Genomic DNA, 72,089 nt, shown 5'->3' on the forward strand with positions numbered 1-72,089 from the left:
CGTTTAATATTGGGTGTTGAGTCCATTTCGTTGAGCAAGGAGTAGCTCTTGTCTATTCCATATTTGGCTTAAGGAACTTTATCTGTGCTCATTTCAATCTCTGGTTTTATGCAGCACCCCAACTCACCTTTCCCCTTAAGCAAGCATAAGTTGGTTTTCTAAATTTGAGACCCTGTTCTGTTCTGTAATTCAGTTCCTGTGTAGCCAAGTTTACATTCCGTGTATTACTGATATCTTATAATGTTTCTTTTTCTGTGTGACTTATTTCAGTTAGAATCATCATACCTGAATCCACTCATTGTGCTGCTAAGGGCCTGATGACATAGATTTCATTGCTGAGTGATATTGCTTTGTAAGTAAATACCACAACTTCTTTATCCATTTTTCACTTTCTGCGATGTTGAAATTGTACTGTAAACGAGGTTCTTGTAAACAGAGTCATCCCAAACTTTGGGGTGGCTGTGTCTTTTTGATTTTAATTTCCCTAAGCTATAGGACCATAAGTGGAAGTGCCCTAGGCTCTGTTGCTTTGTTTTTTAGATGTTTCAGGAAACACCATACACTTCTCCCGAGTGTCTGTTGGCAATTTACATCCCGCCCATCAGCATAACAAGGCTCCCAGTTCTCCATGGCCTGTCCTGCCTTTCTGGATTTTACACTTTTTTCAGATGGCCCTTTTGACCGGGGGGAAGTGAGACTTCATTGTAGTGCAGATTTCCTTTGCAAGCTTGCTTGGTTGGCCAAAAAGGGCGTATGCGTTTTTTCCTGAATATATTCAGGAAAAAACGCATACGCCCTTTTTGGCCAAGTGCATCATTGTAGACGTTCTGTCTCTTCTCCAATGCTTTCAATGCAATTCCAGTCTACCTCCTGAAATCGGTTTCCTGCAATTCTGCCCCGGTTTCAAGTCCTCTTGGCAGCCTTACTTCAGTATATTTTTGGACGATCGCTGTCATTTATAACTCTGCAGGTTTGTGAATTACAGTGCCCCTGAGCTCCTTTCTTCAACTCGCTTTCTTGTGAGCTGGCCGCAACACCGCAGGATGGCTTCCGGCCCTAATCTGGTTCCGGCACGGCACGCTGAGCCTTTGGTAATTTCCTCTTCCTGGTGGGAAATGAGAGTTAAATTTGCCCGTCCAGACACCTCCAGCTAGTCTCTCATTGGTTCTCGCTATTCCTGTTCATCTTGCGCAGAAATTGCAAAATGGGCCAAACAGGAGGTTAAAGGCGCTGACTCTCCAAGTGGGGAGAGTGTTAGTAAAGCGTCTGGAATGTTGCACCCGAGTACCAGGGGAGGAAAACTGAGACATATTTGAACATGTCTCCCGTTCACACAGTTGATCATACTCTGGGTTCTACATGCATGATTTAGCTGAAGGAAGAATACCTTAAACCTGCAGAGTTGAGACCCGTGGAATGGGTACCATGCAATATGACTTCAAAGGGTCTTCATTTGCTCACCGAACCTCTCCAATCCTAACACTGCTGCGTTTATGCCCCTGTACATATGATTGATTCTCTTTTGGAGACATAGCAATCCATAGGTTTTAAGATACTTACTAGTTAGGTACATTCTTAGGTGTTTAATATGGGGTGTTGAGTCCATTTCGTTGAGCAAGGAGTAGCTCTTGTCTATTCCATATTTGGCTTAAGGAAATTTATCTGTGCTCATTTCAATCTCTGGTTTTATGCAGCACCCCAACTCACCTTTCCTCTTAAGCAAGCATAAGTTGGTTTTCTAAATTTGAGACCCTGTTCTGTTTTGGAATTCAGTTCCTGTGTAGCCAAGTTTACATTCCGTGTATTAGTGATATCTTATGATGTTTCTTTTTCTGTGTGACTTATTTCAGTTAGAATCATCGTACCTGAATCCACTCATTATGCTGCTACGGGCCTGATGACATAGATTTCATTGCTGAGTGATACTGCATTGTACGTAAGTACCACAAGTTCTTTATCCATTTTTCACTTTCTGTGATACTGAACTTGTACGGTAAACGTGGTTCTTGTAAACAGAGGCGTCCCAAACTTTGGGGTGGCTGTGTCTTTTTGATTTTAATTTCCCTAAGCTATAGGACCATAAGTGGAAGTGCCATAGGCTCTGTTGCTTTGCTTTTTAGATGTTTCAGGAAACACCATACACTTCTCCCGAGTGTCTGTTGGCAATTTACATCCCGCCCATCAGCATAACAAGGCTCCCAGTTCTCCATGGCCTGTCCTGTCTTTCTGGATTTTACACTTTTTTCAGATGGCCCTTTTGACCAGGGGGAAGTGAGAGTTCATTGTAGTGCAGATTTCATTTGCAAGTTTGCTTGGTTGCCCAAAAAGGGCATATGCGTTTTTTCCTGAATATATTCAGGAAAAAACGCATACGCCCTTTTTGGCCAAGTGCATCATTGTGGACGTTCTGCCTCTTTTCCTATGCTTTCAATGCAATTCCAGTCTACCTCCTGAAATCGGTTTCCTGCAATTCTGCCCCGCTTTCAAGTCCTCTTGGCAGCCTTACTTCAGTATATTTCTTTTGACGATAGCTGTCATTTATAACTCTGCAGTTTTGTGAATTACAGTGCCCCTGAGCTCCTTTCTTCAACTCGCTTTCTTGTGAGCTGCCCGCAACACCGCAGGATGGCTTCAGGCCCTAATCTGGTTCCGCCACGGCACGCTGAGCCTTTGGTTATTTCCTCTTCCTGGTGGGAAATGAGAGTTAAATTTGCCCGTCCAGACACCTCCAGCTAGTCTCTCATTGGTTCTCGCTATTCCTGTTCATCTTCTGCAGAAATTGCAAACTGGGCCAAACAGGAGGTTAAAGGGACTGACTCTCCAAGTGGGGAGAGTGTTAGTAAAGCGTCTGGAATGTTGCACCCGAGTACCAGGGTACGAAAACTGAGACATATTTGAACACGTCACCCGATCACATGGTTGATCATACTCTAGGTTCCACATGCATGTTTTAGCTGAAGGAAGAATACCTTAAACCTGGGTAGTTGAAACCCGTGGAATGGGTACCATGCAATATCACTTCAAAGGATCTTCATTTGCTCACCGAACCTCTCCAATCCTATCACTGCTGCGTTTATGCCCCTGTACACACGCTTGATTCTCTTTTGGAGACATAGCAATCCCTAGGTTTTAAGATACTTACTAGTCAGGTACATTCTTAGGCGTTTAATATGCGGTGTTGAGTCCATTTCGTTGAGCAAGGAGTAGCTCTTGTCTATTCCATATTTGGCTTAAGGAACTTTATCTGTGCTCATTTCAATCTCTGGTTTTATGCAGCACCCCAACTCACCTTTCCCCTTAAGCAAGCATAAGTTGGTTTTCTAAATTTGAGACCCTGTTCTGTTCTGTAATTCAGTTCCTGTGTAGCCCAGTTTACATTCCGTGTATTACTGATATCTTATGATGTTTCTTTTTCTGTGTGACTTATTTCAGTTAGAATCATCATACCTGAATCCACTCATTGTGCTGCTACGGGCCTGATGACATAGATTTCATTGCTGAGTGATATTGCTTTGTAAGTAAATACCACAACTTCTTTATCCATTTTTCACTTTCTGTGATACTGAACTTGTACGGTAAACGAGGTTCTTGTAAACAAAGGCGTCCCAAACTTTGGGGTGGCTGTGTCTTTTTGATTTTAATTTCCCTAATCTATAGGACCATAAGTGGAAGTGCCCTACGCTCTGTTGCTGTGTTTTTTAGATGTTTCAGGAAACACCATACACTTCTCCCGAGTGTCTGTTGGCAATTTACATCCCGCCCATCAGCATAACAAGGCTCCCAGTTCTCCATGGCCTGTCCTGCCTTTCTGGATTTTACACTTTTTTCAGATGGCCCTTTTGACCGGGGGGAAGTGAGACTTCATTGTAGTGCAGATTTCATTTGCAAGCTTGCTTGGTTGGCCAAAAAGGGCGTATGCGTTTTTTCCTGAATATATTCAGGATAAAACGCATACGCCCTTTTTGGCCAAGTGCATCATTGTGGACGTTCTGCCTCTTTTTCTATGCTTTCAATGCAATTCCAGTCTACCTCCTGAAATCGGTTTCCTGCAATTCTGCCCCGTTTTCAAGTCCTCTTGGCAGCCTTACTTCAGTATATTTTTGGACGATAGCTGTCATTTATAACTCTGCAGGTTTGTGAATTACAGTGCCCCTGAGCTCCTTTCTTCAACTCGCTTTCTTGTGAGCTGGCCGCAACACCGCAGGATGGCTTCAGGCCCTAATCTGGTTCCGGCACGGCACGCTGAGCCTTTGGTTATTTCCTCTTCCTGGTGGGAAATGAGAGTTAAATTTGCCCGTCCAGACACCTCCAGCTAGTCTCTCATTGGTTCTCGCTATTCCTGTTCATCTTGCGCAGAAATTGCTAACTGGGCCAAACAGGAGGTTAAAGGCGCTGACTCTCCAAGTGGGGAGAGTGTTAGTAAAGCGTCTGGAATGTTGCACCCGAGTACCAGGGGAGGAAAACTGAGACATATTTGAACACGTCTCCCGTTCACACGGTTGATCATACTCTGGGTTCCACATGCATGTTTTTGCTGAAGGAAGAATACCTTAAACCTGGAGAGTTGAGACCCGTGGAATGGGTACCATGCAATATGACTTCAAAGGGTCTTCATTTGCTCAGCGAACCGCTCCAATCCTATCACTGCTGCGTTTATGCCCCTGTACACACGCTTGATTCTCTTTTGGAGACATAGCAATCCATAGGTTTTAAGATACTTACTAGTCAGGTACATTCTTAGGCGTTTAATATGGGGTGTTGAGTCCATTTCGTTGAGCAAGGAGTAGCTCTTTTCTATTCCATATTTGGCTTAAGGAACTTTATCTGTGCTCATTTCAATCTCTGGTTTTATGCAGCACCCCAACTCACCTTTCCCCTTAAGCAAGCATAAGTTGGTTTTCTAAATTTGAGACCCTGTTCTGTTTTGGAATTCAGTTCCTGTGTAGCCAAGTTTACATTCCATGCATTAGTGATATCTTATGATGTTTCTTTTTCTGTGTGACTTATTTCAGTTAGAATCATCGTACCTGAATCCACTCATTATGCTGCTATGGGCCTGATGACATAGATTTCATTGCTGAGTGATATTGCTTTGTAAGTAAATACCACAACTTCTTTATCCATTTTTCACTTTCTGCGATGTTGAACTTGTACTGTAAACTAGGTTGTTGTAAACAGAGCCGTTCCATACTTTGGGGTGGCTGTTTCTTTTTGATTTTAATTTCCCTAAGCTATAGGACCATAAGTGGAAGTGCCCTAGGCTCTGTTGCTTTGTATTTTTGATGTTTCAGGAAACACCATACACTTCTCCCGAGTGTCTGTTGGCAATTTACATCCCGCCCATCAGCATAACAAGGCTCCCAGTTCTCCATGGCCTGTCCTGCCTTTCTGGATTTTACACTTTTTTCAGATGGCCCTTTTGACCGGGGAGAAGTGAGACTTCATTGTAGTGCAGATTTCCTTTGCAAGCTTGCTTGGTTGGCCAAAAAGGGCGTATGCGTTTTTTCCTGAATATATTCAGGAAAAAACGCATACGCCCTTTTTGGCCAAGTGCATCATTGTGGACGTTCTGCCTCTTTTCCTATGCTTTCAATGCAATTCCAGTCTACCTCCTGAAATCGGTTTCCTGCAATTCTGCCCCGCTTTCAAGTCCTCTTGGCAGCCTTACTTCAGTATATTTCTTTTGACGATAGCTGTCATTTATAACTCTGCAGGTTTGTGAATTACAGTGCCCCTGAGCTCCTTTCTTCAACTCGCTTTCTTGTGAGCTGTCCGCCACACCGCAGGATGGCTTCAGGCCCTAATGTGGTTCCGGCACGGCATGCTGAGCCTTTGGTTAATTTCTCTTCCTGGTGGGAAATGAGAGTTAAATTTGCCCGTCCATACACCTCCAGCTAGTCTCTCATTGGTTCTCGCTATTCCTGTTCATCTTCCGCAGAAATTGCAAACTGGGCCAAACAGGAGGTTAAAGGCGCTGACTCTCCAAGTGGGGAGAGTGTTAGTAAAGCTTCAGGAATGTTGCACCCGAGTACCAGGGGAGGAAAACTGAGACATATTTGAACACGTCTCCCGTTCATACGGTTGATCATACTCTGGGTTCCACATGCATGTTTTTGCTGAAGGAAGAATACCTTAAACCTGGAGAGTTGAGACCCGTGGAATGGGTACCATGCAATATGACTTCAAAGGGTCTTCATTTGCTCAGCGAACCGCTCCAATCGTATCACTGCTGCGTTTATGCCCCTGTACACACGCTTGATTCTCTTTTGGAGACATAGCAATCCATAGGTTTTAAGATACTTACTAGTCAGGTACATTCTTAGGCGTTTAATATGGGGTGTTGAGTCCATTTCGTTGAGCAAGGAGTAGCTCTTTTCTATTCCATATTTGGCTTAAGGAACTTTATCTGTGCTCATTTCAATCTCTGGTTTTATGCAGCACCCCAACTCACCTTTCCCCTTAAGCAAGCATAAGTTGGTTTTCTAAACTTGAGACCCTGTTCTGTTTTGGAATTCATTTCCTGTGTAGCCAAGTTTACATTCTGTGTATTACTGATATCTTATGATGTTTCTTTTTCTGTGTGACTTATTTCAGTTAGAATCATCGTACCTGAATCCACTCATTATGCTGCTACGGGCCTGATGACATAGATTTCATTGCTGAGTGATACTGCATTGTACATAAGTACCACAAGTTCTTTATCCATTTTTCACTTTCTGTGATACTGAACTTGTACGGTAAACGAGGTTCTTGTAAACAGAGGCGTCCCAAACTTTGGGGTGGCTGTGTCTTTTTGATTTTAATTTCCCTAAGCTATAGGACCATAAGTGGAAGTGCCCTAGGCTCTGTTGCTTTGTTTTTTAGATGTTTCAGGAAACACCATACACTTCTCCCGAGTGTCTGTTGGCAATTTACATCCCGCCCATCAGCATAACAAGGCTCCCAGTTCTCCATGGCCTGTCCTGCCTTTCTGGATTTTACACTTTTTTCAGATGGCCCTTTTGACCGGGGGGAAGTGAGACTTCATTGTAGTGCAGATTTCCTTTGCAAGTTTGCTTGGTTGGCCAAAAAGGGCGTATGCGTTTTTTCCTGAATATATTCAGGAAAAAACGCATACGCCCTTTTTGGCCAAGTGCATCATTGTGGACGTTCTGCCTCTTTTCCTATGCTTTCAATGCTATTCCAGTCTACCTCCTGAAATCGGTTTCCTGCAATTCTGCCCCGCTTTCAAGTCCTCTTGGCAGCCTTACTTCAGTATATTTCTTTTGACGATAGCTGTCATTTATAACTCTGCAGGTTTGTGAATTACAGTGCCCCTGAGCTCCTTTCTTCAACTCGCTTTCTTGTGAGCTGGCCGCAACACCGCAGGATGGCTTCAGGCCCTAATCTGATTCCGGCACTGCACGCTGAGCCTTTGGTTATTTCCTCTTACTGGTGGAAATGAGAGTTAAATTTGCCCGTCCAGACACCTCCAGCTAGTCTCTCATTGGTTCTCCCTATTCCTGTTCATCTTGCGCAGAAATTGCAAACTGGGCCAAACAGGAGGTTAAAGGCGCTGACTCTCCAAGTGGGGAGAGTGTTAGTAAAGCGTCTGGAATGTTGCACCCGAGTACCAGGGGAGGAAAACTGAGACATATTTGAACACGTCTCCCGTTCACATGGTTGATCATACTCTTGGTTCCACATGCATGTTTTAGCTGAAGGAAGAATACCTTAAACCTGGAGAGTTGAGACCCGTGGAATGGGTACCATGCAATATGACTTCAAAGGGTCTTCATTTGCTCACCGAACCTCTCCAATCCTATCACTGCTGCGTTTATGCCCCTGTACACATGCTTGATTCTCTTTCGGAGACATAGCAATCCATAGGTTTTAAGATACTTACTAGTCAGGTACATTCTTAGGCGTTTAATATGCGGTGTTGAGTCCATTTCGTTGAGCAAGGAGTAGCTCTTGTCTATTCCATATTTGGCTTAAGGAACTTTATCTGTGCTCATTTCAATCTCTGGTTTTATGCAGCACCCCAACTCACCTTTCCCCTTAAGCAAGCATAAGTTGGTTTTCTAAATTTGAGACCCTCTTCTGTTTTGGAATTCAGTTCCTGTTTAGCCAAGTTTACATTCTGTGTATTACTGATATCTTATGATGTTTCTTTTTCTGTGTGACTTATTTCAGTTAGAATCATCGTACCTGAATCCACTCATTATGCTGCTACGGGCCTGATGACATAGATTTCATTGCTGAGTGATACTGCATTGTTCATAAGTACCAAAAGTTCTTTATCCATTTTTCACTTTCTGTGATACTGAACTTGTACGGTAAACGAGGTTCTTGTAAACAGAGGCGTCCCAAACTTTGGGGTGGCTGTGTCTTTTTGATTTTAATTTCCCTAAGCTATAGGACCATAAGTGGAAGTGCCCTAGGCTCTGTTGCTTTGTTTTTTAGATGTTTCAGGAAACACCATACACTTCTCCTTAGTGTCTGTTGGCAATTTACATCCCGCCCATCAGCATAACAAGGCTCCCAGTTCTCCATGGCCTGTCCTGCCTTTCTGGATTTTACACTTTTTTCAGATGGCCCTTTTGACCGGGGAGAAGTGAGACTTCATTGTAGTGCAGATTTCCTTTGCAAGCTTGCTTGGTTGGCCAAAAAGGGCGTATGCGTTTTTTCCTGAATATATTCAGGAAAAAACGCATACGCCCTTTTTGGCCAAGTGCATCATTGTGGACGTTCTGCCTCTTTTCCTATGCTTTCAATGCAATTCCAGTCTACCTCCTGAAATCGGTTTCCTGCAATTCTGCCCCGCTTTCAAGTCCTCTTGGCAGCCTTACTTCAGTATATTTCTTTTGACGATAGCTGTCATTTATAACTCTGCAGGTTTGTGAATTACAGTGCCCCTGAGCTCCTTTCTTCAACTCGCTTTCTTGTGAGCTGGCCGCAACACCGCAGGATGGCTTCAGGCCCTAATGTGGTTCCGGCACGGCATGCTGAGCCTTTGGTTAATTCCTCTTCCTGGTGGGAAATGAGAGTTAAATTTGCCCGTCCAGACACCTCCAGCTAGTCTCTCATTGGTTCTCGCTATTCCTGTTCATCTTCCGCAGAAATTGCAAACTGGGCCAAACAGGAGGTTAAAGGGACTGACTCTCCAAGTCGGGAGAGTGTTAGTAAAGCGTCTGGAATGTTGCACCCGAGTACCAGGGTACGAAAACTGAGACATATTTGAACACGTCTCCCGATCACACGGTTGATCATACTCTAGGTTCCACATGCATGTTTTAGCTGAAGGAAGAATACCTTAAACCTGGGTAGTTGAAACCCGTGGAATGGGTACCATGCAATATGACTTCAAAGGGTCTTCATTTGCTCACCGAACCTCTCCAATCCTATCACTGCTGCGTTTATGCCCCTGTACACATGCTTGATTCTCTTCCGGAGACATAGCAATCCATAGGTTTTAAGATACTTACTAGTCAGGTACATTCTTAGGCGTTTAATATGCGGTGTTGAGTCCATTTCGTTGAGCAAGGAGTAGCTCTTGTCTATTCCATATTTGGCTTAAGGAACTTTATCTGTGCTCATTTCAATCTCTGGATTCATGCAGCACCCCAAATAACCTTTCCCCTTAAACAAGCATAAGTTGGTTTTCTAAATTTGAGACCCTGTTCTGTTCTGTAATTCAGTTCCTGTGTAGCCAAGTTTACATTCCGTGTATTACTGATATCTTATGATGTTTCTTTTTCTGTGTGACTTATTTCAGTTAGAATCATCATACCTGAATCCACTCATTGTGCTGCTAAGGGCCTGATGACATAGATTTCATTGCTGAGTGATATTTCTTTGTAAGTAAATACCACAACTTCTTTATCCATTTTTCACTTTCTGCAATGTGGAACTTGTACTGTAAACGAGGTTCTTGTAAACAGAGCCGTTCTAAATTTTGGGGTGGCTGTGTCTTTTTGATTTTAATTTCCCTAATCTATAGGACCATAAGTGGAAGTGCCCTACGCTCTGTTGCTTTGTTTTTTAGATGTTTCAGGAAACACCATACACTTGTCCCGAGTGTCTGTTGGCAATTTATATCCCGCCCATCAGCAAAACAAGGCTCCCAGTTCTCCATGGCCTGTCCTGCCTTTCTGGATTTTACACTTATTTCAGATGGCCCTTTTGACCAGGGGGAAGTGAGACTTCATTGTAGTGCAGATTTCCTTTGCAAGCTTGCTTGGTTGGCCAAAAAGGGCGTATGCGTTTTTTCCTGAATATATTCAGGAAAAAACGCATACGCCCTTTTTGGCCAAGTGCATCATTGTGGACGTTCTGCCTCTTTTCCTATGCTTTCAATGCAATTCCACTCTACCTCCTGAAATCGGTTTCCTGCAATTCTGCCCCGCTTTCAAGTCCTCTTGGCAGCCTTACTTCAGTATATTTTTGGACGATAGCTGTCATTTATAACTCTGCAGGTTTGTGAATTACAGTGCCCCTGAGCTCCTTTCTTCAACTCGTTTTCTTGTGAGCTGGCCGCAACACCGCAGGATGGCTTCCGGCCCTAATCTGGTTCCGGCACGGCACGCTGAGCCTTTGGTTATTTCCTCTTCCTGGTGGGAAATGAGAGTTAAATTTGCCCGTCCAGACACCTCCAGCTAGTCTCTCATTGGTTCTCCCTATTCCTGTTAATCTTCCGCAGAAATTGCAAACTGGGCCAAACAGGAGGTTAAAGGCGCTGACTCTCCAAGTGGGGAGAGTGTTAGTAAAGCGCCTGGAATGTTGCACCCGAGTACCAGGGGAGGAAACCTGAGACATATTTGAACACGTCTCCCGTTCACACGGTTGATCATACTCTGGGTTCCACATGCATGTTTTAGCTGAAGGAAGAATACCTTAAACCTGGAGAGTTGAGACCCGTGGAATGGGTACCATGCAATAAGACTTCAAAGGGTCTTCATTTGCTCACCGAACCTCTCCAATCCTATCACTGCTGCGTTTATGCCCCTGTACACATGCTTGATTCTCTTTTGGAGACATAGCAATCCATAGGTTTTAAGATACTTACTAGTCAGGTACATTCTTAGGCGTTTAATATGGGGTGTTGAGTCCATTTCGTTGAGCAAGGAGTAGCTCTTTTCTATTCCATATTTGGCTTAAGGAACTTTATCTGTGCTCATTTCAATCTCTGGTTTTATGCAGCACCCCAACTCACCTTTCCCCTTAAGCAAGCATAAGTTGGCTTTCTAATTTGAGACCCTGTTCTGTTTTGGAATTCAGTTCCTGTGTAGCCAAGTTTACATTCCGTGTATTAGTGATATCTTATGATGTTTCTTTTTCTGTGTGACTTATTTCAGTTAGAATCATCGTACCTGAATCCACTCATTATGCTGCTATGGGCCTGATGACATAGATTTCATTGCTGAGTGATACTGCATTGTACATAAGTACCACAAATTCTTTATCCATTTTTCACTTTGTCTGATACTGAACTTGTACGGTAAACGAGGTTCTTGTAAACAGAGGCGTCCCAAACTTTGGGGTGGCTGTGTCTTTTTGATTTTAATTTCCCTAAGCTATAGGACCATAAGTGGAAGTGCCCTAGGCTCTGTTGCTTTGTTTTTTAGATGTTTCAGGAAACACCATACACTTGTCCCGAGTGTCTGTTGGCAATTTACATCCCGCCCATCAGCATAACAAGGCTCCCAGTTCTCCATGGCCTGTCCTGCCTTTCTGGATTTTACACTTTTTTCAGATGGCCCTTTTGACCGGGGGGAAGTGAGACTTCATTGTAGTGCAGATTTCCTTTGCAAGCTTGCTTGGTTGGCCAAAAAGTGCGTATGCGTTTTTTCCTGAATATATTCAGGAAAAAACGCATACGCCCTTTTTGGCCAAGTGCATCATTGTGGACGTTCTGTCTCTTTTCCTATGCTTTCAATGCAATTCCAGTCTACCTCCTGAAATCGGTTTCCTGCAATTCTGCCCCGCTTTCAAGTCCTCTTGGCAGCCTTACTTCAGTATATTTTTGGACGATAGCTGTCATTTATAACTCTGCAGGTTTGTGAATTACAGTGCCCCTGAGCTCCTTTGTTCAACTCGCTTTCTTGTGACCTGGCCGAAACACCGCAGGATGGCTTCAGGCCCTAATCTGGTTCCGGCACGGCACGCTGAGCCTTTGGTTAATTCCTCTTCCTGGTGGGAAATGAGAGTTAAATTTACCGGTCCAGACACCTCCAGCTAGTCTCTCATTGGTTCTCGCTATTCCTGTTCATCTTCCGCAGAAATTGCAAACTGGGCCAAACAGGAGGTTAAAGGGACTGACTCTCCAAGTCGGGAGAGTGTTAGTAAAGCGTCTGGAATGTTGCACCCGAGTACCAGGGTACGAAAACTGAGACATATTTGAACACGTCTCCCGATCACATGGTTTATCATACTCTAGGTTCCATATGCATGTTTTAGCTGAAGGAAGAATACCTTAAACCTGGGTAGTTGAAACCCGTGGAATGGGTACCATGCAATATGACTTGAAAGGGTCTTCATTTGCTCACCGAACCTCTCCAATCCTATCACTGCTGCGTTAATGCCCCTGTACACATGCTTGATTCTCTTTCGGAGACATAGCATTCCATAGGTTTTAAGATACTTACTAGTCAGGTACATACTTAGGCGTTTAATATGTGGTGTTGAGTCCATTTCGCTGAGCAAGGAGTAGCTATTGTCTATTCCATATTTGGCTTAAGGAACTTTATCTGTGCTCATTTCAATCTCTGGTTTTATGCAGCACCCCAACTCACCTTTCCCCTTAAGCAAGCATAAGTTGGTTTTCTAAATTTGAGACCCTGTTCTTTTCTGTAATTCAGTTCCTGTGTAGCCAAGTTTACATTCCGTGTATTACTGATATCTTATGATGTTTCTTTTTCTGTGTGACTTATTTCAGTTAGAATCATCATACCTGAATCCACTCATTGTGCAGCTAAGGGCCTGATGACATAGATTTCATTGCTGAGTGATACTGCATTGTACGTAAGTACCACAAGTTCTTTATCCATTTTTCACTTTCTGTGATACTGAACTTGTACGGTAAACGAGGTTCTTGTAAACAGAGGCGTCCCAAACTTTGGGGTGGCTGTGTCTTTTTGATTTTAATTTCCCTAAGCTATAGGACCATAAGTGGAAGTGCCCTAGGCTCTGTTGCTTTGTTTTTTAGATGTTTCAGGAAACACCATACACTTCTCCCAAGTGTCTGTTGGCAATTTACATCCCGCCCATCAGCATAACAAGGCTCCCAGTTCTCCATGGCCTGTCCTGCCTTTCTGGATTTTACACTTTTTTCAGATGGCCCTTTTGACTGGGGGGAAGTGAGACTTCATTGTAGTGCAGATTTCCTTTGCAAGTTTGCTTGGTTGGCCAAAAAGGGCGTATGCGTTTTTTCCTGAATATATTCAGGAAAAAACGCATACGCCCTTTTTGGCCAAGTGCATCATTGAGGACGTTCTGCCTCTTTTCCTATTCTTTCAACGCAATTCCAGTCTACCTCCTGAAATGGGTTTCCTGCAATTCTGCCCCGCTTTCAAGTCCTCTAGGCAGCCTTACTTCGGTATATTTTTGGACGATAGCTGTCATTTATAACTCTGCAGGTTTGTGAATTACAGTGCCCCTGAGCTCCTTTCTTCAACTCGCTTTCTTGTGAGCTGGCCGCAACACCGCAGGATGGCTTCCGGCCCTAATCTGGTTCCGGCACGGCACGCTGAGCCTTTGGTTAATTCCTCTTCCTGGTGGGAAATGAGAGTTAAATTTGCCCGCCCAGACTCCTCCAGCTAGTCTCTCATTGGTTCTCGCTATTCCTGTTCATCTTCCGCAGAAATTGCAAACTGGGCCAAACAGGAGGTTAAAGGGACTGACTCTCCAAGTAGGGAGAGTGTTAGTAAAGCGTCTGGAATGTTGCACCCGAGTACCAGGGTACGAAAACTGAGACATATTTGAACACGTCTCCCGATCACATGGTTGATCATACTCTAGGTTCCACATGCATGTTTTAGCTGAAGGAAGAATACCTTAAACCTGGGTATTTGAAACCCGTGGAATGGGTACCATGCAATATGACTTCAAAGGGTCTTCATTTGCTCACCGAACCTCTCCAATCCTATCACTGCTGCGTTTATGCCCCTGTACACATGCTTGATTCTCTTTCGGAGACATAGCAATCCATAGGTTTTAAGATACTTACTAGTCAGGTACATTCTTAGGCGTTTAATATGGGGTGTTGAGTCCATTTCGTTGAGCAAGGAGTAGCTCTTGTCTATTCCATATTTGGCTTAAGGAACTTTATCTGTGCTCATTTCAATCTCTGGTTTTATGCAGCACCCCAACTCACCTTTACCCTTAAGCAAGCATAAGTTGGTTTTCTAAATTTGAGACCCTGTTCTGTTCTGTAATTCAGTTCCTGTGTAGCCAAGGTTACATTCCGTGTATTAGTGATATCTTATGATGTTTCTTTTTCTGTGTGACTTATTTCAGTTAGAATCACCATACCTGAATCCACTCATTTTGCTACTAAGGGCCTGATGACATAGATTTCATTGCTGAGTGATATTGCTTTGTAAGTAAATACCACAACTTCTTTATCCATTTTTCACTTTCTGCGATGTTGAACTTGTACTGTAAACGAGGTTCTTGTAAACAGAGCCATTCCAAACTTTGGGGTGGCTGTGTCTTTTTGATTTTAATTTCCCTAAGCTATAGGACCATAAGTGGAAGTGCCCTAGGCTCTGTTGCTTTGTTTTTTAGATGTTTCAGGAAACACCATACACTTCTCCCGAGTGTCTGTTGGCAATTTACATCCCGCCCATCAGCATAACAAGGCTCCCAGTTCTCCATGGCCTGTCCTGCCTTTCTGGATTTTACACTTTTTTCAGATGGCCCTTTTGACCGGGGGGAAGTGAGACTTCATTGTAGTGCAGATTTCCTTTGCAAGCTTGCTTGGTTGGCCAAAAAGGGCGTATGCGTTTTTTCCTGAATATATTTAGGAAAAAACGCATACGCCCTTTTTGGCCAAGTGCATCATTGTGGACGTTCTGCCTCTTTTCCTATGCTTTCAATGCAATTCCAGTCTACCTCCTGAAATCGGTTTCCTGCAATTCTGCCCCGCTTTCAAGTCCTCTTGGCAGCCTTACTTCAGTATATTTTTGGACGATAACTGTCATTTATAACTCTGCAGGTTTGTGAATTACAGTGCCCCTGAGCTCCTTTCTTCAACTCGCTTTCTTTTGAGCTGGCCGCAACACCGCAGGATGGCTTCAGGCCCTAATCTGGTTCCGGCACGGCACAGTGAGCCTTTGGTTATTTCTTCTTCCTGGTGGGAAATGAGATTTAAATTTGCCTGTCCAAACACCTCCAGCTAGTCTCTCATTGGTTCTCCCTATTCCTGTTCATCTTCCGCAGAAATTGCAAACTGGGCCAAACAGGAGGTTAAAGGCGCTGACTCTCCAAGTGGGGAGAGTGTTAGTAAAGCGTCTGGAATGTTGCACCCGAGTACCAGGGGAGGAAAACTGAGACATATTTCAACACGTGTCCCGTTCACATGGTTGATCATACTCTGGGTTCCACATGCATGTTTTAGCTGAAGGAAGAATACCTTAAACCTGGGTAGTTGAAACCCGTGGAATGGGTACCATGCAATATGACTTCAAAGGGTCTTCATTTGCTCACCGAACCTCTCCAATCCTATCACTGCTGCGTTTATGCCCCTGTACACACGCTTGATTCTCTTTTGGAGACATAGCAATCCATAGGTTTTAAGATACTTACTAGTCAGGTACATTCTTAGGCGTTTAATATGCGGTGTTGAGTCCATTTCGTTGAGCAAGGAGTAGCTCTTGTCTATTCCATATTTGGCTTAAGGAACTTTATCTGTGCTCATTTCAATCTCTGGTTTTATGCAGCACCCCAACTCACCTTTACCCTTAAGCAAGCATAAGTTGGTTTTCTAAATTTGAGACACTGTTCTGTTCTGTAATTCAGTTCCTGTGTAGCCAAGTTTACATTCCGTGTATTACTGATATCTTATGATGTTTCTTTTTCTGTGTGACTTATTTCAGTGAGAATCATCATACCTGAATCCACTCATTATGCTGCTAAGGGCCTGATGACATATATTTCATTGCTGAGTGATATTGCTTTGTAAGTAAATACCACAACTTCTTTATCCATTTTTCACTTTCTGCGATGTTGAACTTGTAGTGTAAACGATGTTCTTGTAAACAGAGCCATCCCAAACTTTGGGGTGGCTGTGTCTTTTTGATTTTGATTTCCCTAAGCTATAGGACCATAAGTGGAAGTGCCCTAGGCTCTGTTGCTTTGTTTTTTAGATGTTTCAGGAAACACCATACACTTCTCCCGAGTGTCTGTTGGCAATTTACATCCCGCCCATCAGCATAACAAGGCTCCCAGTTCTCCATGGCCTGTCCTGCCTTTCTGGATTTTACACTTTTTTCAGATGGCCCTTTTGACCGGGGGGAAGTGAGACTTCATTGTAGTGCAGATTTCCTTTGCAAGCTTGCTTGGTTGGCCAAAAAGGGCGTATGCGTTTTTTCCTGAATATATTCAGGAAAAAACGCATACGCCCTTTTTGGCCAAGTGCATCATTGTGGACGTTCTGCCTCTTTTCCTATGCTTTCAATGCAATTCCAGTCTACCTCCTGAAATCGGTTTCCTGCAATTCTGCCCCGCTTTCAAGTCCTCTTGGCAGCCTTACTTCAGTATATTTTTGGACGATAGCTGTCATTTATAACTCTGCAGGTTTGTGAATTACAGTGCCCCTGAGCTACTTTCTTCAACTCGCTTTCTTTTGAGCTGGCCGCAACACAGCAGGATGGCTTCAGGCCCTAATCTGGTTCCGGCACGGCACGCTGAGCCTTTGGTTAATTCCTCTTCCTGGTGGGAAATGAGAGTTAAATTTGCCCGTCCAGACACCTCCAGCTAGTCTCTCATTGGTTCTCGCTATTCCTGTTCATCTTCCGCAGAAATTGCAAACTGGGCCAAACAGGAGGTTAAAGGGACTGACTCTCCAATTCGGGAGAGTGTTAGTAAAGCGTCTGGAATGTTGCACCCAAGTACCAGGGTACGAAAACTGAGACATATTTGAACACGTCTCCCGTTCACACGGTTGATCATACTCTGGGTTCCACATGCATGTTTTAGCTGAAGGATGAATACCTTAAACCTGGAGAGTTGAGACCCATGTAATGGGTACCATGCAATATGACTTGAAAGGGTCTTTATTTGCTCACCGAACCTCTCCAATCCTATCACTGCTGCGTTTATGCCCCTGTACACATGCTTGATTCTCTTCCGGAGACATAGCAATCCATAGGTTTTAAGTTACTTACTAGTCAGGTACATTCTTAGGCGTTTAATATGCGGTGTTGAGTCCATTTCGTTGAGCAAGGAGTAGCTCTTGTCTATTCCATATTTGGCTTAAGGAACTTTATCTGTGCTCATTTCAATCTCTGGTTTTATGCAGCACCCCAACTCACCTTTCCCCTTAAGCAAGCATAAGTTGGTTTTCTAAATTTGAGACCCTGTTCTGTTTTGGAATTCAGTTCCTGTGTAGCCAAGTTTACATTCCGTGTATTACTGATATCTTATGATGTTTCTTTTTCTGTGTGACTTATTTCAGTTAGAATCATCATACCTGAATCCACTCATTATGCTGCTAAGGGCCTGATGACATAGATTTCATTGCTGAGTGATATTGCTTTGTAAGTAAATACCACAACTTCTTTATCCATTTTTCACTTTCTGCGATGTTGAACTTGTACTGTAAACGAGGTTCTTGTAAACAGAGGTGTCCCAAACTTTGGGGTGGCTGTGTCTTTTTGATTTTAATTTCCCTAAGCTATAGGACCATAAGTGGAAGTGCCCTAGGCTCTGTTGCTTTGTTTTTTAGATGTTTCAGGAAACACTATACACTTCTCCAGAGTGTCTGTTGGCAATTTACATCCCGCCCAACAGCATAACAAGGCTCCCAGTTCTCCATGGCCTGTCCTGACTTTCTGGATTTTACACTTTTTTCAGATGGCCCTTTTGACCGGGAGGAAGTGAGACTTCATTGTAGTGCAGATTTCCTTTGCAAGCTTGCTTGGTTGGCCAAAAAGGGCGTATGCGTTTTTTCCTGAATATATTCAGGAAAAAATGCATACGCACTTTTTGGCCAAGTGCATCATTGTGGACGTTCTGCCTCTTTTCCTATGCTTTCAATGCAATTCCAGTCTACCTCCTGAACTCGGTTTCCTGCAATTCTGCCCCGCTTTCAAGTCCTCTTGGCAGCCTTACTTCAGTATATTTTTGGACGATAGCTGTCATTTATAACTCTGCAGGTTTGTGAATTACAGTGCCCCTGAGCTCCTTTCTTCAACTCGCTTTCTTTTGAGCTGGCCGCAACACCGCAGGATGGCTTCAGGCCCTAATCTGGTTCCGGCACGGCACAGTGAGCCTTTGGTTATTTCTTCTTCCTGGTGGGAAATGAGATTTAAATTTGCCCGTCCAGACACCTCCAGCTAGTCTCTCATTGGTTCTCCCTATTCCTGTTCATCTTCCGCAGAAATTGCAAACTGGGCCAAACAGGAGGTTAAAGGCGCTGACTCTCCAAGTGGGGAGAGTGTTAGTAAAGCGTCTGGAATGTTGCACCCGAGTACCAGGGGAGGAAAACTGAGACATATTTCAACACGTCTCCCGTTCACATGGTTGATCATACTCTGGGTTCCACATGCATGTTTTAGCTGAAGGAAGAATACCTTAAACCTGGGTAGTTGAAACCCGTGGAATGGGTACCATGCAATATGACTTCAAAGGGTCTTCATTTGCTCACCGAACCTCTCCAATCCTATCACTGCTGCGTTTATGCCCCTGTACACACGCTTGATTCTCTTTTGGAGACATAGCAATCCATAGGTTTTAAGATACTTACTAGTCAGGTACATTCTTAGGCGTTTAATATGCGGTGTTGAGTCCATTTCGTTGAGCAAGGAGTAGCTCTTGTCTATTCCATATTTGGCTTAAGGAACTTTATCTGTGCTCATTTCAATCTCTGGTTTTATGCAGCACCCCAACTCACCTTTACCCTTAAGCAAGCATAAGTTGGTTTTCTAAATTTGAGACACTGTTCTGTTCTGTAATTCAGTTCCTGTGTAGCCAAGTTTACATTCCGTGTATTACTGATATCTTATGATGTTTCTTTTTCTGTGTGACTTATTTCAGTGAGAATCATCATACCTGAATCCACTCATTATGCTGCTAAGGGCCTGATGACATATATTTCATTGCTGAGTGATATTGCTTTGTAAGTAAATACCACAACTTCTTTATCCATTTTTCACTTTCTGCGATGTTGAACTTGTACTGTAAACGATGTTCTTGTAAACAGAGCCATCCCAAACTTTGGGGTGGCTGTGTCTTTTTGATTTTGATTTCCCTAAGCTATAGGACCATAAGTGGAAGTGCCCTAGGCTCTGTTGCTTTGTTTTTTAGATGTTTCAGGAAACACCATACACTTCTCCCGAGTGTCTGTTGGCAATTTACATCCCGCCCATCAGCATAACAAGGCTCCCAGTTCTCCATGGCCTGTCCTGCCTTTCTGGATTTTACACTTTTTTCAGATGGCCCTTTTGACCGGGGGGAAGTGAGACTTCATTGTAGTGCAGATTTCCTTTGCAAGCTTGCTTGGTTGGCCAAAAAGGGCGTATGCGTTTTTTCCTGAATATATTCAGGAAAAAACGCATACGCCCTTTTTGGCCAAGTGCATCATTGTGGACGTTCTGCCTCTTTTCCTATGCTTTCAATGCAATTCCAGTCTACCTCCTGAAATCGGTTTCCTGCAATTCTGCCCCGCTTTCAAGTCCTCTTGGCAGCCTTACTTCAGTATATTTTTGGACGATAGCTGTCATTTATAACTCTGCAGGTTTGTGAATTACAGTGCCCCTGAGCTACTTTCTTCAACTCGCTTTCTTTTGAGCTGGCCGCAACACAGCAGGATGGCTTCAGGCCCTAATCTGGTTCCGGCACGGCACGCTGAGCCTTTGGTTAATTCCTCTTCCTGGTGGGAAATGAGAGTTAAATTTGCCCGTCCAGACACCTCCAGCTAGTCTCTCATTGGTTCTCGCTATTCCTGTTCATCTTCCGCAGAAATTGCAAACTGGGCCAAACAGGAGGTTAAAGGGACTGACTCTCCAATTCGGGAGAGTGTTAGTAAAGCGTCTGGAATGTTGCACCCGAGTACCAGGGTACGAAAACTGAGACATATTTGAACACGTCTCCCGTTCACACGGTTGATCATACTCTGGGTTCCACATGCATGTTTTAGCTGAAGGATGAATACCTTAAACCTGGAGAGTTGAGACCCATGTAATGGGTACCATGCAATATGACTTGAAAGGGTCTTCATTTGCTCACCGAACCTCTCCAATCCTATCACTGCTGCGTTTATGCCCCTGTACACATGCTTGATTCTCTTCCGGAGACATAGCAATCCATAGGTTTTAAGTTACTTACTAGTCAGGTACATTCTTAGGCGTTTAATATGCGGTGTTGAGTCCATTTCGTTGAGCAAGGAGTAGCTCTTGTCTATTCCATATTTGGCTTAAGGAACTTTATCTGTGCTCATTTCAATCTCTGGTTTTATGCAGCACCCCAACTCACCTTTCCCCTTAAGCAAGCATAAGTTGGTTTTCTAAATTTGAGACCCTGTTCTGTTTTGGAATTCAGTTCCTGTGTAGCCAAGTTTACATTCCGTGTATTACTGATATCTTATGATGTTTCTTTTTCTGTGTGACTTATTTCAGTTAGAATCATCATACCTGAATCCACTCATTATGCTGCTAAGGGCCTGATGACATAGATTTCATTGCTGAGTGATATTGCTTTGTAAGTAAATACCACAACTTCTTTATCCATTTTTCACTTTCTGCGATGTTGAACTTGTACTGTAAACGAGGTTCTTGTAAACAGAGGTGTCCCAAACTTTGGGGTGGCTGTGTCTTTTTGATTTTAATTTCCCTAAGCTATAGGACCATAAGTGGAAGTGCCCTAGGCTCTGTTGCTTTGTTTTTTAGATGTTTCAGGAAACACTATACACTTCTCCAGAGTGTCTGTTGGCAATTTACATCCCGCCCAACAGCATAACAAGGCTCCCAGTTCTCCATGGCCTGTCCTGACTTTCTGGATTTTACACTTTTTTCAGATGGCCCTTTTGACCGGGAGGAAGTGAGACTTCATTGTAGTGCAGATTTCCTTTGCAAGCTTGCTTGGTTGGCCAAAAAGGGCGTATGCGTTTTTTCCTGAATATATTCAGGAAAAAATGCATACGCACTTTTTGGCCAAGTGCATCATTGTGGACGTTCTGCCTCTTTTCCTATGCTTTCAATGCAATTCCAGTCTACCTCCTGAACTCGGTTTCCTGCAATTCTGCCCCGCTTTCAAGTCCTCTTGGCAGCCTTACTTCAGTATATTTTTGGACGATAGCTGTCATTTATAACTCTGCAGGTTTGTGAATTACAGTGCCCCTGAGCTCCTTTCTTCAACTCGCTTTCTTTTGAGCTGGCCGCAACACCGCAGGATGGCTTCAGGCCCTAATCTGGTTCCGGCACGGCACGCTGAGCCTTTGGTTATTTCCTCTTCCTGGTGGGAAATGAGAGTTAAATTTGCCCGTCCAGACACCTCCAGCTAGTCTCTCATTGGTTCTCCCTATTCCTGTTCATCTTCCGCAGAAATTGCAAACTGGGCCAAACAGGAGGTTAAAGGCGCTGACTCTCCAAGTGGGGAGAGTGTTAGTAAAGCGTCTGGAATGTTGCACCCGAGTACCAGGGGAGGAAAACTGAGACATATTTGAACACGTCTCCCGTTCACACGGTTGATCATACTCTGGGTTCCACATGCATGTTTTAGCTGAAGGATGAATACCTTAAACCTGGAGAGTTGAGACCCATGTAATGGGTACCATGCAATATGAATTCAAAGGGTCTTCATTTGCTCACCGAACCTCTCCAATCCTATCACTGCTGCGTTTATGCCCCTGTACACATGCTTGATTCTCTTCCGGAGACATAGCAATCCATAGGTTTTAAGATACTTACTAGTCAGGTACATTCTTAGGCGTTTAATATGCGGTGTTGAGTCCATTTCGTTGAGCAAGGAGTAGCTCTTGTCTATTCCATATTTGGCTTAAGGAACTTTATCTGTGCTCATTTCAATCTCTGGTTTTATGCAGCACCCCAACTCACCTTTCCCCTTAAGCAAGCATAAGTTGGTTTTCTAAATTTGAGACCCTGTTCTGTTTTGGAATTCAGTTCCTGTGTAGCCAAGTTTACATTCCGTGTATTAGTGATATCTTATGATGTTTCTTTTTCTGTGTGACTTATTTCAGTTAGAATCATCATACCTGAATCCACTCATTATGCTGCTAAGGGCCTGATGACATAGATTTCATTGCTGAGTGATATTGCTTTGTAAGTAAATACCACAACTTCTTTATCCATTTTTCACTTTCTGCGATGTTGAACTTGTACTGTAAACGAGGTTCTTGTAAACAGAGGCGTCCCAAACTTTGGGGTGGCTGTGTCTTTTTGATTTTAATTTCCCTAAGCTATAGGACCATAAGTGGAAGTGCCCTAGGCTCTGTTGCTTTGTTTTTTAGATGTTTAAGGAAACAACATACACTTCTCCAGAGTGTCTGTTGGCAATTTACATCCCGCCCATCAGCATAACAAGGCTCCCAGTTCTCCATGGCCTGTCCTGACTTTCTGGATTTTACACTTTTTTCAGATGGCCCTTTTGACCGGGAGGAAGTGAGACTTCATTGTACTGCAGATTTCCTTTGCAAGCTTGCTTGGTTGGCCAAAAAGGGCGTATGCGTTTTTTCCTGAATATATTCAGGAAAAAACGCATACGCCCTTTTTGGCCAAGTGCATCATTGTGGACGTTCTGCCTCTTTTCCTATGCTTTCAATGCAATTCCAGTCTACCTCCTGAACTCGGTTTCCTGCAATTCTGCCCCGCTTTCAAGTCCTCTTGGCAGCCTTACTTCAGTATATTTTTGGACGATAGCTGTCATTTATAACTCTGCAGGTTTGTGAATTACAGTGCCCCTGAGCTCCTTTCTTCAACTCGCTTTCTTGTGAGCTGGCCGCAACACCGCAGGATGGCTTCAGGCCCTAATCTGGTTCCGGCACGGCACGCTGAGCCTTTGGTTATTTCCTCTTCCTGGTGGGAAATGAGAGTTAAATTTGCCCGTCCAGACACCTCCAGCTAGTCTCTGATTGGTTCTCCCTATTCCTGTTCATCTTCCGCAGAAATTGCAAACTGGGCCAAACAGGAGGTTAAAGGCGCTGACTCTCCAAGTGGGGAGAGTGTTAGTAAAGCGTCTGGAATGTTGCACCCGAGTACCAGGGGAGGAAAACTGAGACATATTTGAACACGTCTCCCGTTCACACGGTTGATCATACTCTGGGTTCCACATGCATGTTTTTGCTGAAGGAAGAATACCTTAAACCTGGAGAGTTGAGACCCGTGGAATGGGTACCATGCAATATGACTTCAAAGGGTCTTCATTTGCTCAGCGAACCGCTCCAATCCTATCACTGCTGCGTTTATGCCCCTGTACACACGCTTGATTCTCTTTTGGAGACATAGCAATCCATAGGTTTTAAGATACTTACTAGTCAGGTACATTCTTAGGCGTTTAATATGGGGTGTTGAGTCCATTTCGTTGAGCAAGGAGTAGCTCTTTTCTATTCCATATTTGGCTTAAGGAACTTTATCTGTGCTCATTTCAATCTCTGGTTTTATGCAGCACCCCAACTCACCTTTCCCCTTAAGCAAGCATAAGTTGGTTTTCTAAATTTGAGACCCTGTTCTGTTTTGGAATTCAGTTCCTGTGTAGCCAAGTTTACATTCCATGTATTAGTGATATCTTATGATGTTTCTTTTTCTGTGTGACTTATTTCAGTTAGAATCATCGTACCTGAATCCACTCATTATGCTGCTACGGGCCTGATGACATAGATTTCATGGCTGAGTGATACTGCATTGTACATAAGTACCACAAGTTCTTTATCCATTTTTCACTTTCTGTGATACTGAACTTGTACGGTAAACGAGGTTCTTGTAAACAGAGGCATCCCAAACTTTGGGGTGGCTGTGTCTTTTTGATTTTAATTTCCCTAAGCTATAGGACCATAAGTGGAAGTGCCCTAGGCTCTGTTGCTTTGTTTTTTAGATGTTTCAGGAAACACCATACACTTCTCCCGAGTGTCTGTTGGCAATTTACATCCCGCCCATCAGCATAACAAGGCTCCCAGTTCTCCATGGCCTGTCCTGCCTTTCTGGATTTTACACTTTTTTCAGATGGCCCTTTTGACTGAGGGGAAGTGAGACTTCATTGTAGTGCAGATTTCCTTTGCAAGCTTGCTTGGTTGGCCAAAAAGGGCGTATGCGTTTTTTCCTGAATATGTTCAGGAAAAAACGCATACGCCCTTTTTGGCCAAGTGCATCATTGTGGACGTTCTGTCTCTTTTCCTATGCTTTCAATGCAATTCCAGTCTACCTCCTGAAATCGGTTTCCTGCAATTCTGCCCCGCTTTCAAGTCCTCTTGGCAGCCTTACTTCAGTATATTTTTGGACGATAGCTGTCATTTATAACTCTGCAGGTTTGTGAATTACAGTGCCCCTGAGCTCCTTTCTTCAACTCGCTTTCTTGTGAGCTGGCCGCAACACCACAGGATGGCTTCAGGCCCTAATCTGGTTCCGGCACGGCTCGCTGAGCCTTTGGTTATTTCGTCTTCCTGGTGGGAAATGAGAGTTAAATTTGCCCGTCCAGACACCTCCAGCTAGTCTCTCATTGGTTCTCCCTATTCCTGTTCATCTTGCGCAGAAATTGCAAACTGGGCCAAACAGGAGGTTAAAGGTGCTGACTCTCCAAGTGGGGAGAGTGTTAGTAAAGCGTGTGGAATGTTGCACCCGAGTACCAGGGGAGGAAAACTGAGACATATTTGAACACGTCTCCCGTTCACACGGTTGATCATACTCTGGGTTCCACATGCATGTTTTAGCTGAAGGAAGAATACCTTAAACCTGGAGAGTTGAGACCCGTGGAATGGGTACCAAGCAATATGACTTCAAAGGATCTTCATTTGCTCACCGAACCTCTCCAATCCTATCACTGCTGCGTTTATGCCCCTGTACACATGCTTGATTCTCTTTTGGAGACATAGCAATCCATAGGTTTTAAGATACTTACTAGTCAGGTACATTCTTAGGCGTTTAATATGCGGTGTTGAGTCCATTTCGTTCAGCAACGAGTAGCTCTTCTCTATTCCATATTTGGCTTAAGGAACTTTATCTGTGCTCATTTCAATCTCTGGTTTTATGCAGCACCCCAACTCACCTTTCCCCTTAAGCAAGCATAAGTTGGTTTTCTAAATTTGAGACCCTGTTCTGTTTTGGAATTCAGTTCCTGTGTAGCCAAGTTTACAATCCGTGTATTACTGATATCTTATGATGTTTCTTTTTCTGTGTGAATTATTTCAGTTAGAATCATCGTACCTGAATCCAGTCATTATGCGGCTACGGGCCTGATGACATAGATTTCATTGCTGAGTGATACTGCATTTTACATAAGTACCACAAGTTCTTTATCCATTTTTCACTTTCTGTGATACTGAACTTGTACGGTAAACGAGGTTCTTGTAAACAGAGGCGTCCCAAACTTTGGGGTGGCTGTGTCTTTTTGATTTTAATTTCCCTAAGCTATAGGACCATAAGTGGAAGTGCCCTAGGCTCTGTTGCTTTGTTTTTTAGATGTTTCAGGAAACAACATACACTTCTCCCGAGTGTCTGTTGGCAATTTACATACCGCCCATCAGCATAACAAGGCTCCCAGTTCTCCATGGCCTGTCCTGCCTTTCTGGATTTTACACTTTTTTCAGATGGTCCTTTTGACCATGGGGAAGTGAGACTTCATTGTAGTGCAGATTTCCTTTGCAAGTTTGCTTGGTTGGCCAAAAAGGGCGTATGCGTTTTTTCCTGAATATATTCAGGAAAAAACGCATACGCCCTTTTTGGCCAAGTGCATCATTGTGGACGTTCTGCCTCTTTTCCTATGCTTTCAATGCAATTCCAGTCTACCTCCTGAAATCGGTTTCCTGCAATTCTGCCCCACTTTCAAGTCCTCTTGGCAGCCTTACTTCAGTATATTTTTGGACGATAGCTGTCATTTATAACTCTGCAGGTTTGTGCATTACAGTGCCCCTGAGCTCCTTTCTTCAACTCGCTTTCTTGTGAGCTGGCCGCAACACCGCAGGATGGCTTCAGGCCCTAATCTGGTTCCGGCACGGCACGCTGAGCCTTTGGTTAATTCCTCTTCCTGGTGGAAATGAGAGTTAAATTTGCCCGTCCAGACACCTCCAGCTAGTCTCTCATTGGTTCTCCCTATTCCTGTTCATCTTCCGCAGAAATTGCAAACTGGGCCAAACAGGAGGTTAAAGGGACTGACTCTCCAAGTCGGGAGAGTGTTAGTAAAGCGTGTGGAATGTTGCACCCGAGTACCAGGGGAGGAAAACTGAGACATATTTGAACACTTCTCCCGTTCACACGGTTGTTCATACTCTGGGTTCCACATGCATGTTTTAGCTGAAGGAAGAATACCTTAAACCTGGGTAGTTGAAACCCGTGGAATGGGTACCATGCAATATGACTTCAAAGGGTCTTCATTTGCTCACCGAACCTCTCCAATCCTATCACTGCTGCGTTTATGCCCCTGTACACATGCTTGATTCTCTTTCGGAGACATAGCAATCCATAGGTTTTAAGATACTTACTAGTCAGGTACATTCTTAGGCGTTTAATATGGGGTGTTGAGTCCATTTCGTTGAGCAAGGAGTAGCTCTTGTCTATTCCATATTTGGCTTAAGGAACTTTATCTGTGCTCATTTCAATCTCTGGATTCATGCAGCACCCCAAATCACCTTTCCCCTTAAGCAAGCATAAGTTGGTTTTCTAAATTTGAGACACTGTTCTGTTCTGTAATTCAGTTCCTGTGTAGCCAAGTTTACATTCCGTGTATTACTGATATCTTATGATGTTTCTTTTTCTGTGTGACTTATTTCAGTTAGAATCATCATACCTGAATCCACTCATTGTGCTGCTAAGGGCCTGATGACATAGATTTCATTGCTGAGTGATATTTCTTTGTAAGTAAATACCACAACTTCTTTATCCATTTTTCACTTTCTGCAATGTGGAACTTGTACTGTAAATGAGGTTCTTGTAAACAGAGCCGTTCCAAATTTTGGGGTGGCTGTGTCTTTTTGATTTTAATTTCCCTAAGCTATAGGACCATAAGTGGAAGTGCCCTAGGCTCTGTTGCTTTGTTTTTTAGATGTTTCAGGAAACACCATACACTTCTCCCGAGTGTCTGTTGGCAATTTACATCCTGCCCATCAGCATAACAAGGCTCCCAGTTCTCCATGGCCTGTCCTGCCTTTCTGGATTTTACACTTTTTTCAGATGGCCCTTTTGACCGGGGGGAAGTGAGACTTCATTGTAGTGAAGATTTCCTTTGCAAGCTTGCTTGGTTGGCCAAAAAGGGCGTATGCGTTTTTTCCTGAATATATTCAGGAAAAAACGCATACGCCCTTTTTGGCCAAGTGCATCATTGTGGACGTTCTGCCTCTTTTCCTATGCTTTCAATGCAATTCCAGTCTACCTCCTGAAATCGGTTTCCTGCAATTCTGCCCCGCTTTCAAGTCCTCTTGGCAGCCTTACTTCAGTATATTTTTGGACGATAGCTGTCATTTATAACTCTGCAGGTTTGTGCATTACAGTGCCCCTGAGCTCCTTTCTTCAACTCGCTTTCTTGTGAGCTGGCCGCAACACCGCAGGATGGCTTCAGGCCCTAATCTGGTTCCGGCACGGCACGCTGAGCCTTTGGTTATTTCCTCTTCCTGGTGGGAAATGAGAGTTAAATTTGCCCGTCCAGACACATCCAGCTAGTCTCTCATTGGTTCTCCCTATTCCTGTTCATCTTCCGCAGAAATTGCAAACTGGGCCAAACAGGAGGTTAAAGGCGCTGACTCTCCAAGTGGGGAGAGTGTTAGTAAAGCGCCTGGAATGTTGCACCCGAGTACCAGGGGAGGAAAACTGAGACATATTTGAACACGTCTCCCGTTCACACGGTTGATCATACTCTGGGTTCCACATGCATGTTTTTGCTGAAGGAAAAATACCTTAAACCTGGAGAGTTGAGACCCGTGGAATGGGTGCCATGAAATATGACTTCAAAGGGTCTTCATTTGCTCACCGAACCTCTCCAATCCTATCACTGCTGCGTTTATGCCCCTGTACACATGCTTGATTCTCTTTTGGAGACATAGCAATCCATAGGTTTTAAGATACTTACTAGTCAGGTACATTCTTAGGCGTTTAATATGGGGTGTTGAGTCCATTTCGTTGAGCAAGGAGTAGCTCTTGTCTATTCCATATTTGGCTTAAGGAACTTTATCTGTGCTCATTTCAATCTCTGGTTTTATGCAGCACCCCAACTCACCTTTCCCCTTAAGCAAGCATAAGTTGGTTTTCTAAATTTGAGACCCTGTTCTGTTTTGGAATTCAGTTCCTGTGTAGCCAAGTTTACATTCCATGTATTAGTGATATCTTATGATGTTTCTTTTTCTGTGTGACTTATTTCAGTTAGAATCATCGTACCTGAATCCACTCATTATGCTGCTACGGGCCTGATGACATAGATTTCATTGCTGAGTGATACTGCATTGTACATAAGTACCACAAGTTCTTTATCCATTTTTCACTTTCTGTGATACTGAACTTGTACGGTAAACGAGGTTCTTGTAAACAGAGGCGTCCCAAACTTTGGGGTGGCTGTGTCTTTTTGATTTTAATTTCCCTAAGCTATAGGACCATAAGTGGAAGTGCCCTAGGCTCTGTTGCTTTGTTTTTTAGATGTTTCAGGAAACACCATACACTTCTCCCGAGTGTCTGTTGGCAATTTACATCCCGCCCATCAGCATAACAAGGCTCCCAGTTCTCCATGGCCTGTCCTGCCTTTCTGGATTTTACACTTTTTTCAGATGGCCCTTTTGACCGGGGGGAAGTGAGACTTCATTGTAGTGCAGATTTCCTTTGCAAGCTTGCTTGGTTGGCCAAAAAGGGCGTATGCGTTTTTTCCTGAATATATTCAGGAAAAAACGCATACGCCCTTTTTGGCCAAGTGCATCATTGTGGACGTTCTGCCTCTTTTCCTATGCTTTCAATGCAATTCCAGTCTACCTCCTGAAATCGGTTTCCTGCAATTCTGCCCCGCTTTCAAGTCCTCTTGGCAGCCTTACTTCAGTATATTTTTGGACGATAGCTGTCATTTATAACTCTGCAGGTTTGTGAATTACAGTGCCCCTGAGCTCCTTTCTTCAACTCGCTTTCTTGTGAGCTGGCCGCAACACCGCAGGATGGCTTCAGGCCCTAATCTGGTTCCGGCACGGCTCGCTGAGCCCTTGGTTATTTCCTCTTCCTGGTGGGAAATGAGAGTTAAATTTGCCCGTCCAGACACCTCCAGCTAGTCTCTCATTGGTTCTCCCTATTCCTGTTCATCTTCCGCAGAAATTGCAAACTGGGCCAAACAGGAGGTTAAAGGCGCTGACTCTCCAAGTGGGGAGAGTGTTAGTAAAGCGTCTGGAATGTTGCACCCGAGTACCAGGGGAGGAAAACTGAGACATATTTGAACACGTCTCCCGTTCACACGGTTGATCATATTCTGGGTTCCACATGCATGTTTTAGCTGAAGGAAGAATACCTTAAACCTGGGTAGTTGAAACCCGTGGAATGGGTACCATGCAATATGAATTCAAAGGGTCTTCATTTGCTCACCGAACCTCTCCAATCCTATCACTGCTGCGTTTATGCCCCTGTACACATGCTTGATTCTCTTCCGGAGACATAGCAATCCATAGGTTTTAAGATACTTACTAGTCAGGTACATTCTTAGGCGTTTAATATGCGGTGTTGAGTCCATTTCGTTGAGCAAGGAGTAGCTCTTGTCTATTCCATATTTGGCTTAAGGAACTTTATCTGTGCTCATTTCAATCTCTGGTTTTATGCAGCACCCCAATTCACCTTTCCCCTTAAGCAAGCATAAGTTGGTTTTCTAAATTTGAGACCCTGTTCTGTTCTGTAATTCAGTTCCTGTGTAGCCAAGTTTACATTCCGTGTATTACTGATATCTTATGATGTTTCTTTTTCTGTGTGACTTATTTCAGTTAGAATCATCATACCTGAATCCACTCATTGTGCTGCTAAGGGCCTGATGACATAGATTTCATTGCTGAGTGATATTGCTTTGTAAGTAAATACCACAACTTCTTTATCCATTTTTCACTTTCTGCAATGTGGAACTTGTACTGTAAACGAGGTTGTTGTAAACAGAGCTGTTCCATACTTTGGGGTGGCTGTGTCTTTTTGATTTTAATTTCCCTAAGCTATAGGACCATAAGTGGAAGTGCCCTAGGCTCTGTTGCTTTGTTTTTTAGATGTTTCAGGAAACACCATACACTTCTCCCGAGTGTCTGCTGGCAATTTACATCCCGCCCATCAGCATAACAAGGCTCCCAGTTCTCCATGGCCTGTCCTGCCTTTCTGGATTTTACACTTTTTTCAGATGGCCCTTTTGACCGGGGGGAAGTGAGACTTCATTGTAGTGAAGATTTCCTTTGCAAGCTTGCTTGGTTGGCCAAAAAGGGCGTATGCGTTTTTTCCTGAATATATTCAGGAAAAAACGCATACGCCCTTTTTGGCCAAGTGCATCATTGTGGACGTTCTGCCTCTTTTTCTATGCTTTCAATGCAATTCCAGTCTACCTCCTGAAATCGGTTTCCTGCAATTCTGCCCCGCTTTCAAGTCCTCTTGGCAGCCTTACTTCAGTATATTTTTGGACGATAGCTGTCATTTATAACTCTGCAGGTTTGTGCATTACAGTGCCCCTGAGCTCCTTTCTTCAACTCGCTTTCTTGTGAGCTGGCCGCAACACCGCAGGATGGCTTCAGGCCCTAATCTGGTTCCGGCACGGCACGCTGAGCCTTTGGTTATTTCCTCTTCCTGGTGGGAAATGAGAGTTAAATTTGCCCGTCCAGACACCTCCAGCTAGTCTCTCACTGGTTCTCGCTATTCCTGTTCATCTTCCGCAGAAATTGCAAACTGGGCCAAACAGGAGGTTAAAGGCGCTGACTCTCCAAGTGGGGAGAGTGTTAGTAAAGCGTCTGGAATGTTGCACCCGAGTACCAGGGGAGGAAAACTGAGACATATTTGAACACGTCTCCCGTTCACACGGTTGATCATACTCTGGGTTCCACATGCATGTTTTTGCTGAAGGAAGAATACCTTAAACCTGGAGAGTTGAGACCCGTGGAATGGGTACCATGCAATATGACTTCAAAGGGTCTTCATTTGCTCAGCGAACCGCTCCAATCCTATCACTGCTGCGTTTATGCCCCTGTACACACGCTTGATTCTCTTTTGGAGACATAGCAATCCATAGGTTTTAAGATACTTACTAGTCAGGTACATTCTTAGGCGTTTAATATGGGGTGTTGAGTCCATTTCGTTGAGCAACGAGTAGCTCTTGTCTATTCCATATTTGGCTTAAGGAACTTTATCTGTGCTCATTTCAATCTCTGGTTTTATGCAGCACCCCAACTCACCTTTCCCCTTAAGCAAGCATAAGTTGGTTTTCTAAATTTGAGACCCTGTTCTGTTTTGGAATTCAGTTCCTGTGTAGCCAAGTTTACATTCCATGTATTAGTGATATCTTATGATGTTTCTTTTTCTGTGTGACTTATTTCAGTTAGAATCATCGTACCTGAATCCACTCATTATGCTGCTATGGGCCTGATGACATAGATTTCATTGCTGAGTGATACTGCATTGTACGTAAGTACCACAAGTTCTTTATCCATTTTTCACTTTCTGTGATACTGAACTTGTACGGTAAACGAGGTTCTTGTAAACAAAGGCGTCCCAAACTTTGGGGTGGCTGTGTCTTTTTGATTTTAATTTCCCTAAGCTATAGGACCATAAGTGGAAGTGCCCTAGGCTCTGTTGCTGTGTTTTTTAGATGTTTCAGGAAACACCATACACTTCTCCCGAGTGTCTGTTGGCAATTTACATCCCGCCCATCAGCATAACAAGGCTCCCAGTTCTCCATGGCCTGTTCTCCCTTTCTGGATTTTACACTTTTTTCAGATGGCCGTTTTGACCGGGGGGAAGTGAGACTTCATTGTAGTGCAGATTTCCTTTGCAAGTTTGCTTGGTTGGCCAAAAAGTGTGTATGCGTTTTTTCCTGAATATATTCAGGAAAAAACGCATACCCCCTTTTTGGCCAAGTGCATCTTTGTGGACGTTCTGCCTCCTTTCCTATGCTTTCAATGCAATTCCAGTCTACCTCCTGAAATCGGTTTCCTGCAATTCTGCCCCGCTTTCAAGTCCTCTTGGCAGCCTTACTTCACTATATTTTTGGACGATAGCTGTCATTTATAACTCTGCAGTTTTGTGAATTACAGTGCCCCTGAGCTCCTTTCTTCAACTCGCTTTCTTGTGATCTGGCCGCTACACTGCAGGATGGCTTCAGGCCCTAATATGGTTCCGGCACGGCACGCTGAGCCTTTGGTTATTTCCTCTTCCTGGTGGGAAATGAGAGTTAAATTTGCCCGTCCAGACACCTCCAGCTAGTCTCTCATTGGTTCTCCCTATTCCTGTTCATCTTCCGCAGAAATTGCAAACTGGGCCAAACAGGAGGTTAAAGGGACTGACTCTCCAAGTCGGGAGAGTGTTAGTAAAGCGTCTGGAATGTTGCACCCGAGTACCAGGGGAGGAAAACTGAGACATATTTGAACACATCTCCCGTTCAAACGGTTGATCATACTCTTGGTTCCACATGCATGTTTTAGCTGAAGGAAGAATACCTTAAACCTGGAGAGTTGAGACCCGTGGAATGGGTACCATGCAATATGACTTCAAAGGGTCTTCATTTGCTCACCGAACCTCTCCAATCCTATCACTGCTGCGTTTATGCCCCTGTACACATGCTTGATTCTCTTTCGGAGACATAGCAATCCATAGGTTTTAAGATACTTACTAGTCAAGTACATTCTTAGGCGTTTAATATGCTGTGTTGAGTCCATTTCGTTGAGCAAGGAGTAGCTCTTGTCTATTCCATATTTGGCTTAAGGAACTTTATCTGTGCTCATTTCAATCTCTGGTTTTATGCAGCACCCCAACTCACCTTTCCCCTTAAGGAAGCATAAGTTGGTTTTCTAAATTTGAGACCCTGTTCTGTTCTGTAATTCAGTTCCTGTGTAGCCAAGTTTACATTCCGTGTATTACTGATATCTTATGATGTTTCTTTTTCTGTGTGACTTATTTCAGTTAGAATCATCATACCTGAATCCACTCATTGTGCTGCTAAGGGCCTGATGACATAGATTTCATTGCTGAGTGATATTGCTTTGTAAGTAAATACCACAACTTCTTTATCCATTTTTCAATTTCTGTGATGTTGAACTTGTACTGTAAACGAGGTTCTTGTAAACAGAGCCGTTCCATACTTTGGGGTGGCTGTGTCTTTTTGAATTTAATTTCCCTAAGCTATAGGACCATAAGTGGAAGTGCCCTAGGCTCTGTTGCTTTGTTTTTTAGATGTTTCAGGAAACACCATACACTTCTCCCAAGTGTCTGTTGGCAATTTACATCCCGCCCATCAGCATAACAAGGCTCCCAGTTCTCCATGGCCTGTCCTGCCTTTCTGGATTTTACACTTTTTTCAGATGGCCCTTTTGACCGGGGGGAAGTGAGACTTCATTGTAGTGCAGATTTCCTTTGCAAGCTTGCTTGGTTGGCCAAAAAGGGCGTATGCGTTTTTTCCTGAATATATTCAGGAAAAAACGCATACGCCCTTTTTGGCCAAGTGCATCATTGTGGACGTTCTGCCTCTTTTTCTATGCTTTCAATGCAATTCCAGTCTACCTCCTGAAATCGGTTTCCTGCAATTCTGTCCCGCTTTCAAGTCCTCTTGGCAGCCTTACTTCGGTATATTTTTGGACGATAGCTGTCATTTATAACTCTGCAGGTTTGTGCATTACAGTGCCCCTGAGCTCCTTTCTTCAACTCGCTTTCTTGTGAGCTGGCCGCAACACCGCAGGATGGCTTAAGGCCCTAATCTGGTTCCGGCACGGCACGCTGAGCCTTTGGTTATTTCCTCTTCCTGGTGGGAAATGAGAGTTAAATTTGCCCGTCCAGACACCTCCAGCTAGTCTCTCATTGGTTCTCGCTATTCCTGTTCATCTTGCGCAGAAATTGCAAACTGGGCCAAACAGGAGGTTAAAGGCGCTGACTCTCCAAGTGGGGAGAGTGTTAGTAAAGCGTCTGGAATGTTGCACCCGAGTACCAGGGGAGGAAAACTGAGACATATTTGAACACGTCTCCCATTCACACGGTTGATCATACTCTGGGTTCCACATGCATGTTTTTGCTGAAGGAAGAATACCTTAAACCTGGAGAGTTGAGACCCGTGGAATGGGTACCATGCAATATGACTTCAAAGGGTCTTCATTTGCTCATCGAACCGCTCCAATCCTATCACTGCTGCGTTTATGCCCCTGTACACACGCTTGATTCTCTTTTGGAGACATAGCAATCCATAGGTTTTAAGATACTTACTAGTCAGGTACATTCTTAGGCGTTTAATATGGGGTGTTGAGTCCATTTCGTTGAGCAAGGAGTAGCTCTTTTCTATTCCATATTTGGCTTAAGGAACTTTATCTGTGCTCATTTCAATCTCTGGTTTTATGCAGCACCCCAACTCACCTTTCCCCTTAAGCAAGCATAAGTTGGTTTTCTAAATTTGAGACCCTGTTCTGTTTTGGAATTCAGTTCCTGTGTAGCCAAGTTTACATTCCGTGTATTACTGATATCTTATGATGTTTCTTTTTCTGTGTGACTTATTTCATTTAGAATCATCGTACCTGAATCAACTCATTATGCTGCTACGGGCCTGATGACATAGATTTCATTGCTGAGTGATACTGCATTGTACATAAGTACCACAAGTTCTTTATCCATTTTTCACTTTCTGTGATACTGAACTTGTACGGTAAACGAGGTTCTTGTAAACAGAGGCGTCCCAAACTTTGGGGTGGCTGTGTCTTTTTGATTTTAATTTCCCTAAGCTATAGGACCATAAGTGGAAGTGCCCTAGGCTCTGTTGCTTTGTTTTTTAGATGTTTCAGGAAACACCATACACTTCTCCCGAGTGTCTGTTGGCAATTTACATCCCGCCCATCAGCATAACAAGGCTCCCAGTTCTCCATGGCCTGTCCTGCCTTTCTGGATTTTACACTTTTTTCAGATGGCCCTTTTGACCGGGGGGAAGTGAGACTTCATTGTAGTGCAGATTTCCTTTGCAAGCTTGCTTGGTTGGCCAAAAAGGGCGTATGCGTTTTTTCCTGAATATATTCAGGAAAAAACGCATACGCCCTTTTTGGCCAAGTGCATCATTGTGGACGTTCTGCCTCTTTTCCTATGCTTTCAATGCAATTCCAGTCTACCTCCTGAAATCGGTTTCCTGCAATTCTGCCCCGCTTTCAAGTCCTCTTGGCAGCCTTACTTCAGTATATTTCTTTTGACGATAGCTGTCATTTATAACTCTGCAGGTTTGTGAATTACAGTGCCCCTGAGCTCCTTTCTTCAACTCGCTTTCTTGTGAGCTGGCTGCAACACCGCAGGATGGCTTCAGGCCCTAATCTGGTTCCGGCATGGCATGCTGAGCCTTTGGTTAATTCCTCTTCCTGGTGGGAAATGAGAGTTAAATTTGCCCGTCCAGACACCTCCAGCTAGTCTCTCATTGGTTCTCCCTATTCCTGTTCATCTTCCGCAGAAATTGCAAACTGGGCCAAACAGGAGGTTAAAGGCGCTGACTCTCCAAGTGGGGAGAGTGTTAGTAAAGCGTCTGGAATGTTGCACCCGAGTACCAGGGGAGGAAAACTGAGACATATTTGAACACGTCTCCCGTTCACACGGTTAATCATACTCTGGGTTCCACATGCATGTTTTAGCTGAAGGAAGAATACCTTAAACCTGGGTAGTTGAGATCCGTGGAATGGGTACCATGCAATATGACTTCAAAGGGTCTTCATTTGCTCACCGAACCTCTCCAATCCTATCACTGCTGCGTTTATGCCCCTGTGCACATGCTTGATTCTCTTTCGGAGACATACCAATCCATAGGTTTTAAGATACTTACTAGTCAGGTACATTCTTAGGCGTTTAATATGCGGTGTTGAGTCCATTTCGTTGAGCAAGGAGTAGCTCTTGTCTATTCCATATTTGGCTTAAGGAACTTTATCTGTGCTCATTTCAATCTCTGGTTTTATGCAGCACCCCAATTCACCTTTCCCCTTAAGCAAGCATAAGTTGGTTTTCTAAATTTGAGACCCTGTTCTGTTCTGTAATTCAGTTCCTGTGTAGCCAAGTTTACATTCCGTGTATTACTGATATCTTATGATGTTTCTTTTTCTGTGTGACTTATTTCAGTTAGAATCATCATACCTGAATCCACTCATTGTGCTGCTAAGGGCCTGATGACATAGATTTCATTGCTGAGTGATATTGCTTTGTAAGTAAATACCACAACTTCTTTATCCATTTTTCACTTTCTGCAATGTGGAACTTGTACTGTAAACGAGGTTGTTGTAAACAGAGCCGTTCCATACTTTGGGGTGGCTGTGTCTTTTTGATTTTAATTTCCCTAAGCTATAGGACCATAAGTGGAAGTGCCCTAGGCTCTGTTGCTTTGTTTTTTAGATGTTTCAGGAAACACCATACACTTCTCCCGAGTGTCTGTTGGCAATTTACATCCCGCCCATCAGCATAACAAGGCTCCCAGTTCTCCATGGCCTGTCCTGCCTTTCTGGATTTTACACTTTTTTCAGATGGCCCTTTTGACCGGGGGGAAGTGAGACTTCATTGTAGTGAAGATTTCCTTTGCAAGCTTGCTTGGTTGGCCAAAAAGGGCGTATGCGTTTTTTCCTGAATATATTCAGGAAAAAACGCATACGCCCTTTTTGGCCAAGTGCATCATTGTGGACGTTCTGCCTCTTTTTCTATGCTTTCAATGCAATTCCAGTCTACCTCCTGAAATCGGTTTCCTGCAATTCTGCCCCGCTTTCAAGTCCTCTTGGCAGCCTTACTTCAGTATATTTTTGGACGATAGCTGTCATTTATAACTCTGCAGGTTTGTGCATTACAGTGCCCCTGAGCTCCTTTCTTCAACTCGCTTTCTTGTGAGCTGGCCGCAACACCGCAGGATGGCTTCAGGCCCTAATCTGGTTCCGGCACGGCACGCTGAGCCTTTGGTTATTTCCTCTTCCTGGTGGGAAATGAGAGTTAAATTTGCCCGTCCAGACACCTCCAGCTAGTCTCTCACTGGTTCTCGCTATTCCTGTTCATCTTCCGCAGAAATTGCAAACTGGGCCAAACAGGAGGTTAAAGGCGCTGACTCTCCAAGTGGGGAGAGTGTTAGTAAAGCGTCTGGAATGTTGCACCCGAGTACCAGGGGAGATAAACTGAGACATATTTGAACACGTCTCCCGTTCACACGGTTGATCATACTCTGGGTTCCACATGCATGTTTTTGCTGAAGGAAGAATACCTTAAACCTGGAGAGTTGAGACCCGTGGAATGGGTACCATGCAATATGACTTCAAAGGGTCTTCATTTGCTCAGCGAACCGCTCCAATCCTATCACTGCTGCGTTTATGCCCCTGTACACACGCTTGATTCTCTTTTGGAGACATAGCAATCCATAGGTTTTAAGATACTTACTAGTCAGGTACATTCTTAGGCGTTTAATATGGGGTGTTGAGTCCATTTCGTTGAGCAACGAGTAGCTCTTGTCTATTCCATATTTGGCTTAAGGAACTTTATCTGTGCTCATTTCAATCTCTGGTTTTATGCAGCACCCCAACTCACCTTTCCCCTTAAGCAAGCATAAGTTGGTTTTCTAAATTTGAGACCCTGTTCTGTTTTGGAATTCAGTTCCTGTGTAGCCAAGTTTACATTCCATGTATTAGTGATATCTTATGATGTTTCTTTTTCTGTGTGACTTATTTCAGTTAGAATCATCGTACCTGAATCCACTCATTATGCTGCTATGGGCCTGATGACATAGATTTCATTGCTGAGTGATACTGCATTGTACGTAAGTACCACAAGTTCTTTATCCATTTTTCACTTTCTGTGATACTGAACTTGTACGGTAAACGAGGTTCTTGTAAACAAAGGCGTCCCAAACTTTGGGGTGGCTGTGTCTTTTTGATTTTAATTTCCCTAAGCTATAGGACCATAAGTGGAAGTGCCCTAGGCTCTGTTGCTGTGTTTTTTAGATGTTTCAGGAAACACCATACACTTCTCCCGAGTGTCTGTTGGCAATTTACATCCCGCCCATCAGCATAACAAGGCTCCCAGTTCTCCATGGCCTGTTCTCCCTTTCTGGATTTTACACTTTTTTCAGATGGCCGTTTTGACCGGGGGGAAGTGAGACTTCATTGTAGTGCAGATTTCCTTTGCAAGTTTGCTTGGTTGGCCAAAAAGTGTGTATGCGTTTTTTCCTGAATATATTCAGGAAAAAACGCATACCCCCTTTTTGGCCAAGTGCATCTTTGTGGACGTTCTGCCTCCTTTCCTATGCTTTCAATGCAATTCCAGTCTACCTCCTGAAATCGGTTTCCTGCAATTCTGCCCCGCTTTCAAGTCCTCTTGGCAGCCTTACTTCACTATATTTTTGGACGATAGCTGTCATTTATAACTCTGCAGTTTTGTGAATTACAGTGCCCCTGAGCTCCTTTCTTCAACTCGCTTTCTTGTGATCTGGCCGCTACACTGCAGGATGGCTTCAGGCCCTAATATGGTTCCGGCACGGCACGCTGAGCCTTTGGTTATTTCCTCTTCCTGGTGGGAAATGAGAGTTAAATTTGCCCGTCCAGACACCTCCAGCTAGTCTCTCATTGGTTCTCCCTATTCCTGTTCATCTTCCGCAGAAATTGCAAACTGGGCCAAACAGGAGGTTAAAGGGACTGACTCTCCAAGTCGGGAGAGTGTTAGTAAAGCGTCTGGAATGTTGCACCCGAGTACCAGGGGAGGAAAACTGAGACATATTTGAACACATCTCCCGTTCAAACGGTTGATCATACTCTTGGTTCCACATGCATGTTTTAGCTGAAGGAAGAATACCTTAAACCTGGAGAGTTGAGACCCGTGGAATGGGTACCATGCAATATGACTTCAAAGGGTCTTCATTTGCTCACCGAACCTCTCCAATCCTATCACTGCTGCGTTTATGCCCCTGTACACATGCTTGATTCTCTTTCGGAGACATAGCAATCCATAGGTTTTAAGATACTTACTAGTCAAGTACATTCTTAGGCGTTTAATATGCTGTGTTGAGTCCATTTCGTTGAGCAAGGAGTAGCTCTTGTCTATTCCATATTTGGCTTAAGGAACTTTATCTGTGCTCATTTCAATCTCTGGTTTTATGCAGCACCCCAACTCACCTTTCCCCTTAAGGAAGCATAAGTTGGTTTTCTAAATTTGAGACCCTGTTCTGTTCTGTAATTCAGTTCCTGTGTAGCCAAGTTTACATTCCGTGTATTACTGATATCTTATGATGTTTCTTTTTCTGTGTGACTTATTTCAGTTAGAATCATCATACCTGAATCCACTCATTGTGCTGCTAAGGGCCTGATGACATAGATTTCATTGCTGAGTGATATTGCTTTGTAAGTAAATACCACAACTTCTTTATCCATTTTTCAATTTCTGTGATGTTGAACTTGTACTGTAAACGAGGTTCTTGTAAACAGAGCCGTTCCATACTTTGGGGTGGCTGTGTCTTTTTGAATTTAATTTCCCTAAGCTATAGGACCATAAGTGGAAGTGCCCTAGGCTCTGTTGCTTTGTTTTTTAGATGTTTCAGGAAACACCATACACTTCTCCCAAGTGTCTGTTGGCAATTTACATCCCGCCCATCAGCATAACAAGGCTCCCAGTTCTCCATGGCCTGTCCTGCCTTTCTGGATTTTACACTTTTTTCAGATGGCCCTTTTGACCGGGGGGAAGTGAGACTTCATTGTAGTGCAGATTTCCTTTGCAAGCTTGCTTGGTTGGCCAAAAAGGGCATATGCGTTTTTTCCTGAATATATTCAGGAAAAAACGCATACGCACTTTTTGGCCAAGTGCATCATTGTGGACGTTCTGCCTCTTTTTCTATGCTTTCAATGCAATTCCAGTCTACCTCCTGAAATCGGTTTCCTGCAATTCTGTCCCGCTTTCAAGTCCTCTTGGCAGCCTTACTTCGGTATATTTTTGGACGATAGCTGTCATTTATAACTCTGCAGGTTTGTGCATTACAGTGCCCCTGAGCTCCTTTCTTCAACTCGCTTTCTTGTGAGCTGGCCGCAACACCGCAGGATGGCTTAAGGCCCTAATCTGGTTCCGGCACGGCACGCTGAGCCTTTGGTTATTTCCTCTTCCTGGTGGGAAATGAGAGTTAAATTTGCCCGTCCAGACACCTCCAGCTAGTCTCTCATTGGTTCTCGCTATTCCTGTTCATCTTGCGCAGAAATTGCAAACTGGGCCAAACAGGAGGTTAAAGGCGCTGACTCTCCAAGTGGGGAGAGTGTTAGTAAAGCGTCTGGAATGTTGCACCCGAGTACCAGGGGAGGAAAACTGAGACATATTTGAACACGTCTCCCATTCACACGGTTGATCATACTCTGGGTTCCACATGCATGTTTTTGCTGAAGGAAGAATACCTTAAACCTGGAGAGTTGAGACCCGTGGAATGGGTACCATGCAATATGACTTCAAAGGGTCTTCATTTGCTCATCGAACCGCTCCAATCCTATCACTGCTGCGTTTATGCCCCTGTACACACGCTTGATTCTCTTTTGGAGACATAGCAATCCATAGGTTTTAAGATACTTACTAGTCAGGTACATTCTTAGGCGTTTAATATGGGGTGTTGAGTCCATTTCGTTGAGCAAGGAGTAGCTCTTTTCTATTCCATATTTGGCTTAAGGAACTTTATCTGTGCTCATTTCAATCTCTGGTTTTATGCAGCACCCCAACTCACCTTTCCCCTTAAGCAAGCATAAGTTGGTTTTCTAAATTTGAGACCCTGTTCTGTTTTGGAATTCAGTTCCTGTGTAGCCAAGTTTACATTCCGTGTATTACTGATATCTTATGATGTTTCTTTTTCTGTGTGACTTATTTCATTTAGAATCATCGTACCTGAATCCACTCATTATGCTGCTACGGGCCTGATGACATAGATTTCATTGCTGAGTGATACTGCATTGTACATAAGTACCACAAGTTCTTTATCCATTTTTCACTTTCTGTGATACTGAACTTGTACGGTAAACGAGGTTCTTGTAAACAGAGGCGTTCCAAACTTTGGGGTGGCTGTGTCTTTTTGATTTTAATTTCCCTAAGCTATAGGACCATAAGTGGAAGTGCCCTAGGCTCTGTTGCTTTGTTTTTTAGATGTTTCAGGAAACACCATACACTTCTCCCGAGTGTCTGTTGGCAATTTACATCCCGCCCATCAGCATAACAAGGCTCCCAGTTCTCCATGGCCTGTCCTGCCTTTCTGGATTTTACACTTTTTTCAGATGGCCCTTTTGACCGGGGGGAAGTGAGACTTCATTGTAGTGCAGATTTCCTTTGCAAGCTTGCTTGGTTGGCCAAAAAGGGCGTATGCGTTTTTTCCTGAATATATTCAGGAAAAAACGCATACGCCCTTTTTGGCCAAGTGCATCATTGTGGACGTTCTGCCTCTTTTCCTATGCTTTCAATGCAATTCCAGTCTACCTCCTGAAATCGGTTTCCTGCAATTCTGCCCCGCTTTCAAGTCCTCTTGGCAGCCTTACTTCAGTATATTTCTTTTGACGATAGCTGTCATTTATAACTCTGCAGGTTTGTGAATTACAGTGCCCCTGAGCTCCTTTCTTCAACTCGCTTTCTTGTGAGCTGGCCGCAACACCGCAGGATGGCTTCAGGCCCTAATCTGGTTCCGGCATGGCATGCTGAGCCTTTGGTTAATTCCTCTTCCTGGTGGGAAATGAGAGTTAAATTTGCCCGTCCAGACACCTCCAGCTAGTCTCTCATTGGTTCTCCCTATTCCTGTTCATCTTCCGCAGAAATTGCAAACTGGGCCAAACAGGAGGTTAAAGGCGCTGACTCTCCAAGTGGGGAGAGTGTTAGTAAAGCGTCTGGAATGTTGCACCCGAGTACCAGGGGAGGAAAACTGAGACATATTTGAACACGTTTCCCGTTCACACGGTTAATCATACTCTGGGTTCCACATGCATGTTTTAGCTGAAGGAAGAATACCTTAAACCTGGGTAGTTGAGATCCGTGGAATGGGTACCATGCAATATGACTTCAAAGGATCTTCATTTGCTCACCGAACCTCTCCAATCCTATCACTGCTGCGTTTATGCCCCTGTACACACGCTTGATTCTCTTTTGGAGACATAGCAATCCATAGGTTTTAAGATACTTACTAGTCAGGTACATTCTTAGGCGTTTAATATGGGGTGTTGAGTCCATTTCATTGAGCAAGGAGTAGCTCTTGTCTATTCCATATTTGGCTTAAGGAACTTTATCTGTGCTCATTTCAATCTCTGGTTTTATGCAGCACCCCAACTCACCTTTCCCCTTAAGCAAGCATAAGTTGGTTTTCTAAATTTGAGACCCTCTTCTGTTTTGGAATTCAGTTCCTGTGTAGCCAAGTTTACATTCTGTGTATTACTGATATCTTATGATGTTTCTTTTTCTGTGTGACTTATTTCAGTTAGAATCATCGTACCTGAATCCACTCATTATGCTGCTACGGGCCTGATGACATAGATTTCATTGCTGAGTGATACTGCATTGTACATAAGTACCACAAGTTCTTTATCCATTTTTCACTTTCTGTGATACTGAACTTGTACGGTAAACGAGGTTCTTGTAAACAGAGGCGTCCCAAACTTTGGGGTGGCTGTGTCTTTTTGATTTTAATTTCCCTAAGCTATAGGACCATAAGTGGAAGTGCCCTAGGCTCTGTTGCTTTGTTTTTTAGATGTTTCAGGAAACACCATACACTTCTCCCGAGTGTCTGTTGGCAATTTACATCCCGCCCATCAGCATAACAAGGCTCCCAGTTCTCCATGGCCTGTCCTGCCTTTCTGGATTTTACACATTTTTCAGATGGCCCTTTTGACCGGGGGGAAGTGAGACTTCATTGTAGTGCAGATTTCCTTTGCAAGCTTGCTTGGTTGGCCAAAAAGGGCGTATGCGTTTTTTCCTGAATATATTCAGGAAAAAACGCATACGCCCTTTTTGGCCAAGTGCATCATTGTGGACGTTCTGCCTCTTTTCCTATGCTTTCAATGCAATTCCAGTCTACCTCCTGAAATCGGTTTCCTGCAATTCTGCCCCGCTTTCAAGTCCTCTTGGCAGCCTTACTTCAGTATATTTCTTTTGACGATAGCTGTCATTTATAACTCTGCAGGTTTGTGAATTACAGTGCCCCTGAGCTCCTTTCTTCAACTCGCTTTCTTGTGAGCTGGCCGCAACACCGCAGGATGGCTTCAGGCCCTAATCTGGTTCCGGCATGGCATGCTGAGCCTTTGGTTAATTCCTCTTCCTGGTGGGAAATGAGAGTTAAATTTGCCCGTCCAGACACCTCCAGCTAGTCTCTCATTGGTTCTCCGTATTCCTGTTCATCTTCCGCAGAAATTGCAAACTGGGCCAAACAGGAGGTTAAAGGCGCTGACTCTCCAAGTGGGGAGAGTGTTAGTAAAGCGTCTGGAATGTTGCACCCGAGTACCAGGGGAGGAAAAGTGAGACATATTTGAACACGTCTCCCGTTCACACGGTTAATCATACTCTGGGTTCCACATGCATGTTTTAGCTGAAGGAAGAATACCTTAAACCTGGGTAGTTGAGATCCGTGGAATGGGTACCATGCAATATGACTTCAAAGGATCTTCATTTGCTCACCGAACCTCTCCAATCCTATCACTGCTGCGTTTATGCCCCTGTACACACGCTTGATTCTCTTTTGGAGACATAGCAATCCATAGGTTTTAAGATACTTACTAGTCAGGTACATTCTTAGGCGTTTAATATGGGGTGTTGAGTCCATTTCATTGAGCAAGGAGTAGCTCTTGTCTATTCCATATTTGGCTTAAGGAACTTTATCTGTGCTCATTTCAATCTCTGGTTTTATGCAGCACCCCAACTCACCTTTCCCCTTAAGCAAGCATAAGTTGGTTTTCTAAATTTGAGACCCTCTTCTGTTTTGGAATTCAGTTCCTGTGTAGCCAAGTTTACATTCTGTGTATTACTGATATCTTATGATGTTTCTTTTTCTGTGTGACTTATTTCAGTTAGAATCATCGTACCTGAATCCACTCATTATGCTGCTACGGGCCTGATGACATAGATTTCATTGCTGAGTGATACTGCATTGTACATAAGTACCACAAGTTCTTTATCCATTTTTCACTTTCTGTGATACTGAACTTGTACGGTAAACGAGGTTCTTGTAAACAGAGGCGTCCCAAACTTTGGGGTGGCTGTGTCTTTTTGATTTTAATTTCCCTAAGCTATAGGACCATAAGTGGAAGTGCCCTAGGCTCTGTTGCTTTGTTTTTTAGATGTTTCAGGAAACACCATACACTTCTCCCGAGTGTCTGTTGGCAATTTACATCCCGCCCATCAGCATAACAAGGCTCCCAGTTCTCCATGGCCTGTCCTGCCTTTCTGGATTTTACACATTTTTCAGATGGCCCTTTTGACCGGGGGGAAGTGAGACTTCATTGTAGTGCAGATTTCCTTTGCAAGCTTGCTTGGTTGGCCAAAAAGGGCGTATGCGTTTTTTCCTGAATATATTCAGGAAAAAACGCATACGCCCTTTTTGGCCAAGTGCATCATTGTGGACGTTCTGCCTCTTTTCCTATGCTTTCAATGCAATTCCAGTCTACCTCCTGAAATCGGTTTCCTGCAATTCTGCCCCGCTTTCAAGTCCTCTTGGCAGCCTTACTTCAGTATATTTTTGGACGATAGCTGTCATTTATAACTCTGCAGGTTTGTGAATTACAGTGCCCCTGAGCTCTTTTCTTCAACTCGCTTTCTTGTGAGCTGGCCGCAACACCGCAGGATGGCTTCAGGCCCTAATCTGATTCCGGCACGGCACGCTGAGCCTTTGGTTATTTCCTCTTATTGGTGGAAATGAGAGTTAAATTTGCCCGTCCAGACACCTCCAGCTAGTCTCTCATTGTTTCTCCCTATTCCTGTTCATCTTGCGCAGAAATTGCAAACTGGGCCAAACAGGAGGTTAAAGGCGCTGACTCTCCAAGTGGGGAGAGTGTTAGTAAAGCGTCTGGAATGTTGCACCCGAGTACCAGGGGAGGAAAACTGAGACATATTTGAACACGTCTCCCGTTCACACGGTTGATCATACTCTTGGTTCCACATGCATGTTTTAGCTGAAGGAAGAATACCTTAAACCTGGAGAGTTGAGACCCGTGGAATGGGTACCATGCAATATGACTTCAAAGGGTCTTCATTTGCTCACCGAACCTCTCCAATCCTATCACTGCTGCGTTTATGCCCCTGTACACATGCTTGATTCTCTTTCAGAGACATAGCAATCCATAGGTTTTAAGATACTTACTAGTCAGGTACATTCTTAGGCGTTTAATAAGCGGTGTTGAGTCCATTTCGTTGAGCAAGGAGTAGCTCTTGTCTATTCCATATTTGGCTTAAGGAACTTTATCTGTGCTCATTTCAATCTCTGGTTTTATGCAGCACCCCAACTCACCTTTCCCCTTAAGCAAGCATAAGTTGGTTTTCTAAATTTGAGACCCTCTTCTGTTTTGGAATTCAGTTCCTGTGTAGCCAAGTTTACATTCCGTGTATTACTGATATCTTATGATGTTTCTTTTTCTGTGTGACTTATTTCAGTTAGAATCATCGTACCTGAATCCACTCATTATGCTGCTACAGGCCTGATGACATAGATTTCATTGCTGAGTGATACTGCATTGTACATAAGTACCACAAGTTCTTTATCCATTTTTCACTTTCTGTGATACTGAACTTGTACGGTAAACGAGGTTCTTGTAAACAGAGGCGTCCCAAACTTTGGGGTGGCTGTGTCTTTTTGATTTTAATTTCCCTAAGCTATAGGACCATAAGTGGAAGTGCCCTAGGCTCTGTTGCTTTGTTTTTTAGATGTTTCAGGAAACACCATACACTTCTCCAGAGTGTCTGTTGGCAATTTACATCCCGCCCATCAGCATAACAAGGCTCCCAGTTCTCCATGGCCTGTCCTGCCTTTCTGGATTTTACACTTTTTTCAGATGGCCCTTTTGACCGTGGGGAAGTGAGACTTCATTGTAGTGCAGATTTCCTTTGCAAGTTTGCTTGGTTGGCCAAAAAGGGCGTATGCGTTTTTTCCTGAATATATTCAGGAAAAAACGCATACGCCCTTTTTGGCCAAGTGCATCATTGTGGACGTTCTGCCTCTTTTCCTATGCTTTCAATGCAATTCCAGTCTACCTCCTGAAATCGGTTTCCTGCAATTCTGCCCCGCATTCAAGTCCTCTTGGCAGCCTTACTTCAGTATATTTTTGGACGATAGCTGTCATTTATAACTCTGCAGGTTTGTGAATTACAGTGCCCCTGAGCTCCTTTCTTCAACTCGCTTTCTTGTGAGCTGGCCGCAACACCGCAGGATGGCTTCAGGCCCTAATCTGGTTCCGGCACGGCACGCTGAGCCTTTGGTTAATTCCTCTTCCTGGTGGAAATGAGAGTTAAATTTGCCCGTCCAGACACCTCCAGCTAGTCTCTCATTATTTCTCCCTATTCCTGTTCATCTTCCGCAGAAATTGCAAACTGGGCCAAACAGGAGGTTAAAGGGACTGACTCTCCAAGTCGGGAGAGTGTTAGTAAAGCGTGTGGAATGTTGCACCCGAGTACCAGGGGAGGAAAACTGAGACATATTTGAACACTTCTCCCGTTCACACGGTTGTTCATACTCTGGGTTCCACATGCATGTTTTAGCTGAAGGAAGAATACCTTAAACCTGGGTAGTTGAAACCCGTGGAATGGGTACCATGCAATATGACTTCAAAGGGTCTTCATTTGCTCACCGAACCTCTCCAATCCTATCACTGCTGCGTTTATGCCCCTGTACACATGCTTGATTCTCTTTCGGAGACATAGCAATCCATAGGTTTTAAGATACTTACTAGTCAGGTACATTCTTAGGCGTTTAATATGGGGTGTTGAGTCCATTTCGTTGAGCAAGGAGTAGCTCTTGTCTATTCCATATTTGGCTTAAGGAACTTTATCTGTGCTCATTTCAATCTCTGGATTCATGCAGCACCCCAAATCACCTTTCCCCTTAAGCAAGCATAAGTTGGTTTTCTAAATTTGAGACACTGTTCTGTTCTGTAATTCAGTTCCTGTGTAGCCAAGTTTACATTCCGTGTATTACTGATATCTTATGATGTTTCTTTTTCTGTGTGACTTATTTCAGTTAGAATCATCATACCTGAATCCACTCATTGTGCTGCTAAGGGCCTGATGACATAGATTTCATTGCTGAGTGATATTTCTTTGTAAGTAAATACCACAACTTCTTTATCCATTTTTCACTTTCTGCAATGTGGAACTTGTACTGTAAATGAGGTTCTTGTAAACAGAGCCGTTCCAAATTTTGGGGTGGCTGTGTCTTTTTGATTTTAATTTCCCTAAGCTATAAGACCATAAGTGGAAGTGCCCTAGGCTCTGTTGCTTTGTTTTTTAGATGTTTCAGGAAACACCATACACTTCTCCCGAGTGTCTGTTGGCAATTTACATCCTGCCCATCAGCATAACAAGGCTCCCAGTTCTCCATGGCCTGTCCTGCCTTTCTGGATTTTACACTTTTTTCAGATGGCCCTTTTGACCGGGGGGAAGTGAGACTTCATTGTAGTGAAGATTTCCTTTGCAAGCTTGCTTGGTTGGCCAAAAAGGGCGTATGCGTTTTTTCCTGAATATATTCAGGAAAAAACGCATACGCCCTTTTTGGCCAAGTGCATCATTGTGGACGTTCTGCCTCTTTTCCTATGCTTTCAATGCAATTCCAGTCTACCTCCTGAAATCGGTTTCCTGCAATTCTGCCCCGCTTTCAAGTCCTCTTGGCAGCCTTACTTCAGTATATTTTTGGACGATAGCTGTCATTTATAACTCTGCAGGTTTGTGAATTACAGTGCCCCTGAGCTCCTTTCTTCAACTCGCTTTCTTGTGAGCTGGCCGCAACACCGCAGGATGGCTTCAGGCCCTAATCTGGTTCCGGCACGGCACGCTGAGCCTTTGGTTATTTCCTCTTCCTGGTGGGAAATGAGAGTTAAATTTGCCCGTCCAGACACATCCAGCTAGTCTCTCATTGGTTCTCCCTATTCCTGTTCATCTTCCGCAGAAATTGCAAACTGGGCCAAACAGGAGGTTAAAGGCGCTGACTCTCCAAGTGGGGAGAGTGTTAGTAAAGCGCCTGGAATGTTGCACCCGAGTACCAGGGGAGGAAAACTGAGACATATTTGAACACGTCTCCCGTTCACACGGTTGATCATACTCTGGGTTCCACATGCATGTTTTTGCTGAAGGAAAAATACCTTAAACCTGGAGAGTTGAGACCCGTGGAATGGGTGCCATGCAATATGACTTCAAAGGGTCTTCATTTGCTCACCGAACCTCTCCAATCCTATCACTGCTGCGTTTATGCCCCTGTACACATGCTTGATTCTCTTTTGGAGACATAGCAATCCATAGGTTTTAAGATACTTACTAGTCAGGTACATTCTTAGGCGTTTAATATGGGGTGTTGAGTCCATTTCGTTGAGCAAGGAGTAGCTCTTGTCTATTCCATATTTGGCTTAAGGAACTTTATCTGTGCTCATTTCAATCTCTGGTTTTATGCAGCACCCCAACTCACCTTTCCCCTTAAGCAAGCATAAGTTGGTTTTCTAAATTTGAGACCCTGTTCTGTCTTGGAATTCAGTTCCTGTGTAGCCAAGTTTACATTCCATGTATTAGTGATATCTTATGATGTTTCTTTTTCTGTGTGACTTATTTCAGTTAGAATCATCGTACCTGAATCCACTCATTATGCTGCTACGGGCCTGATGACATAGATTTCATTGCTGAGTGATACTGCATTGTACATAAGTACCACAAGTTCTTTATCCATTTTTCACTTTCTGTGATACTGAACTTGTACGGTAAACGAGGTTCTTGTAAACAGAGGCGTCCCAAACTTTGGGGTGGCTGTGTCTTTTTGATTTTAATTTCCCTAAGCTATAGGACCATAAGTGGAAGTGCCCTAGGCTCTGTTGCTTTGTTTTTTAGATGTTTCAGGAAACACCATACACTTCTCCCGAGTGTCTGTTGGCAATTTACATCCCGCCCATCAGCATAACAAGGCTCCCAGTTCTCCATGGCCTGTCCTGCCTTTCTGGATTTTACACTTTTTTCAGATGGCCCTTTTGACCGGGGGGAAGTGAGACTTCATTGTAGTGCAGATTTCCTTTGCAAGCTTGCTTGGTTGGCCAAAAAGGGCGTATGCGTTTTTTCCTGAATATATTCAGGAAAAAACGCATACGCCCTTCTTGGCCAAGTGCATCATTGTGGACGTTCTGCCTCTTTTCCTATGCTTTCAATGCAATTCCAGTCTACCTCCTGAAATCGGTTTCCTGCAATTCTGCCCCGCTTTCAAGTCCTCTTGGCAGCCTTACTTCAGTATATTTTTGGACGATAGCTGTCATTTATAACTCTGCAGGTTTGTGAATTACAGTGCCCCTGAGCTCCTTTCTTCAACTCGCTTTCTTGTGAGCTGGCCGCAACACCGCAGGATGGCTTCAGGCCCTAATCTGGTTCCGGCACGGCACGCTGAGCCTTTGGTTATTTCCTCTTCCTGGTGGGAAATGAGAGTTAAATTTGCCCGTCCAGACACATCCAGCTAGTCTCTCATTGGTTCTCCCTATTCCTGTTCATCTTCCGCAGAAATTGCAAACTGGGCCAAACAGGAGGTTAAAGGCGCTGACTCTCCAAGTGGGGAGAGTGTTAGTAAAGCGCCTGGAATGTTACACCCGAGTACCAGGGGAGGAAAACTGAGACATATTTGAACACGTCTCCCGTTCACACGGTTGATCATACTCTGGATTCCACATGCATGTTTTTGCTGAAGGAAAAATACCTTAAACCTGGAGAGTTGAGACCCGTGGAATGGGTGCCATGCAATATGACTTCAAAGGGTCTTCATTTGCTCACCGAACCTCTCCAATCCTATCACTGCTGCGTTTATGCCCCTGTACACATGCTTGATTCTCTTTTGGAGACATAGCAATCCATAGGTTTTAAGATACTTACTAGTCAGGTACATTCTTAGGCGTTTAATATGGGGTGTTGAGTCCATTTCGTTGAGCAAGGAGTAGCTCTTGTCTATTCCATATTTGGCTTAAGGAACTTTATCTGTGCTCATTTCAATCTCTGGTTTTATGCAGCACCCCAACTCACCTTTCCCCTTAAGCAAGCATAAGTTGGTTTTCTAAATTTGAGACCCTGTTCTGTCTTGGAATTCAGTTCCTGTGTAGCCAAGTTTACATTCCATGTATTAGTGATATCTTATGATGTTTCTTTTTCTGTGTGACTTATTTCAGTTAGAATCATCGTACCTGAATCCACTCATTATGCTGCTACGGGCCTGATGACATAGATTTCATTGCTGAGTGATACTGCATTGTACATAAGTACCACAAGTTCTTTATCCATTTTTCACTTTCTGTGATACTGAACTTGTACGGTAAACGAGGTTCTTGTAAACAGAGGCGTCCCAAACTTTGGGGTGGCTGTGTCTTTTTGATTTTAATTTCCCTAAGCTATAGGACCATAAGTGGAAGTGCCCTAGGCTCTGTTGCTTTGTTTTTTAGATGTTTCAGGAAACACCATACACTTCTCCCGAGTGTCTGTTGGCAATTTACATCCCGCCCATCAGCATAACAAGGCTCCCAGTTCTCCATGGCCTGTCCTGCCTTTCTGGATTTTACACTTTTTTCAGATGGCCCTTTTGACCGGGGGGAAGTGAGACTTCATTGTAGTGCAGATTTCCTTTGCAAGCTTGCTTGGTTGGCCAAAAAGGGCGTATGCGTTTTTTCCTGAATATATTCAGGAAAAAACGCATACGCCCTTCTTGGCCAAGTGCATCATTGTGGACGTTCTGCCTCTTTTCCTATGCTTTCAATGCAATTCCAGTCTACCTCCTGAAATCGGTTTCCTGCAATTCTGCCCCGCTTTCAAGTCCTCTTGGCAGCCTTACTTCAGTATATTTTTGGACGATAGCTGTCATTTATAACTCTGCAGGTTTGTGAATTACAGTGCCCCTGAGCTCCTTTCTTCAACTCGCTTTCTTTTGAGCTGGCCGCAACACCGCAGGATGGCTTCAGGCCCTAATCTGGTTCCGGCACGGCTCGCTGAGCCCTTGGTTATTTCCTCTTCCTGGTGGGAAATGAGAGTTAAATTTGCCCGTCCAGACACTTCCAGCTAGTCTCTCATTGGTTCTCCCTATTCCTGTTCATCTTCCGCAGAAATTGCAAACTGGGCCAAACAGGAGGTTAAAGGCGCTGACTCTCCAAGTGGGGAGAGTGTTAGTAAAGCGTCTGGAATGTTGCACCCGAGTACCAGGGGAGGAAAACTGAGACATATTTGAACACGTCTCCCGTTCACACGGTTGATCATACTCTGGGTTCCACATGCATGTTTTAGCTGAAGGAAGAATACCTTAAACCTGGAGAGTTGAGACCCGTGGAATGGGTACCATGCAATATGACTTCAAAGGGTCTTCATTTGCTCACCGAACCTCTCCAATCCTATCACTGCTGCGTTTATGCCCCTGTGCACATGCTTGATTCTCTTTCGGAGACATAGCAATCCATAGGTTTTAAGATACTTACTAGTCAGGTACATTCTTAGGCGTTTAATATGCGGTGTTGAGTCCATTTCGTTGAGCAAGGAGTAGCTCTTGTCTATTCCATATTTGGCTTAAGGAACTTTATCTGTGCTCATTTCAATCTCTGGTTTTATGCAGCACCCCAATTCACCTTTCCCCTTAAGCAAGCATAAGTTGGTTTTCTAAATTTGAGACCCTGTTCTGTTCTGTAATTCAGTTCCTGTGTAGCCAAGTTTACATTCCGTGTATTACTGATATCTTATGATGTTTCTTTTTCTGTGTGACTTATTTCAGTTAGAATCATCATACCTGAATCCACTCATTGTGCTGCTAAGGGCCTGATGACATAGATTTCATTGCTGAGTGATATTGCTTTGTAAGTAAATACCACAACTTCTTTATCCATTTTTCACTTTCTGCAATGTGGAACTTGTACTGTAAACGAGGTTGTTGTAAACAGAGCCGTTCCATACTTTGGGGTGGCTGTGTCTTTTTGATTTTAATTTCCCTAAGCTATAGGACCATAAGTGGAAGTGCCCTAGGCTCTGTTGCTTTGTTTTTTAGATGTTTCAGGAAACACCATACACTTCTCCCGAGTGTCTGTTGGCAATTTACATCCCGCCCATCAGCATAACAAGGCTCCCAGTTCTCCATGGCCTGTCCTGCCTTTCTGGATTTTACACTTTTTTCAGATGGCCCTTTTGACCGGGGGGAAGTGAGACTTCATTGTAGTGAAGATTTCCTTTGCAAGCTTGCTTGGTTGGCCAAAAAGGGCGTATGCGTTTTTTCCTGAATATATTCAGGAAAAAACGCATACGCCCTTTTTGGCCAAGTGCATCATTGTGGACGTTCTGCCTCTTTTTCTATGCTTTCAATGCAATTCCAGTCTACCTCCTGAAATCGGTTTCCTGCAATTCTGCCCCGCTTTCAAGTCCTCTTGGCAGCCTTACTTCAGTATATTTTTGGACGATAGCTGTCATTTATAACTCTGCAGGTTTGTGAATTACAGTGCCCCTGAGCTCCTTTCTTCAACTCGCTTTCTTGTGAGCTGGCCGCAACACCGCAGGATGGCTTCAGGCCCTAATCTGATTCCGGCACGGCACGCTGAGCCTTTGGTTATTTCCTCTTCCTGGTGGGAAATGAGAGTTAAATTTGCCCGTCCAGACACCTCCAGCTAGTCTCTCACTGGTTCTCGCTATTCCTGTTCATCTTCCGCAGAAATTGCAAACTGGGCCAAACAGGAGGTTAAAGGCGCTGACTCTCCAAGTGGGGAGAGTGTTAGTAAAGCGTCTGGAATGTTGCACCCGAGTACCAGGGGAGGAAAACTGAGACATATTTGAACACGTCTCCCGTTCACACGGTTGATCATACTCTGGGTTCCACATGCATGTTTTTGCTGAAGGAAGAATACCTTAAACCTGGAGAGTTGAGACCCGTGGAATGGGTACCATGCAATATGACTTCAAAGGGTCTTCATTTGCTCACCGAACCTCTCCAATCCTATCACTGCTGCGTTTATGCCCCTGTGCACATGCTTGATTCTCTTTCAGAGACATAGCAATCCATAGGTTTTAAGATACTTACTAGTCAGGTACATTCTTAGGCGTTTAATATGCTGTGTTGAGTCCATTTCGTTGAGCAAGGAGTAGCTCTTGTCTATTCCATATTTGGCTTAAGGAACTTTATCTGTGCTCATTTCAATCTCTGGTTTTATGCAGCACCCCAACTCACCTTTCCCCTTAAGGAAGCTTAAGTTGGTTTTCTAAATTTGAGACCCTGTTCTGTTCTGTAATTCAGTTCCTGTGTAGCCAAGTTTACATTCCGTGTATTACTGATATCTTATGATGTTTCTTTTTCTGTGTGACTTATTTCAGTTAGAATCATCATACCTGAATCCACTCATTGTGCTGCTAAGGGCCTGATGACATAGATTTCATTGCTGAGTGATATTGCTTTGTAAGTAAATACCACAACTTCTTTATCCATTTTTCAATTTCTGTGATGTTGAACTTGTACTGTAAACGAGGTTCTTGTAAACAGAGCCGTTCCATACTTTGGGGTGGCTGTGTCTTTTTGATTTTAATTTCCCTAAGCTATAGGACCATAAGTGGAAGTGCCCTAGGCTCTGTTGCTTTGTTTTTTAGATGTTTCAGGAAACACCATACACTTCTCCCGAGTGTCTGTTGGCAATTTACATCCCGCCCATCAGCATAACAAGGCTCCCAGTTCTCCATGGCCTGTCCTGCCTTTCTGGATTTTACACTTTTTTCAGATGGCCCTTTTGACCGGGGGGAAGTGAGACTTCATTGTAGTGCAGATTTCCTTTGCAAGCTTGCTTGGTTGGCCAAAAAGGGCGTATGCGTTTTTTCCTGAATATATTCAGGAAAAAACGCATACGCCCTTTTTGGCCAAGTGCATCATTGTGGACGTTCTGCCTCTTTTTCTATGCTTTCAATGCAATTCCAGTCTACCTCCTGAAATCGGTTTCCTGCAATTCTGTCCCGCTTTCAAGTCCTCTTGGCAGCCTTACTTCGGTATATTTTTGGACGATAGCTGTCATTTATAACTCTGCAGGTTTGTGCATTACAGTGCCCCTGAGCTCCTTTCTTCAACTCGCTTTCTTGTGAGCTGGCCGCAACACCGCAGGATGGCTTAAGGCCCTAATCTGGTTCCGGCACGGCACGCTGAGCCTTTGGTTATTTCCTCTTCCTGGTGGGAAATGAGAGTTAAATTTGCCCGTCCAGACACCTCCAGCTAGTCTCTCATTGGTTCTCGCTATTCCTGTTCATCTTGCGCAGAAATTGCAAACTGGGCCAAACAGGAGGTTAAAGGCGCTGACTCTCCAAGTGGGGAGAGTGTTAGTAAAGCGTCTGGAATGTTGCACCCGAGTACCAGGGGAGGAAAACTGAGACATATTTGAACACGTCTCCCGTTCACACGGTTGATCATACTCTGGGTTCCACATGCATGTTTTTGCTGAAGGAAGAATACCTTAAACCTGGAGAGTTGAGACCCGTGGAATGGGTACCATGCAATATGACTTCAAAGGGTCTTCATTTGCTCAGCGAACCGCTCCAATCCTATCACTGCTGCGTTTATGCCCCTGTACACACGCTTGATTCTCTTTTGGAGACATAGCAATCCATAGGTTTTAAGATACTTACTAGTCAGGTACATTCTTAGGCGTTTAATATGGGGTGTTGAGTCCATTTCGTTGAGCAAGGAGTAGCTCTTTTCTATTCCATATTTGGCTTAAGGAACTTTATCTGTGCTCATTTCAATCTCTGGTTTTATGCAGCACCCCAACTCACCTTTCCCCTTAAGCAAGCATAAGTTGGTTTTCTAAATTTGAGACCCTGTTCTGTTTTGGAATTCAGTTCCTGTGTAGCCAAGTTTACATTCCGTGTTTTACTGATATCTTATGATGTTTCTTTTTCTGTGTGACTTATTTCATTTAGAATCATCGTACCTGAATCAACTCATTATGCTGCTACGGGCCTGATGACATAGATTTCATTGCTGAGTGATACTGCATTGTACATAAGTACCACAAGTTGTTTATCCATTTTTCACTTTCTGTGATACTGAACTTGTACGGTAAACGAGGTTCTTGTAAACAGAGGCGTCCCAAACTTTGGGGTGGCTGTGTCTTTTTGATTTTAATTTCCCTAAGCTATAGGACCATAAGTGGAAGTGCCCTAGGCTCTGTTGCTTTGTTTTTTAGATGTTTCAGGAAACACCATACACTTCTCCCGAGTGTCTGTTTGCAATTTACATCCCGCCCATCAGCATAACAAGGCTCCCAGTTCTCCATGGCCTGTCCTGCCTTTCTGGATTTTACACTTTTTTCAGATGGCCCTTTTGACCGGGGGGAAGTGAGACTTCATTGTAGTGCAGATTTCCTTTGCAAGCTTGCTTGGTTGGCCAAAAAGGGCGTATGCGTTTTTTCCTGAATATATTCAGGAAAAAACGCATACGCCCTTTTTGGCCAAGTGCATCATTGTGGACGTTCTGCCTCTTTTCCTATGCTTTCAATGCAATTCCAGTCTACCTCCTGAAATCGGTTTCCTGCAATTCTGCCCCGCTTTCAAGTCCTCTTGGCAGCCTTACTTCAGTATATTTCTTTTGACGATAGCTGTCATTTATAACTCTGCAGGTTTGTGAATTACAGTGCCCCTGAGCTCCTTTCTTCAACTCGCTTTCTTGTGAGCTGGCCGCAACACCGCAGGATGGCTTCAGGCCCTAATCTGGTTCCGGCATGGCATGCTGAGCCTTTGGTTAATTCCTCTTCCTGGTGGGAAATGAGAGTTAAATTTGCCCGTCCAGACACCTCCAGCTAGTCTCTCATTGGTTCTCCCTATTCCTGTTCATCTTCCGCAGAAATTGCAAACTGGGCCAAACAGGAGGTTAAAGGCGCTGACTCTCCAAGTGGGGAGAGTGTTAGTAAAGCGTCTGGAATGTTGCACCCGAGTACCAGGGTACGAAAACTGAGACATATTTGAACACGTCTCCCGTTCACACGGTTAATCATACTCTGGGTTCCACATGCATGTTTTAGCTGAAGGAAGAATACCTTAAACCTGGGTAGTTGAGATCCGTGGAATGGGTACCATGCAATATGACTTCAAAGGATCTTCATTTGCTCACCGAACCTCTCCAATCCTATCACTGCTGCGTTTATGCCCCTGTACACACGCTTGATTCTCTTTTGGAGACATAGCAATCCATAGGTTTTAAGATACTTACTAGTCAGGTACATTCTTAGGCGTTTAATATGGGGTGTTGAGTCCATTTCGTTGAGCAAGGAGTAGCTCTTGTCTATTCCATATTTGGCTTAAGGAACTTTATCTGTGCTCATTTCAATCTCTGGTTTTATGCAGCACCCCAACTCACCTTTCCCCTTAAGCAAGCATAAGTTGGTTTTCTAAATTTGAGACCCTCTTCTGTTTTGGAATTCAGTTCCTGTGTAGCCAAGTTTACATTCTGTGTATTACTGATATCTTATGATGTTTCTTTTTCTGTGTGACTTATTTCAGTTAGAATCATCGTACCTGAATCCACTCATTATGCTGCTACGGGCCTGATGACATAGATTTCATTGCTGAGTGATACTGCATTGTACATAAGTACCACAAGTTCTTTATCCATTTTTCACTTTCTGTGATACTGAACTTGTACGGTAAACGAGGTTCTTGTAAACAGAGGCGTCCCAAACTTTGGGGTGGCTGTGTCTTTTTGATTTTAATTTCCCTAAGCTATAGGACCATAAGTGGAAGTGCCCTAGGCTCTGTTGCTTTGTTTTTTAGATGTTTCAGGAAACACCATACACTTCTCCCGAGTGTCTGTTGGCAATTTACATCCCGCCCATCAGCATAACAAGGCTCCCAGTTCTCCATGGCCTGTCCTGCCTTTCTGGATTTTACACATTTTTCAGATGGCCCTTTTGACCGGGGGGAAGTGAGACTTCATTGTAGTGCAGATTTCCTTTGCAAGCTTGCTTGGTTGGCCAAAAAGGGCGTATGCGTTTTTTCCTGAATATATTCAGGAAAAAACGCATACGCCCTTTTTGGCCAAGTGCATCATTGTGGACGTTCTGCCTCTTTTCCTATGCTTTCAATGCAATTCCAGTCTACCTCCTGAAATCGGTTTCCTGCAATTCTGCCCCGCTTTCAAGTCCTCTTGGCAGCCTTACTTCAGTATATTTCTTTTGACGATAGCTGTCATTTATAACTCTGCAGGTTTGTGAATTACAGTGCCCCTGAGCTCCTTTCTTCAACTCGCTTTCTTTTGAGCTGGCCGCAACACCGCAGGATGGCTTCAGGCCCTAATCTGGTTCCGGCATGGCATGCTGAGCCTTTGGTTAATTCCTCTTCCTGGTGGGAAATGAGAGTTAAATTTGCCCGTCCAGACACCTCCAGCTAGTCTCTCATTGGTTCTCCCTATTCCTGTTCATCTTCCGCAGAAATTGCAAACTGGGCCAAACAGGAGGTTAAAGGCGCTGACTCTCCAAGTGGGGAGAGTGTTAGTAAAGCGTCTGGAATGTTGCACCCGAGTACCAGGGGAGGAAAACTGAGACATATTTGAACACGTCTCCCGTTCACACGGTTAATCATACTCTGGGTTCCACATGCATGTTTTAGCTGAAGGAAGAATACCTTAAACCTGGGTAGTTGAGATCCGTGGAATGGGTACCATGCAATATGACTTCAAAGGATCTTCATTTGCTCACCGAACCTCTCCAATCCTATCACTGCTGCGTTTATGCCCCTGTACACACGCTTGATTCTCTTTTGGAGACATAGCAATCCATAGGTTTTAAGATACTTACTAGTCAGGTACATTCTTAGGCGTTTAATATGCGGTGTTGAGTCCATTTCATTGAGCAAGGAGTAGCTCTTGTCTATTCCATATTTGGCTTAAGGAACTTTATCTGTGCTCATTTCAATCTCTGGTTTTATGCAGCACCCCAACTCACCTTTCCCCTTAAGCAAGCATAAGTTGGTTTTCTAAATTTGAGACCCTCTTCTGTTTTGGAATTCAGTTCCTGTGTAGCCAAGTTTACATTCTGTGTATTACTGATATCTTATGATGTTTCTTTTTCTGTGTGACTTATTTCAGTTAGAATCATCGTACCTGAATCCACTCATTATGCTGCTACGGGCCTGATGACATAGATTTCATTGCTGAGTGATACTGCATTGTACATAAGTACCACAAGTTCTTTATCCATTTTTCACTTTCTGTGATACTGAACTTGTACGGTAAACGAGGTTCTTGTAAACAGAGGCGTCCCAAACTTTGGGGTGGCTGTGTCTTTTTGATTTTAATTTCCCTAAGCTATAGGACCATAAGTGGAAGTGCCCTAGGCTCTGTTGCTTTGTTTTTTAGATGTTTCAGGAAACACCATACACTTCTCCCGAGTGTCTGTTGGCAATTTACATCCCGCCCATCAGCATAACAAGGCTCCCAGTTCTCCATGGCCTGTCCTGCCTTTCTGGATTTTACACATTTTTCAGATGGCCCTTTTGACCGGGGGGAAGTGAGACTTCATTGTAGTGCAGATTTCCTTTGCAAGCTTGCTTGGTTGGCCAAAAAGGGCGTATGCGTTTTTTCCTGAATATATTCAGGAAAAAACGCATACGCCCTTTTTGGCCAAGTGCATCATTGTGGACGTTCTGTCTCTTTTCCTATGCTTTCAATGCAATTCCAGTCTACCTCCTGAAATCGGTTTCCTGCAATTCTGCCCCGCTTTCAAGTCCTCTTGGCAGCCTTACTTCAGTATATTTTTGGACGATAGCTGTCATTTATAACTCTGCAGGTTTGTGAATTACAGTGCCCCTGAGCTCTTTTCTTCAACTCGCTTTCTTGTGAGCTGGCCGCAACACCGCAGGATGGCTTCAGGCCCTAATCTGATTCCGGCACGGCACGCTGAGCCTTTGGTTATTTCCTCTTACTGGTGGAAATGAGAGTTAAATTTGCCCGTCCAGACACCTCCAGCTAGTCTCTCATTGTTTCTCCCTATTCCTGTTCATCTTGCGCAGAAATTGCAAACTGGGCCAAACAGGAGGTTAAAGGCGCTGACTCTCCAAGTGGGGAGAGTGTTAGTAAAGCGTCTGGAATGTTGCACCCGAGTACCAGGGGAGGAAAACTGAGACATATTTGAACACGTCTCCCGTTCACACGGTTGATCATACTCTTGGTTCCACATGCATGTTTTAGCTGAAGGAAGAATACCTTAAACCTGGAGAGTTGAGACCCGTGGAATGGGTACCATGCAATATGACTTCAAAGGGTCTTCATTTGCTCACCGAACCTCTCCAATCCTATCACTGCTGCGTTTATGCCCCTGTACACATGCTTGATTCTCTTTCAGAGACATAGCAATCCATAGGTTTTAAGATACTTACTAGTCAGGTACATTCTTAGGCGTTTAATATGCGGTGTTGAGTCCATTTCGTTGAGCAAGGAGTAGCTCTTGTCTATTCCATATTTGGCTTAAGGAACTTTATCTGTGCTCATTTCAATCTCTGGTTTTATGCAGCACCCCAACTCACCTTTCCCCTTAAGCAAGCATAAGTTGGTTTTCTAAATTTGAGACCCTCTTCTGTTTTGGAATTCAGTTCCTGTGTAGCCAAGTTTACATTCCGTGTATTAGTGATATCTTATGATGTTTCTTTTTCTGTGTGACTTATTTCAGTTAGAATCATCATACCTGAATCCACTCATTATGCTGCTAAGGGCCTGATGACATAGATTTCATTGCTGAGTGATATTGCTTTGTAAGTAAATACCACAACTTCTTTATCCATTTTTCACTTTCTGCGATGTTGAACTTGTACTGTAAACGAGGTTCTTGTAAACAGAGGCGTCCCAAACTTTGGGGTGGCTGTGTCTTTTTGATTTTAATTTCCCTAAGCTATAGGACCATAAGTGGAAGTGCCCTAGGCTCTGTTGCTTTGTTTTTTAGATGTTTAAGGAAACAACATACACTTCTCCAGAGTGTCTGTTGGCAATTTACATCCCGCCCATCAGCATAACAAGGCTCCCAGTTCTCCATGGCCTGTCCTGACTTTCTGGATTTTACACTTTTTTCAGATGGCCCTTTTGACCGGGAGGAAGTGAGACTTCATTGTACTGCAGATTTCCTTTGCAAGCTTGCTTGGTTGGCCAAAAAGGGCGTATGCGTTTTTTCCTGAATATATTCAGGAAAAAACGCATACGCCCTTTTTGGCCAAGTGCATCATTGTGGACGTTCTGCCTCTTTTCCTATGCTTTCAATGCAATTCCAGTCTACCTCCTGAACTCGGTTTCCTGCAATTCTGCCCCGCTTTCAAGTCCTCTTGGCAGCCTTACTTCAGTATATTTTTGGACGATAGCTGTCATTTATAACTCTGCAGGTTTGTGAATTACAGTGCCCCTGAGCTCCTTTCTTCAACTCGCTTTCTTTTGAGCTGGCCGCAACACCGCAGGATGGCTTCAGGCCCTAATCTGGTTCCGGCACGGCACGCTGAGCCTTTGGTTATTTCCTCTTCCTGGTGGGAAATGAGAGTTAAATTTGCCCGTCCAGACACCTCCAGCTAGTCTCTGATTGGTTCTCCCTATTCCTGTTCATCTTCCGCAGAAATTGCAAACTGGGCCAAACAGGAGGTTAAAGGCGCTGACTCTCCAAGTGGGGAGAGTGTTAGTAAAGCGTCTGGAATGTTGCACCCGAGTACCAGGGGAGGAAAACTGAGACATATTTGAACACGTCTCCCGTTCACACGGTTGATCATACTCTGGGTTCCACATGCATGTTTTTGCTGAAGGAAGAATACCTTAAACCTGGAGAGTTGAGACCCGTGGAATGGGTACCATGCAATATGACTTCAAAGGGTCTTCATTTGCTCAGCGAACCGCTCCAATCCTATCACTGCTGCGTTTATGCCCCTGTACACACGCTTGATTCTCTTTTGGAGACATAGCAATCCATAGGTTTTAAGATACTTACTAGTCAGGTACATTCTTAGGCGTTTAATATGGGGTGTTGAGTCCATTTCGTTGAGCAAGGAGTAGCTCTTTTCTATTCCATATTTGGCTTAAGGAACTTTATCTGTGCTCATTTCAATCTCTGGTTTTATGCAGCACCCCAACTCACCTTTCCCCTTAAGCAAGCATAAGTTGGTTTTCTAAATTTGAGACCCTGTTCTGTTTTGGAATTCAGTTCCTGTGTAGCCAAGTTTACATTCCATGTATTAGTGATATCTTATGATGTTTCTTTTTCTGTGTGACTTATTTCAGTTAGAATCATCGTACCTGAATCCACTCATTATGCTGCTACGGGCCTGATGACATAGATTTCATGGCTGAGTGATACTGCATTGTACATAAGTACCACAAGTTCTTTATCCATTTTTCACTTTCTGTGATACTGAACTTGTACGGTAAACGAGGTTCTTGTAAACAGAGGCATCCCAAACTTTGGGGTGGCTGTGTCTTTTTGATTTTAATTTCCCTAAGCTATAGGACCATAAGTGGAAGTGCCCTAGGCTCTGTTGCTTTGTTTTTTAGATGTTTCAGGAAACACCATACACTTCTCCCGAGTGTCTGTTGGCAATTTACATCCCGCCCATCAGCATAACAAGGCTCCCAGTTCTCCATGGCCTGTCCTGCCTTTCTGGATTTTACACTTTTTTCAGATGGCCCTTTTGACTGAGGGGAAGTGAGACTTCATTGTAGTGCAGATTTCCTTTGCAAGCTTGCTTGGTTGGCCAAAAAGGGCGTATGCGTTTTTTCCTGAATATGTTCAGGAAAAAACGCATACGCCCTTTTTGGCCAAGTGCATCATTGTGGACGTTCTGTCTCTTTTCCTATGCTTTCAATGCAATTCCAGTCTACCTCCTGAAATCGGTTTCCTGCAATTCTGCCCCGCTTTCAAGTCCTCTTGGCAGCCTTACTTCAGTATATTTTTGGACGATAGCTGTCATTTATAACTCTGCAGGTTTGTGAATTACAGTGCCCCTGAGCTCCTTTCTTCAACTCGCTTTCTTGTGAGCTGGCCGCAACACCACAGGATGGCTTCAGGCCCTAATCTGGTTCCGGCACGGCTCGCTGAGCCTTTGGTTATTTCGTCTTCCTGGTGGGAAATGAGAGTTAAATTTGCCCGTCCAGACACCTCCAGCTAGTCTCTCATTGGTTCTCCCTATTCCTGTTCATCTTGCGCAGAAATTGCAAACTGGGCCAAACAGGAGGTTAAAGGTGCTGACTCTCCAAGTGGGGAGAGTGTTAGTAAAGCGTGTGGAATGTTGCACCCGAGTACCAGGGGAGGAAAACTGAGACATATTTGAACACGTCTCCCGTTCACACGGTTGATCATACTCTGGGTTCCACATGCATGTTTTAGCTGAAGGAAGAATACCTTAAACCTGGAGAGTTGAGACCCGTGGAATGGGTACCAAGCAATATGACTTCAAAGGATCTTCATTTGCTCACCGAACCTCTCCAATCCTATCACTGCTGCGTTTATGCCCCTGTACACATGCTTGATTCTCTTTTGGAGACATAGCAATCCATAGGTTTTAAGATACTTACTAGTCAGGTACATTCTTAGGCGTTTAATATGCGGTGTTGAGTCCATTTCGTTCAGCAACGAGTAGCTCTTCTCTATTCCATATTTGGCTTAAGGAACTTTATCTGTGCTCATTTCAATCTCTGGTTTTATGCAGCACCCCAACTCACCTTTCCCCTTAAGCAAGCATAAGTTGGTTTTCTAAATTTGAGACCCTGTTCTGTTTTGGAATTCAGTTCCTGTGTAGCCAAGTTTACAATCCGTGTATTACTGATATCTTATGATGTTTCTTTTTCTGTGTGAATTATTTCAGTTAGAATCATCGTACCTGAATCCAGTCATTATGCGGCTACGGGCCTGATGACATAGATTTCATTGCTGAGTGATACTGCATTTTACATAAGTACCACAAGTTCTTTATCCATTTTTCACTTTCTGTGATACTGAACTTGTACGGTAAACGAGGTTCTTGTAAACAGAGGCGTCCCAAACTTTGGGGTGGCTGTGTCTTTTTGATTTTAATTTCCCTAAGCTATAGGACCATAAGTGGAAGTGCCCTAGGCTCTGTTGCTTTGTTTTTTAGATGTTTCAGGAAACAACATACACTTCTCCCGAGTGTCTGTTGGCAATTTACATACCGCCCATCAGCATAACAAGGCTCCCAGTTCTCCATGGCCTGTCCTGCCTTTCTGGATTTTACACTTTTTTCAGATGGTCCTTTTGACCATGGGGAAGTGAGACTTCATTGTAGTGCAGATTTCCTTTGCAAGTTTGCTTGGTTGGCCAAAAAGGGCGTATGCGTTTTTTCCTGAATATATTCAGGAAAAAACGCATACGCCCTTTTTGGCCAAGTGCATCATTGTGGACGTTCTGCCTCTTTTCCTATGCTTTCAATGCAATTCCAGTCTACCTCCTGAAATCGGTTTCCTGCAATTCTGCCCCACTTTCAAGTCCTCTTGGCAGCCTTACTTCAGTATATTTTTGGACGATAGCTGTCATTTATAACTCTGCAGGTTTGTGCATTACAGTGCCCCTGAGCTCCTTTCTTCAACTCGCTTTCTTGTGAGCTGGCCGCAACACCGCAGGATGGCTTCAGGCCCTAATCTGGTTCCGGCACGGCACGCTGAGCCTTTGGTTAATTCCTCTTCCTGGTGGAAATGAGAGTTAAATTTGCCCGTCCAGACACCTCCAGCTAGTCTCTCATTGGTTCTCCCTATTCCTGTTCATCTTCCGCAGAAATTGCAAACTGGGCCAAACAGGAGGTTAAAGGGACTGACTCTCCAAGTCGGGAGAGTGTTAGTAAAGCGTGTGGAATGTTGCACCCGAGTACCAGGGGAGGAAAACTGAGACATATTTGAACACTTCTCCCGTTCACACGGTTGTTCATATTCTGGGTTCCACATGCATGTTTTAGCTGAAGGAAGAATACCTTAAACCTGGGTAGTTGAAACCCGTGGAATGGGTACCATGCAATATGACTTCAAAGGGTCTTCATTTGCTCACCGAACCTCTCCAATCCTATCACTGCTGCGTTTATGCCCCTGTACACATGCTTGATTCTCTTTCGGAGACATAGCAATCCATAGGTTTTAAGATACTTACTAGTCAGGTACATTCTTAGGCGTTTAATATGGGGTGTTGAGTCCATTTCGTTGAGCAAGGAGTAGCTCTTGTCTATTCCATATTTGGCTTAAGGAACTTTATCTGTGCTCATTTCAATCTCTGGATTCATGCAGCACCCCAAATCACCTTTCCCCTTAAGCAAGCATAAGTTGGTTTTCTAAATTTGAGACACTGTTCTGTTCTGTAATTCAGTTCCTGTGTAGCCAAGTTTACATTCCGTGTATTACTGATATCTTATGATGTTTCTTTTTCTGTGTGACTTATTTCAGTTAGAATCATCATACCTGAATCCACTCATTGTGCTGCTAAGGGCCTGATGACATAGATTTCATTGCTGAGTGATATTTCTTTGTAAGTAAATACCACAACTTCTTTATCCATTTTTCACTTTCTGCAATGTGGAACTTGTACTGTAAATGAGGTTCTTGTAAACAGAGCCGTTCCAAATTTTGGGGTGGCTGTGTCTTTTTGATTTTAATTTCCCTAAGCTATAGGACCATAAGTGGAAGTGCCCTAGGCTCTGTTGCTTTGTTTTTTAGATGTTTCAGGAAACACCATACACTTCTCCCGAGTGTCTGTTGGCAATTTACATCCTGCCCATCAGCATAACAAGGCTCCCAGTTCTCCATGGCCTGTCCTGCCTTTCTGGATTTTACACTTTTTTCAGATGGCCCTTTTGACCGGGGGGAAGTGAGACTTCATTGTAGTGAAGATTTCCTTTGCAAGCTTGCTTGGTTGGCCAAAAAGGGCGTATGCGTTTTTTCCTGAATATATTCAGGAAAAAACGCATACGCCCTTTTTGGCCAAGTGCATCATTGTGGACGTTCTGCCTCTTTTCCTATGCTTTCAATGCAATTCCAGTCTACCTCCTGAAATCGGTTTCCTGCAATTCTGCCCCGCTTTCAAGTCCTCTTGGCAGCCTTACTTCAGTATATTTTTGGACGATAGCTGTCATTTATAACTCTGCAGGTTTGTGCATTACAGTGCCCCTGAGCTCCTTTCTTCAACTCGCTTTCTTGTGAGCTGGCCGCAACACCGCAGGATGGCTTCAGGCCCTAATCTGGTTCCGGCACGGCACGCTGAGCCTTTGGTTATTTCCTCTTCCTGGTGGGAAATGAGAGTTAAATTTGCCCGTCCAGACACATCCAGCTAGTCTCTCATTGGTTCTCCCTATTCCTGTTCATCTTCCGCAGAAATTGCAAACTGGGCCAAACAGGAGGTTAAAGGCGCTGACTCTCCAAGTGGGGAGAGTGTTAGTAAAGCGCCTGGAATGTTGCACCCGAGTACCAGGGGAGGAAAACTGAGACATATTTGAACACGTCTCCCGTTCACACGGTTGATCATACTCTGGGTTCCACATGCATGTTTTTGCTGAAGGAAAAATACCTTAAACCTGGAGAGTTGAGACCCGTGGAATGGGTGCCATGAAATATGACTTCAAAGGGTCTTCATTTGCTCACCGAACCTCTCCAATCCTATCACTGCTGCGTTTATGCCCCTGTACACATGCTTGATTCTCTTTTGGAGACATAGCAATCCATAGGTTTTAAGATACTTACTAGTCAGGTACATTCTTAGGCGTTTAATATGGGGTGTTGAGTCCATTTCGTTGAGCAAGGAGTAGCTCTTGTCTATTCCATATTTGGCTTAAGGAACTTTATCTGTGCTCATTTCAATCTCTGGTTTTATGCAGCACCCCAACTCACCTTTCCCCTTAAGCAAGCATAAGTTGGTTTTCTAAATTTGAGACCCTGTTCTGTTTTGGAATTCAGTTCCTGTGTAGCCAAGTTTACATTCCATGTATTAGTGATATCTTATGATGTTTCTTTTTCTGTGTGACTTATTTCAGTTAGAATCATCGTACCTGAATCCACTCATTATGCTGCTACGGGCCTGATGACATAGATTTCATTGCTGAGTGATACTGCATTGTACATAAGTACCACAAGTTCTTTATCCATTTTTCACTTTCTGTGATACTGAACTTGTACGGTAAACGAGGTTCTTGTAAACAGAGGCGTCCCAAACTTTGGGGTGGCTGTGTCTTTTTGATTTTAATTTCCCTAAGCTATAGGACCATAAGTGGAAGTGCCCTAGGCTCTGTTGCTTTGTTTTTTAGATGTTTCAGGAAACACCATACACTTCTCCCGAGTGTCTGTTGGCAATTTACATCCCGCCCATCAGCATAACAAGGCTCCCAGTTCTCCATGGCCTGTCCTGCCTTTCTGGATTTTACACTTTTTTCAGATGGCCCTTTTGACCGGGGGGAAGTGAGACTTCATTGTAGTGCAGATTTCCTTTGCAAGCTTGCTTGGTTGGCCAAAAAGGGCGTATGCGTTTTTTCCTGAATATATTCAGGAAAAAACGCATACGCCCTTTTTGGCCAAGTGCATCATTGTGGACGTTCTGCCTCTTTTCCTATGCTTTCAATGCAATTCCAGTCTACCTCCTGAAATCGGTTTCCTGCAATTCTGCCCCGCTTTCAAGTCCTCTTGGCAGCCTTACTTCAGTATATTTTTGGACGATAGCTGTCATTTATAACTCTGCAGGTTTGTGAATTACAGTGCCCCTGAGCTCCTTTCTTCAACTCGCTTTCTTGTGAGCTGGCCGCAACACCGCAGGATGGCTTCAGGCCCTAATCTGGTTCCGGCACGGCTCGCTGAGCCCTTGGTTATTTCCTCTTCCTGGTGGGAAATGAGAGTTAAATTTGCCCGTCCAGACACCTCCAGCTAGTCTCTCATTGGTTCTCCCTATTCCTGTTCATCTTCCGCAGAAATTGCAAACTGGGCCAAACAGGAGGTTAAAGGCGCTGACTCTCCAAGTGGGGAGAGTGTTAGTAAAGCGTCTGGAATGTTGCACCCGAGTACCAGGGGAGGAAAACTGAGACATATTTGAACACGTCTCCCGTTCACACGGTTGATCATATTCTGGGTTCCACATGCATGTTTTAGCTGAAGGAAGAATACCTTAAACCTGGGTAGTTGAAACCCGTGGAATGGGTACCATGCAATATGACTTCAAAGGGTCTTCATTTGCTCACCGAACCTCTCCAATCCTATCACTGCTGCGTTTATGCCCCTGTACACATGCTTGATTCTCTTCCGGAGACATAGCAATCCATAGGTTTTAAGATACTTACTAGTCAGGTACATTCTTAGGCGTTTAATATGCGGTGTTGAGTCCATTTCGTTGAGCAAGGAGTAGCTCTTGTCTATTCCATATTTGGCTTAAGGAACTTTATCTGTGCTCATTTCAATCTCTGGTTTTATGCAGCACCCCAATTCACCTTTCCCCTTAAGCAAGCATAAGTTGGTTTTCTAAATTTGAGACCCTGTTCTGTTCTGTAATTCAGTTCCTGTGTAGCCAAGTTTACATTCCGTGTATTACTGATATCTTATGATGTTTCTTTTTCTGTGTGACTTATTTCAGTTAGAATCATCATACCTGAATCCACTCATTGTGCTGCTAAGGGCCTGATGACATAGATTTCATTGCTGAGTGATATTGCTTTGTAAGTAAATACCACAACTTCTTTATCCATTTTTCACTTTCTGCAATGTGGAACTTGTACTGTAAACGAGGTTGTTGTAAACAGAGCTGTTCCATACTTTGGGGTGGCTGTGTCTTTTTGATTTTAATTTCCCTAAGCTATAGGACCATAAGTGGAAGTGCCCTAGGCTCTGTTGCTTTGTTTTTTAGATGTTTCAGGAAACACCATACACTTCTCCCGAGTGTCTGCTGGCAATTTACATCCCGCCCATCAGCATAACAAGGCTCCCAGTTCTCCATGGCCTGTCCTGCCTTTCTGGATTTTACACTTTTTTCAGATGGCCCTTTTGACCGGGGGGAAGTGAGACTTCATTGTAGTGAAGATTTCCTTTGCAAGCTTGCTTGGTTGGCCAAAAAGGGCGTATGCGTTTTTTCCTGAATATATTCAGGAAAAAACGCATACGCCCTTTTTGGCCAAGTGCATCATTGTGGACGTTCTGCCTCTTTTTCTATGCTTTCAATGCAATTCCAGTCTACCTCCTGAAATCGGTTTCCTGCAATTCTGCCCCGCTTTCAAGTCCTCTTGGCAGCCTTACTTCAGTATATTTTTGGACGATAGCTGTCATTTATAACTCTGCAGGTTTGTGCATTACAGTGCCCCTGAGCTCCTTTCTTCAACTCGCTTTCTTGTGAGCTGGCCGCAACACCGCAGGATGGCTTCAGGCCCTAATCTGGTTCCGGCACGGCACGCTGAGCCTTTGGTTATTTCCTCTTCCTGGTGGGAAATGAGAGTTAAATTTGCCCGTCCAGACACCTCCAGCTAGTCTCTCACTGGTTCTCGCTATTCCTGTTCATCTTCCGCAGAAATTGCAAACTGGGCCAAACAGGAGGTTAAAGGCGCTGACTCTCCAAGTGGGGAGAGTGTTAGTAAAGCGTCTGGAATGTTGCACCCGAGTACCAGGGGAGGAAAACTGAGACATATTTGAACACGTCTCCCGTTCACACGGTTGATCATACTCTGGGTTCCACATGCATGTTTTTGCTGAAGGAAGAATACCTTAAACCTGGAGAGTTGAGACCCGTGGAATGGGTACCATGCAATATGACTTCAAAGGGTCTTCATTTGCTCAGCGAACCGCTCCAATCCTATCACTGCTGCGTTTATGCCCCTGTACACACGCTTGATTCTCTTTTGGAGACATAGCAATCCATAGGTTTTAAGATACTTACTAGTCAGGTACATTCTTAGGCGTTTAATATGGGGTGTTGAGTCCATTTCGTTGAGCAACGAGTAGCTCTTGTCTATTCCATATTTGGCTTAAGGAACTTTATCTGTGCTCATTTCAATCTCTGGTTTTATGCAGCACCCCAACTCACCTTTCCCCTTAAGCAAGCATAAGTTGGTTTTCTAAATTTGAGACCCTGTTCTGTTTTGGAATTCAGTTCCTGTGTAGCCAAGTTTACATTCCATGTATTAGTGATATCTTATGATGTTTCTTTTTCTGTGTGACTTATTTCAGTTAGAATCATCGTACCTGAATCCACTCATTATGCTGCTATGGGCCTGATGACATAGATTTCATTGCTGAGTGATACTGCATTGTACGTAAGTACCACAAGTTCTTTATCCATTTTTCACTTTCTGTGATACTGAACTTGTACGGTAAACGAGGTTCTTGTAAACAAAGGCGTCCCAAACTTTGGGGTGGCTGTGTCTTTTTGATTTTAATTTCCCTAAGCTATAGGACCATAAGTGGAAGTGCCCTAGGCTCTGTTGCTGTGTTTTTTAGATGTTTCAGGAAACACCATACACTTCTCCCGAGTGTCTGTTGGCAATTTACATCCCGCCCATCAGCATAACAAGGCTCCCAGTTCTCCATGGCCTGTTCTCCCTTTCTGGATTTTACACTTTTTTCAGATGGCCGTTTTGACCGGGGGGAAGTGAGACTTCATTGTAGTGCAGATTTCCTTTGCAAGTTTGCTTGGTTGGCCAAAAAGTGTGTATGCGTTTTTTCCTGAATATATTCAGGAAAAAACGCATACCCCCTTTTTGGCCAAGTGCATCTTTGTGGACGTTCTGCCTCCTTTCCTATGCTTTCAATGCAATTCCAGTCTACCTCCTGAAATCGGTTTCCTGCAATTCTGCCCCGCTTTCAAGTCCTCTTGGCAGCCTTACTTCACTATATTTTTGGACGATAGCTGTCATTTATAACTCTGCAGTTTTGTGAATTACAGTGCCCCTGAGCTCCTTTCTTCAACTCACTTTCTTGTGAGCTGGCCGCTACACTGCAGGATGGCTTCAGGCCCTAATATGGTTCCGGCACGGCACGCTGAGCCTTTGGTTATTTCCTCTTCCTGGTGGGAAATGAGAGTTAAATTTGCCCGTCCAGACACCTCCAGCTAGTCTCTCATTGGTTCTCCCTATTCCTGTTCATCTTCCGCAGAAATTGCAAACTGGGCCAAACAGGAGGTTAAAGGGACTGACTCTCCAAGTCGGGAGAGTGTTAGTAAAGCGTCTGGAATGTTGCACCCGAGTACCAGGGGAGGAAAACTGAGACATATTTGAACACATCTCCCGTTCAAACGGTTGATCATACTCTTGGTTCCACATGCATGTTTTAGCTGAAGGAAGAATACCTTAAACCTGGAGAGTTGAGACCCGTGGAATGGGTACCATGCAATATGACTTCAAAGGGTCTTCATTTGCTCACCGAACCTCTCCAATCCTATCACTGCTGCGTTTATGCCCCTGTACACATGCTTGATTCTCTTTCGGAGACATAGCAATCCATAGGTTTTAAGATACTTACTAGTCAAGTACATTCTTAGGCGTTTAATATGCTGTGTTGAGTCCATTTCGTTGAGCAAGGAGTAGCTCTTGTCTATTCCATATTTGGCTTAAGGAACTTTATCTGTGCTCATTTCAATCTCTGGTTTTATGCAGCACCCCAACTCACCTTTCCCCTTAAGGAAGCATAAGTTGGTTTTCTAAATTTGAGACCCTGTTCTGTTCTGTAATTCAGTTCCTGTGTAGCCAAGTTTACATTCCGTGTATTACTGATATCTTATGATGTTTCTTTTTCTGTGTGACTTATTTCAGTTAGAATCATCATACCTGAATCCACTCATTGTGCTGCTAAGGGCCTGATGACATAGATTTCATTGCTGAGTGATATTGCTTTGTAAGTAAATACCACAACTTCTTTATCCATTTTTCAATTTCTGTGATGTTGAACTTGTACTGTAAACGAGGTTCTTGTAAACAGAGCCGTTCCATACTTTGGGGTGGCTGTGTCTTTTTGAATTTAATTTCCCTAAGCTATAGGACCATAAGTGGAAGTGCCCTAGGCTCTGTTGCTTTGTTTTTTAGATGTTTCAGGAAACACCATACACTTCTCCCAAGTGTCTGTTGGCAATTTACATCCCGCCCATCAGCATAACAAGGCTCCCAGTTCTCCATGGCCTGTCCTGCCTTTCTGGATTTTACACTTTTTTCAGATGGCCCTTTTGACCGGGGGGAAGTGAGACTTCATTGTAGTGCAGATTTCCTTTGCAAGCTTGCTTGGTTGGCCAAAAAGGGCGTATGCGTTTTTTCCTGAATATATTCAGGAAAAAACGCATACGCCCTTTTTGGCCAAGTGCATCATTGTGGACGTTCTGCCTCTTTTTCTATGCTTTCAATGCAATTCCAGTCTACCTCCTGAAATCGGTTTCCTGCAATTCTGTCCCGCTTTCAAGTCCTCTTGGCAGCCTTACTTCGGTATATTTTTGGACGATAGCTGTCATTTATAACTCTGCAGGTTTGTGC

The sequence above is a fragment of the Pseudorca crassidens genome, chromosome 6, assembly GCF_039906515.1.
Source record: "Pseudorca crassidens isolate mPseCra1 chromosome 6, mPseCra1.hap1, whole genome shotgun sequence".
In the NCBI taxonomy this organism is placed as follows: Eukaryota; Metazoa; Chordata; class Mammalia; order Artiodactyla; family Delphinidae; genus Pseudorca; species Pseudorca crassidens.